This window comes from Oreochromis niloticus, linkage group LG15 (genome assembly GCF_001858045.2).
Source record: "Oreochromis niloticus isolate F11D_XX linkage group LG15, O_niloticus_UMD_NMBU, whole genome shotgun sequence".
NCBI classification, from domain to species: domain Eukaryota; kingdom Metazoa; phylum Chordata; class Actinopteri; order Cichliformes; family Cichlidae; genus Oreochromis; species Oreochromis niloticus.
The window spans coordinates 5,138,482-5,210,570 of NC_031980.2; the positions used below are offsets into that span (position 1 = coordinate 5,138,482).

The 72,089-nt window shown below is 39.9% G+C and overlaps 1 long non-coding RNA gene across 1 annotated transcript; it reads right to left on the reverse strand.

The window, feature by feature from the left end:
* Positions 1–7,157: 7,157 nt before the first annotated feature.
* Positions 7,158–52,316, reverse strand: LOC102076725 (uncharacterized). Its single transcript, XR_265898.2, has 3 exons — positions 52,281–52,316; positions 40,743–40,814; positions 7,158–8,127 (listed from the first exon to the last, which is right to left on the reverse strand). It is a non-coding gene; the product is annotated as an uncharacterized LOC102076725 (long non-coding RNA).
* Positions 52,317–72,089: the final 19,773 nt, after the last annotated feature.

Below are 72,089 nucleotides of genomic sequence, written 5' to 3' on the forward strand. Positions count from 1 at the left end.
AATATTGTTGAGCCCCCGAAAAGGGGGGCTATGTATAAAAAAGGCTATAATTCCTGAATAGTTAATATCCAGGAGTTTTATAAACTCCTTTGAAATAAAGTTGAAAGCATGAACTTCAATCGTATCTTCATTTTTTGATTTAAAATGTACTGTGTTGGCATACATAATTTTTGGTTACACTACTAAAACTCATGCCTTTGACCAATAATCTATGGACCTAACTGTACACATATTGCATTTACAGAGGCAACACAACCTGGCATGCAGGCCTGTGCCTACACTTTAGGGCATTACAGTAGAGGCCTGTGTGGACAGTCTCATCCTGGAGTACACATTTTGGTCCACAACCTGGTGAATGTTGAAGAATGATATGTATGCTTGTGTTGCTTTTCACCTGACGTGATGCCTCAGGTTAAAATGTAATCAGGTAAGGTTGATTCCCATGAATCTGTCCTAAACGCCTTTTGATCACACATCATTACCAAATATCTTTACTAATAATAACGTACCATATGCATTCGAAATAAGCAGGAGACCTTGACACAGAGAGCAACTTTCACTTTACACTGAGAAACTTTTTTGATGTTCTCATGGCGGTGGTAACCCACTTTCATTCCAGGGCTCTGCTAATCACAAATACCATGACCTAAGCAAGTACAATCAAGTCACAAATATAAACCACCTCAACTGCATCGCAAATGTGATCCCCAGTTTAGTATGCGGTGCTACTTGTCGCAGTGTCTGAGAATGTAATTATCTCTCTGTAAAGAAGGTAAAGTGAAGCCCATGTTAGCCTGGGTGTCCTTGGCTACACTGAGCCAGAAACATAAATCTTCAGAACAGATCTCATTCTGGGTACATTCATTACACTACACATTGCACTCGACCGACAGTAAATTACATTATTATCTCCACTTAAAATTGCAGGTAGCGACAGAGGGGAAGTACTCATTCAAAAGTAAACTTCTGCATTTGGTTGGAATTTCAGCAGACCTCAGATCAGCACTAAATTGCAAAGCAGTCAAGTCTTACCACTTGAAAAGAGCCTTTGTAATCACTGTTTGTACCTGTGTGAGTGTACAAACAGATACAGATAATTGGGTGTTTCATGAGAAAGACACCATTACATTGTAATTATTTTCTTTATCTACGGCAGATCCTGTGCCTGATTCTGTGTGAGAGAGAGATCCTCATTGTGAATCTGAGCTCTTTCTGAAACCATAGTAGAGCCACGGGCGATAGCAGAAAGCGATGAAATATGGGTAAAGCAGTGTGTGTGAATGAAATACAAATGACACTCCATTCAGCAGTACAGAGTTTGCCATAGATATACACCCAAATGAAAAAGAGCCACAATCACTTTAGGCTGAGTTTTGAGCAAACAAATTAATTATTTATGAACAATGAATATTGCATATTGCTCTCAAAATTGTTGTTGCCTCTCCTTCATAAGGCAGCAGATTTGATTTACACGGCTGGATTTTCACTTCCATGGAAGCTGAATTCTAATTACTTTTCTACGTTGAGACATGGAGCACAAAGCCAACAAGCATGCAGTTGATATTTGTTCACAGCACGATAATAGTGTAAAATTGATTTAAAAAAAACCCCAAAAAACCCAACATATCTATGTAAAATATTTGCAATTCCTTTTCTTGGCCAGTAGCATATTCATGGAGCCTTCGTAGGACACCAAATAACATTTTTTTTTGTTCCTATCATCCGTGGACAATAAACAGCATTTCTCTGGCTGCATCACATCATGTTGTGTCCCTTATTTTCACCCAACATTGCCTTCTGATGTGCCCACTTTAAAAAGTAATCGAGTGGTCAAACAAAGCTTGAAACAGCCGCTGTGTAACCGTTGGCTTTTTCTATTTTGCAGTATGGTTCACATGTAGGGTAATAATGACTATGCCATCTGCTTACTCGGTTGTCCTTTAAAATGTCTTCTTTTGCTATTGGTTTACAATGAAATCATGAACTTTGTTTTAAACCTGGTGTTTCCACCTGCCCTGAATTTGCTCTGACTCCAGTGGTTGTACCTCATAATGTCACATCAAAATATTAGGCACAGAAGCTTTTTTCACAGAATTAGTTAGATGCGTTCAGCATCTGGGTTTTTAAAAATTCAGATTGCAGTATTTTATATAGCATCAAAACTCATATGAATTGCCTTTTTGTCGTTTTATGTAGAAAATTCATCTTCTCTTACTTATTTCTCTTCCTTCTCTCTACTTATTCAGGGTCATGAAGGCAAGCCGTCTACTGTGCATTTATCAAAATGTAGTGTCCACTTTGAGCAGATGATAAAACATATAGGCATTCAGACAACAAATTTACAACAAAAGGCAATTTAGTCTTCACAATTTCACCTAACCTCAGTATTTCTGGACTGTGGGAGGAAAATTGTGAAGAATCAGTCTGCACACACAAATACTTGGAGAATAGGTGTACTCAAACAGTAGGGCTTCATAGCCAAGCAGTTCAATATGATGACTGTATAGTGTAAACATATTTTATGCCAAATAGTCAGTTAAACTGATATGTTCAGATAGATCTAAGCTATAAAAGTAAAATCCAAGCTAAATTTAAAGTTACTTTAATTTACACTTAGTCAAATCTGCAGTATCCAAACATTTATTAGAACATGCAAGGATACATGGGAGTACAGTATATAACGCAAAAACTGTCACGGTTCTGGGTCTTTGTGACCCAGCATTTTGAGTTCTTGTGTTTTGGTATTATTTTATATTATGGTTTTTGTTCTGGGTTGTGCTCTTTTGATTATTGTGATTTCTAGCTTTTAGGTTTAGTTCTGCCCTTGTGTTTATTCTCTTGTTCCCAGTCAGTCATGTCTCATGTCACTCTGGTCCCTGTACTCTGTGTTCCCTCCGTTCTCTGTTGGTGTTCTGTCTCTGAGTTCTGTCAGTGTATGTTTCCTGTTTTACTTTGAAGGTCTTATCTCATGTTAGTGTATTCTGTTTTACTTCCTTGTCTTGTCTTGCCTAATAAGTTCCAGCTGTGTGTCCACCTGTTCCTCATTTCCTCATGTTCCTGCAAGTGTATTTTAGTCCCTGTCAGTCTGTACTTGTTGCGTCGTTAACGTCGATTCGTCCCCCATCCTGTGTGTTTCCCCGTGAGAGTACAGTTGGCATTTCCCAGTTTAGTTTGTGTTGCTTTGTATCACTTGCCTGCAATAAAGCAGTGGATTTGAGTTCACATTTTGCCTCTGAGTCCTGTGTTTGGGTCCTCTTCTCCCGCCTGTACACAGCGATCCATGACAGAAACAGAGTTTTTAACTATTATAACAAGCTTGAAATTCAATATTTGGTATGATAACCTTTATTCTTTAAGAAGAGTTTTAGTTATTTCTTTAAGTAGTCTTCAGGAAAAGTTCTCCAGGCTTCTTGAAGGACATTCAAAGCTCTTCTCTGGATGTTGGCTGCCTTTTGTTCTGTTCTGATCCTTCACTACTTCAAATATGTTGATGGTGGTGATGGTACTTTTTTGTGTTCATAATTCCATCAATTTTACATTTTTTTTTAACCCCACTGGCTGATATGCAGCACCAAACCATGACAGAGCCCCCACCAAGCTTAAGAGATGTCTGTAGACACTCAGTGTTGTACCTCAGTCCTGATCTCCTCTGTACAAAAATGTCACATCACTCCATAAGACTATTGCCACTGATTTGTAGTCAAGTTCTTGTGTAATTAGGCATACCTTTCTTCCTGTTTATCTTCATTAAGAATGGCTTCTTGACAGCCACCCTTCCACTGAGACCATTTCTGATGAGGCTTCAGCAAACAGCAGATGCCTTGACGGAAGGGTGAGATGGATTTCTCCTGTGTCAGGTTTTGCTGGATTTTTCTTTACTGATTGTTAAAGAAATGAGTTTCAGATAAGATCCAGATCAATTTTTAGGCCAACCACCTCTTCTTTTGTCATCCACTTATCCAGTCTTCTCACATCTGTAAAGACACAATGCATTGATATGCATTATAATGATATGAAACGTTTTTGGCCAATAGCTCGCTTAAGGAATCACCTTGTTGGTGCAAAAATACTATGTTAGGCCTCTCAATCTGTGTTATCTTTTATCTTAGATTTAACAGAGACAAAAGAAATGGGAAAAATTTTTTATATTTTCACAGCAGTCTGCTAGCAACAAAGTGCCTGAACTTTCAATTTAAATAGAGTTCTTTGGAAAGTTGTTTGCCTTTTTTATACTTGATTGATTCATAAGTCAGTGTTAAGTGGCTTAACACACACACACACACACACACACACACACACACACACACATTCCTCTGAAAATGGTCAGTTACAAGGACTGGACCAAAAATGAATGAAAAAGCAGCCAATCGCTGAAGAAAAACTCAAGACCTCTTTAAGAAATTACAAAATACAAAGAAATGAGGGCTGACTTCAGACTATAGCACAGTGCTGGGTATATCACTTTAACCAGAATACAGATCTGCTAATATTCAGTCTTACTTTGTTTCTGCTCCATGTGAATCAAGGTCAGCCTTTCTTCTTTTCAGAGGGTGGGGATAGTCCTTAGATTGTTTATAATAATCAGTGTCAAAAGAATGACATAACATGAATTCATGTACGACAAGTAATACAATTCACATTGGTCCTCCAGCCATACACTCGCTTGCATTATGTGTATAGCCAGAGGCATTTTTTTTTTTTTTCTGGTAAAAGAGATTGAGAGCAGCCATTGATTTCAGTGTAATTGTGCAACCTTAAATGTTCATTTTTAGAACAGAGGGCACAGACCACTGATGTGTTCAGAAAATAAGACAGAGGGTGAATATTTCCACTTCTTACTTCCATAATTGCACAATTGCAGTAAAGAGCAAGCTTTTCAGCATCCAGCTATGAGTCATCAGCCACTTCCAGTAGTGGACAAATAGATCTGAATCTGAAGAATAAGCTTCTTGGATGCATTTGCATTTATCTTTTTGAAATCAGATAGTTACTCAAGTGAAAATAGGATCTTTGGCTTGCATTGTTTGTGTAAATGTGACTCCTTAACTGTTTCTGTTCAGCCCAAACAGCCAGTGTGGAAATATGTTAGCTGCAAGCTAGCTAGAAAAAGAAGCACCCACCCAAGAGTCATCTCGACTCTCATGTTTATAAAGAAGATTCATTAAAAGAAAAAAAAGGGTAAAAAAAGCCCCAGGATGAACACATCTTTGCTCAAGCAGAAATATTTTTCAAGTTGCACAGAGGCATCTTCACCTCAGTATGCACTGACTTGGGGTGTCTGCATCTAATCATGCCCACTTGTGTTTTTCTGTTGACTTTGATTCAACAGAAAAATACAAATAAAAATTGTATGTTCCACCTTAAAATTAGCTTTGTATTCTTTCCAAACACTTTGCAAGCATACATTAATCGATTTTCCCAGCCATGTGGGATCAGTGCCTGAAATTGATAGCCAAAACTGTTGAACTGTCACTGTCAGTGATATATGCATCCTGAGAACAGTGTGCTTTCAAAATTATATTTCATTTGAAGCTGGTCTTGTGTGAAATGTAAGTCCAATGGACTACACACTATTCTTGAACTTTTACCTGAGACTTCCTTCACTGTTAACATACAATTAATGAGAGCTGCTTTCTTTTTCAAAAATTAGTAAGAAAGTGAATGAATATAAAAGCTTCCTTTTTCCACACTTCTCATTCTTTTTCTCATTCACAACTTGTTCTGGGATCAGCGGGAAGTGCTAGACGCTAACATACTAAGCCTGTCTTCACAGTCAAACATTTCTAAAGAAAAGGTGTAACAGTAGCAGCCAAAATTCATCCAGGAGCACACAGCCTGGGGGAATGATTGGACTTGCTACGTGTCATGAAATGTTAGCAGTGTGATAGCACTTCTTTATGATGGGTGAAAGGATATGCATTTGGCCCGGTTCTTTTGTTACACGCGTTGCGGTTTTAACCACTGAACTGCAGTGTCAGTGCTTCGACAATACCTTTGTTCTTTGCACACACTGTCGTCATGAATACTGCAACGCTCACGCAGTTCAGCGATGCTCTTAGCCAAATCCTTGGTGCATGAATTTCAATCAGAGAAAGTTACAACACACTGGTAATAATAATTTCTGAATGCTAATTATAACTACAAATCCATGTTTTAATAATAAATAACACAGTATAATGTTACTTTCATGCTACTTCTTCTTTTCTTTTCTTTTTTTTAAATACGCTATTCTTTTTTTGTCTTTCCAGAACTATTCAACCCTACCTTCAGCTAAATGTGCTTTTGGGGAAGTGATATGAGCTGACTTCGATGTGCTCTGCCAACATTTCAAATATTCATAATGTGATATGATGTTGTAAACTCCTCAGTAACACACTACTGGCTTTCCAAGGTTGTTAAAAACCTCATAACAGAGGATCATCTGTTAGACCTCATCTGGAAATTTAAATCTTCAGCTAAAACATCCTTGGGATCCTTGGAGCATAAGTGGATATTAGTAGCTGATGATGAAAGGAAGTAATATTTAATTAAATGTCAAGCTCTGTCCATTCTACTTGTTTCCCTCCCGAAGTACTATTTAGAGTCGCTGATGTACTATGCATTGCTGTAGCTGAATTTATACTCGCCAGTAGACGTTGTGGGTCCATATACATTGAATCATCACAGGAAACCCATGATGAAATTAGATTTAATCTCTCTGAGGTGCTAATGCAAATTGTATTTAAGATCAAGCTTGTGTTGCTCTTCACATTGCTTTGCTTGAATTAGTCTGGATTTATGCAAATGTACTGCACAACATGGATGCTTTAAGTAGGCTTCATTAACTAAAATTGTAGGTGGGAAGGTAGAAGATTTCAGTCATCTCTGTCTTTCCTCCGTGAGCATGTACTTATTTCATATCATCCTTTATCACATTTTCCGGCTGTCATTTAATTGCGTGGCAGGCATCCAACACTGTCGACTCACACATTGCTAATAGAGGTAAAATGAGAGCAGGCTCCAGGGGCTGTGAAAAGGGGATATAAATGCAAAAGTTTTTTACAGTGTTAGATTTGGCGGTTTGACAGCCTGCACTATAATCATGAGTAACTTCAAATAGTAATAGCTTTGATTTCTTTTAAAGCAGGAATTGCAAACAGGGGAATGTGTGCCTTCACTCCGCTTTAATCAGTATGGGAATAGCTGAGCACAAGTCATGAAAATAAATGAATAGCGGCACATGATGGCCTTACAATGCATCCCCCCCATGTAAATTCTGTACATTGTACTGCATGTGCAGATGCTTGTGCAGATGCTTGCTTAGGAGTGTAGTTTTCTCTAGTTCGTCAATGTCAGAGAGGTCGGGAGGCTTGGTGTCTGGGGTATATGCACCAACATGATGGGTATGTCTCCTGAGAGCAGAGCCAAGCAGAACTGTGATATGTGGAGGGGGGCCTAATTATTGCGTGATACGGGTTCAATGTGCTTCTCTCAGCGCTGCTGACCGAACACTTCTAATGGGACAAGCAGGTGTGAAAGAACATGGGGAAAGTCAAGGAGGGCTGGTTAATAAATAGATAATTACATCAGTTCACTCCTCTTCTCTGTCTGATTAAAGCCTACTGAGGCAGGTCTTCGTTAATGAGTAGAAGCAGCTTTGTTCTCGCTGCTGGAAGATGACTGCCTTGACACCTCGATGTGTTTTACTTGTACAAGAATTCGGATTGTTTCGTCGTTATCGGAAGTAGTTCTCAAAACGGTGTCTTGTTGGAAGTGCTCTGACATGTTAGAGCGACCCCAGATGAGAGAATGGGTAAAGGAAACAGTCTGCAATGAGTTACCCTCACTGTCTGCATACAAATCAGGCAGAGCGACGATGAGGCCGACAACAGATTTAACATCTCAGTGAGCTGTTGAGGATGCTGCAAGCTGGCAGCTCCCACCTTCTCTCGCTCCGCTTTTACGTCCTGTATTCACTCAACCAGCCTCCCTGGTGATGATGGTAGCTGTGGTTGAGCGGAGGTGGCAGCAGCAGGCCAGCTGGCATCCCGTTGGAAAGGCAGGTTGGGAGGGTAGCCAGCACGAATTGTCAGAAGCCTGCCAGGGATGCCAAGGAGCCGGGTGCTCTTCCTTCTTCTCAGCAAGATGCTGTAACAGGGAACACACATGGATACCCATAGAAAAAAATGTCAGAATGTAAAATTTTTGAGAATTTTTATAGATTAAACTCCATTTCTTATTCTGTAATCTTCTGTTTAAGCATGTATGTAGCATATATGAGGACTCTCAAGCCTAGAAGCATCCATATATTGGGAACAGTAGAGAAATCTGTTTGTTTCAGTAGCATTTCTCTGATCAGTAGTTATACTTCTGTATGCAAATTTCATTTTCTTCTCAGTGATTTTCACATCTCTAAACTTGACTTTAGGGAACTGTGAAAGTTTACTGGTGACCCATTACAAATCTGGAGAATAGTGTGGAGTGCAAAACAAAATTATTTTAATTGTGTTGCACAAACTAAACTGATGCAACCTTGATCTGTCAACTAAACAGCAATACTAGTGGAACCGCATAAAAATTAAACAGAAAGTGAACTGGCTCTACAACAAAAACTTTGTTTGTTTCGCTATTTGAGGTTATTTAGTACTCTAAACCTTAATCCAATTTTAAATAGACCCCTGTTAGCCTTGTTGCCTCATACAAAGGAGGTCCTGGGTTCAAGTCCAGTCTGGGGCCTTTTTACCTGGAGTTTGCATGTTGTCCCCGTGTCTGTGTGGGTTGTCTTTGGCTACTCCAGCTTCCTCCCACAGTCTAAAAATAAGCATGGGTTTAAGCTAATTGGTCATTTCAAATTGGGTGTGTGAACGGTCGTCTGTATGTGTTGGTCCTGCAACAGGTTGTTGACCTGCCCAGGGTGTACCCTAACTCTCACCCTATGACAGCTGGGATAGGCTCCAGTCTCCACCCCCACAATCTTGAATTGGATAAGTGGAAGAAAAAGTCTTTTAGAAGTTGATGGCACATTGAACTCATGACAGATTGTATCTGTATCATTGAGTTGACTGATTTGCCTCACAGTGTGATATGAAGTTGTGTGTGTTTTTTTTGGAGGGGTTGAAAAAAAACAAAACAAAAAAACCTTTCTAATGAATCTAGACGAAGGATGCAGTCAACATCACATGCTGTGCAGCGAAAAGGTATGGCTACTAATTGACAAATGGTGAAACTTGCTGAACTGTTTTTACTTTGCTACATTCTGCCCCAACAAATCTTCATAAAACCAATAAGTTGGCAAGGACACATTAAGTTAATGATAGATGTATACTGGTCTTTAAGGGCTGGATAGGTGATATCAAACTGTTTCCTCCGTGGAAATTTGCTATCATGGAGAAAATGTCAGAAGCCGGAAAGTGACCGAAACAAGCTGACAGTCCTGCCTGATATCAGGTAATGTAAGCCAGGGCTTTTATTTCATCTTTAAAAATATATTACTTTCAAGGCCTTGTGAGAAACTTGTGAGAAAAGACAGGACTTCATGTTTGAATTTAAGTTAAACTTAGTGAGTGCAGAGGCCACACAAGCGCACCAATTTCCCCATTTGGTTAAACTTGTTGTTTCTGATTAAAGGTTGTCATTCGTCAGTTTCAGCTAATTAGGCCAAAATCCAGGAGGGCTTTTCAACTCTCACCCTTTGTTTTTGTTTTCCATCCCTTTGCTCGCACAGATGCTCTCCTCCTGTCTCGCCAATCTGTCTGTCTGTCCACTGTTTGTCAGTCTGTTCCTGTCTATCTCCACCCGTCTCTCAGTCTTTCTCTCCACCCATTAACAGAGTTCTGTGTAGTGAGGCTCAGCGGACATTACATGCGCCATCTATTTGCCAGATGTTATTGCTTACACGGTGGCGATTTCATAAGGTGCTGTGACAATTTCATTAACTTGGAGGAAATCAGACTCTCTTTCTCAGAGAGGGGGAAAATGCAGAGGCGAAGGGGGTTCGGGATCTGAAACGCTGCTGGATTAGCAAGATGGAGGAGAAATACATCACCAAGGAATTACCGAGCACAATAGACACGGCAGAACCATTCTCCTCAGTTTTAATGAGATATGCTCAGCTCATGGTACCTGCTCACCTGGGCTGTAGGTAAATGAAAATGCTCCGGTGTGGCATGCTGAATTGTTACTGACAAGAGCCTTGATCTGTTAGCGATGTGGCTGATTCTCCTATCTTCGCCAGTATGAATTTAAATTTTCAAATTGAGAGACATAGAACGATATTAGACATATCCCATTTCAGGAACATATTGTGCTCTGAGCGTAAGCTCACTGTAGGGCTTGCAGAGGAGAAAAAATATGCTGGGTTGTGCTGGAGCTCCACAGTTGCATGGTTAATGGGGCTTCATTGAAAGCAGAAGATGAGGGGTGATAGGCCTCCCTGATCACATTAGTCACATATCGATTTTGCCCCTCTATCTCCTCAGTAAAGGTGAACACACAAGACATAATCCTGTTAGCAGCTCTATTCCAGACTACTCCCCCAGATAGAAGGGTATCTATGATAAGTTTTTGTATCTGTTTACATCTGAGGTGTCGCTGGAAGAGGTGCTTACAAGTTAAATTGACAATCTACTGCTCTCTTCTTGTGAAGCTCAGAAATGCAAAAAATAAGCTGTTGTCTCTGTGTCTTTTTCACTTTGGAAGGCTATACCTTATCTATACGCACTCACACAAAAGTATACACACCAAAGTTATTACACACGCACATACTCAACTGTTCCTGACTATAGTGTGCGATTTCTGTAACAGATGAAGAGATAAACAGAATTCGTCCAAAGGCACAACTCTTAAACTCGGTGTCCAGTGATGCATAATTCATTGCTGATCAAATTTGACAGGTTCTTATCTTCCTGTTTGGGATTTGCTGTGGAACAATGCGGCGTCTTTCAAGGCTGCATCGTCTTTGGCTGCGCTGTGAGTGCAAGCATTCTAATTTCCATTTTTGCAGTCGTTCCACATTAGCATAGAGTCCTCCACGCAGTATTGGGTGAGTGGGTGGAGGGGGACAACTGGGGTCCTAATCAGATAGGATTAAAGACGAGAGTCTGCTGGAGCAGAACAGATTTAGGGAGAGACAGGGAGCGATAGCAAGGAGCAGAGAGGACCAGAAGAAGAGGTGTAAAAAAATGAAAAGAAGGAGTAGTTTGACCATGAAACATGAGTCTTCCACATAGTGCATAGTTTCTCTGCAGTACATTCGAACCAATTATTAGATGACATTTGAGTCATGTCTTTTACCTTTGGATTTTTCTTTATTGCTAACATCAGTACTTCATGATCACCAACTATGTTGGTTCATGTAAGCTCTGGAAACTCAAAGTGTCCAGGAGGGTTATTCTACTCACGTAATTTAACATAGTTGTGCTTAGTACAATGTCATTTTGCCCTTGCAAGGTACATCAGCAAAATTGATGGTATTTCTCCTGCAACTGAAAAAAAAAAATGGATAGGCCATTTAGGTCGCAGTCATACAATGAAAATGTATTGTCAGACACAGATATTTTATAGCGTTCAAAGTCAATGTACTGTACAGTGCCAGACAGATGAGTTTTCACACTCAGGTTGACTGACTCAGACACTTGCAATCATACAGGCCTGAAACGGGGCCTTTGAGATGAATAGCTCCCAATCTAACAGATAATTCAGTTTGTTTTTTTCTTTTCTTGTTAGTCTTGTTTCCTGCTAATTCAGTTTGAATGTCGTGTCACAAATTTACATTTATGAATTTACATTTGAAAATGAAACTTCCTATAAATCGGCAAATGTGCAGGCACTCATAACAAAAATTCAGGTCTGTTGACCAAACAAAAGCAGCATGTGAACATATTTTAGCTATTGCATCATGATATATATATATCAGAGAATATCATAGTATATTCAGTTAACATGCAAAAGACTCATGGTTGGAGACAGAAGTCCCTGTGAGAGCTGCGTCAAGGAAGGGCATCCAGTGTAAAAATAAGCCCAATTAAACACAAAAGCCGTGCATTGTGGTGACCTGTTGTGAATAAGGGAGCAGTGACAAAAATACTAACAATGATAAGGCTGGTTAAAACAAGAACAACAACTACGCCCCTTCCTTCTCCCATCCCAAATTAGGAAGCATTTAATTTTCATTAATATGGAGAAAAGCTTAACAAATGACAATATCTAAATCAACATGAGTTTCTTCTGAAAATGTTATCTTTTAAATACATCTTGTTGGCTTTCATCAACAGATGTACAGTAGTTGTTCACTTAATGGTAAGAAATCCAGCTTCTATCACATGGTTTGTGTACTGAGTCGTATGGAGGGGTGATGACCCCTGTCTCTGTTAAAGGATGACACGCTGACACCTACCGAGTCGATGCTGTGCTCATTCAGGTGAAGATTTGTGTGCAATGCTTCTCAATGAATTTGTGTTTCAATCCGAATGTATTAAGCGTATGCTCTACAAGGACATCGCGCCATTTGGTAGTCAGCTCCTGGTCTGAGTCCGACATGCACACACAATCTGCAAGTGAAGGGGAGCCCACTGGTAGGAGTTATAGAAGTTCTTATAAAAGCGTTAAAGTGATTGTTCTCATTTTAAGTATAATTATATTAACATGCCCATGAAAGAATGGAGCGTGCAGAGGAGGATTGTTTGCATGTATGTCTCTGTGGTTGATGGTGGAGAGTTGATATCCACATTTTAAGCCTGACATCACTAGTCATATCTGGCTCCAAGCACTTCCTTCCATTTTTAAAAACGCAGAGGCTCCACTGAGAGTTAGAAATGGTCCGAATTTGTAGAGCTAAAATAAAATAATAATTGTGGTGATTCTTCAGTTTAATATTCAGACATGCATACAAGAAGAAGTTAACAGAAAGCTAGCAAGCCAGTTTTAAATGTGATATAGCATATTTTTAATTTTAATTATGTTTTTTAATGTCTAAATAACTTAAATTGTTCAGACTACTCTAACTCTGGATGTAAAAAACAGGCAGGAAAAACAAATAGCAGAAAGATTTGTAGGGTTTGAAGTGTAATGACATATCACCTGACGGCTAGCTACAGAGCAATGGCTTGGCTAATGGTAACACCTTAGCAAATGGAAAATGTAGGTTGAAGGATACATTTTTCTTTAGTGAAGGTAGAAGATAAACACCATCATATGGCTGGAAGAAGATGGCAAAAACATCACAAAATGAGGTTAGTCATTAATATGTTACTCTGTGCTTTAAATGATAGGCTAAGACAAAGTCAAGATCCTAAGCTGAATATCAAAACAGAAATCTTAGTTAGCACAAGTGTGAGTGCTTTCTGAAGCCCATAGGCTGTAATTATACTGTAAGGTTTAAAAGCTGAGCTTAAAGACGTGGAATATGTGAATAATGCCACAAAAAAAAAACAGGATCAAGCCCAAGAATGACTATTTTTAGGTGGTTTTTTTTCTATTAAATTAAAACACAAAGTATTACAACGACACCCTCAATCAACCTGCAAACAAAGCACTAACACGTCATCACTTAATAAGCAAACTGAGAAATATTCTCTGTAAATAATATATATGAAAAGAAAGATAAGAGAAGATACAAACTCTAAGAATGTCATGCCACTGAAAGACTTTAAGTGAATAAAAGTTCAATTAACTGCATGTCCACCTGCATTTTTTCAGAAAGTGTCACATTTTTGTAATCTCTTACAAAGAAAAAAAAAAAGGAAAAAAAAGAAAAGAAGCACCATTAATGTAAAGGCCATGTGGAGATGTACCACTGTGAAGGATTTCTGCTGCAGCTTAAATGCCGTTTCATGCTGCAGTAGCATTAACAAAGACTGCCTTTTTTGAGTTCGGTGTAAACATTCAGAACAAACCGCTAAAGCTGAAAGGCAGGTGGGGAATTCAGCACAATACTTCGACTCTTTTCACATGGAGCCAATATGAAATGTGTACAAATGGTCCAATTTTGAAGTGACCCAGAGTTAAAAAAAATAAAAAAAAAAAATAATAATAATATATATGTATATGTATATATGTATATATATATATGTATATATATATATATATATATATATATATATATATATATATGTATATGTATATATATATATGTATATGTATATATGTATATGTATATGTATATGTATATATATATATATATATATATATATATATATATATATATATATATATTCGATAGAAATACAGGCTCAGTTCAAAACACTTCTCTCAGTATTCCTATACAATGGGAAGTGCATCGGTGTGTTCGTTTTTTGTGTGTGCGCTGATCAAATGGACAACATAATGCTGCAGGGACTGAATGGAACACGCATGTTTGAGTGATGAATGTTAAAATTCTTGATAATAAATTGATGTCTAGTACTTTTCCAGTGGTGATTCATTGCTTTTTTTATGAGGTCAGGTTACAGCACATGGACTGAAGTGCGTCATGTAGCTGATGATGTGCTCAGCTTGCGCTCTGCTGCTGCTTCATATCTCTAGTCATGCCTAACCCAATGTGATCCCTCTCACGCTTCCTCTCACACACACATACACACACACACACACACACACACACACACACACACACGAAGACATTGCTGCTAGACAAATTCACCATCCAGTTATTGTTTGTCTTTTTTTTTTTTTTTTAGAGAGGTGGGTGGTAACATCACAATAGCAAATTTCCTGTCAACACCCCCTTCTTTATTTAACAACTGATGGCCAAGACAGTTATTGTCCTGTTTATTTAGACGATTGTCTTCAATTCAACTAACATTACTTCACGGCTATCTTCTTGGCTTTGACCTTTATGTGTGGGAAACATAATTTTTTACATACAAACATATACAAAAACTGAACCTGAAATTTGTTAGTTAGGACAGTTTACAGCAGGGATCGGCAATTAATTTTCCCAAGGGTCCTTGTGAGAAACTGGGACTGTTGTGCAACCCTGGACCAATAAGCTGAACTCAGTTTTGCATTTCATTTTAGCTCTTTAGAAATGTATTCGTGCGGTCTTCCACAACATCCCCAAATTCTCATGTGGCCCCTTGGGAAAAATTAATTGCTCACCCCTGTTAACTGACTGTTAACTGACACACTTGAAAGACTTAAAGGAGGTGTTATATAGTGTATAGTAGGACTCATATAGTCAGCTACCTTAGCTGGCTCTTTTCAATGTGGAAGAGCAGCAACTTTACTCTGAACCCCGTCTAAATGACTGTGCCCCCAGCCCATTCATTAACAGTGACCCAGACACTTTTTTTTTGAATATGGGGTATCAGACCCTGCACAGCTGTAGTGAGAACTTGGTTTGCATTACATTAGACTGATTCTCACTGGACATTGGATTTCACCAGGGCTGCCCTTTGCCACCAATTGTGTTCATATTTCTTTTTCATCAATACAGACTGATCTTGTTCATAACTTTTATGAGCGCAGTATCTCGCAGAAGAATTTCCAGTTTGATGGCCTCTAGATCTTGTCTCTGGTATTTGCAGATGATGTGGTCCTGTTGGCTTCATAAAGCAATGGCCTCCAGCATGCACTTGGACTGTTTACAGTCAAGTGTAATGTGGCAGGGATGGGGAATTACTACCTTCAAGCCTGAGGACACGTTTACTGATGTTTAAGTATCTCTAGGTCTTGTTCAAGTGGGGGAAGAGTGAAGAGGGAAATTGACAGGTACAAATTAGCGCAGTGATGCGGATGCTGTACTGGTCTACTGAGTGAAGAGCGAGCCGAGCATGAAGGCAGAGCCGTTGATTTAGTCAGTATACACTCATAATTTCATCCATGGCCAAGTGCCTTGGGGAGTGACTGGAAAAACAAGAGTATAATTAAATGATAAACAACATGACTAAAATAGCTATTATGTTTTTCTTATTTTATTGTATTTTATTAAGTCACTTGATGACAGTGCCTGACATACAAGATCCTCAGTTCAAGACTGGGAATAGACACAAATCCATCGTTTATCCAGGTCACAAGTCTGTATAAATGGATAGGCTTGTGTCAAAGAGGGCATGAAAGCTGTGGTGACCACTTGGGAAAGCAGTTGAAAGTACCTTAAATTTCTGTTTGTGATACCTTTCTTTAATCGAGATCAAAAAAGGCATTATTTTCAAATGCGTGTGCGTATGTATGTGTTTGTGCGTGAGAGAGAAAGCTGTGTGAATATTTGTTTAACTAATAACTTCTGTTTTTCTCTACAAGGCATAAAAATATTGTATGTATTTTATGCACACAAACAAAGGATTAAAAAGGATATCAGTCACATGTGAACATAACTCACTGTGTCTTTGTGTTGACGAATGCTGCGTCTTTGCACTTTGTAATATTTATAGCTCTATCAAACAATAAGAATTGACAGGCAAACACTGGAAATTAGATCGGTGTTAAAAAAAACAACATAAACATATACAGAAATAGGAAACTATAAGCAAGCAAACTAGCAATACTTCAGTAGAAGGAACTGTAATTTATTACTAAAGGAAACATTTGTTAGTGTGGTAGTTCAGCAGCTTTTGCAAAATTCGTCTTATACATCAAGATGTGGTTCTGTATTTCAGTGCTGTTCCCTTTGCAATGGCTCAGACTTTTTGTAACATACAAGAGACTGAACACAAAGAGCTAAAGTATGCTCAAAGTTGATCAAAAAGGTTATTTGCCAGTAAATCAAAATGTTGAGACTAATCTACCAGCAGACTCCATGGCCGCTTTTATCTTTAAAGGCTGAATCTGAGGGTTTGATCAGGTTCTTACAGACTTGTACTTCAATGTGCACAATAAATTTGACCATTAATAATGCAAGTTTTTCAAAATATGACCTTTTTCAATTAACTTTCAAATTCTGCCATCTAATAAATCTATTTTCCAAGAATCTAAAATTGTGACACTTCTATTGAAAATATCTGAAAAAAACAAAACAAAAAACATGCTAATTCGGTGATTGAATTAGTGTTAGTCGATATACAAAAATCTGTCAAAAACAACCCCTGGGTTTTAAAACATATAATTGGTTTTGCAAAATTCAACCAACCTTTGTCATGAAATGTTCTTGCACTTCGACTGGCACGACATGTTAAGCTGTCACAAAGTATCAAGACCCATTCAAAAGAAATTACATGTCCTTTTGAAAGTAACAATGTAACAGCTCATACGTATGTCCTTATTTATAGATCTAGACACCACCACTGGACAAGTACATACTGTACTGTATTTCATTCCAACCTTGAATATTCTGATTATTTTACAGACCAACTGTACAATATGTTCAGGTATGTTTAAGCTGACAGCAGTGTGTAGATTCTATCAACTTCAAGGTCACAGTATTCTCTGAGAAACAGCAGAAAAAAAATTTAAGGACAATTGAAGTTGGTATAATACACACAGCTATAATCGTGTCGCACCACAAGCAAAGACTTGCCCTGTAGGCAAAGACTCCATCTTTGCCAGGTGAGATAATCCCATGGAGGGTATTGGTATTCATCAGATTGAAAAAGACAAGACTTCACTCTGCTTTCCATCATGGTATCTCTAACTGGGAGCTTCAGTTCGACGTACCCGCCGCTGGAGGCAAAAAAAGTCTTTTCAACTTTTAAGTCAACTTTGCTCTTGCAAAGGGATCTAAATTAACATTGCTTTGTGAGGCATAAGGCATGTGGATTTGAACAGGGATTTATGATGAGCGCAGCACACAGTGAAGTTATCAGTACAGAAGCCTTTTTTTACAGGAGACTTTGCAAGTCTAAGACATTACAGGCAGGTGAAAACCTATTTCTTGTGACATTAACTTTGAGAAATACTGTAGAAATTCCAGCTCCACAATAAGTGAGGCTTCATCTTAGCAGGGAGTTCAAGTTTAGTGACCGGTACTTTTAATGCAGTGACAGCAGCAATATAATGAGTCCTGAAGTTTGCTGATTCTTCTTTATGCACCCCTCACAGGAAATCACCAAAACTCTAGCTGCTCATTATCCACGTGGCTGGATATAAAATTGTCGGCGTTGATATGAGTTTTAGGTGTGCTGGAATATACACTAAAATGCATGCATAAGTGAGCGCGCACGCACACACACACACGCACTAATACACCTCACTTCTCTACCCACTCTTTTCCATCTTATACATTTCCAGCATGACTGAGCTTACCACATTCCCCCACAGAGCCCTTCTCCAAACTTGCAGAGTGCTCGAGCAAACACTGTGTACTGGGCCAATTAAAACTCCTGTGGTGTGGGCGAGAGGGAATGGCAGCATGGGATGGATAGATGGGGCATAACGACCCATTTAGGTAATGACCATCTTTCCCCTCTCCCTCCCTTTTCCCCACCTATAAGCCCTTCAACTCCTTCACTCTATTGTATCTCCGCACTTCCCCTTCTCTTCGTTCTCTCCTCCTCTCTTCATGTTGATTGTCTGTCACTCCCTCTGTGCTCCTGGGAGCAGCTAATTGCACCTCTTGCACTCCCCCGCTTACCCCTTGTGTGATAGGATGCCGATTGTGGCAGATACTTACCTTAAGAGATCAATGGCGCGAGTTGCTAAACAGCTCTGCGCAGGGCTGGCTGCCACGATGTTGGCTGTGGTCGATGCGCGTTTTGCGGCCCGTTGTTGTTTTGAATTTCAAGAGACTTTTAGCACACGCATCACACGGCCCTCATCTTTGTTAGCTGAAGTGTGCTGTAAGGTAGAAAGCGTGCGTGGCAGCAGGATTTCAAATTAATACCGTCGCTGCCGGTAATGAAGCCATCAAAAATGAAACGAGCTACGTCAGCCCAAAGGGATTAAGAAAAAAACGTTTATTTTCTTTCCCTGTGTGCACAATACTTTAGTTGAAAGTTCAAGGCTTTCGCTTGCTGTCTTCTCTCATGTGTCGCTGTCAGGTATCATTACGGTTCCAGTTGACAGTGTTACTGTGCGCTCCAGAATAAACTGTGAGTCGGCATAAAGGAATAATGACAGAATGTGACAAATTATCACTCACAACTTGTCAATCATACACACCCGGGGGTTGTTTGTTGTGACACAAATAGCAGCAGTAAACTTAGTCACAGGGAAGATGACATTTGCAAAGGTTTGGGTTACATCCTCTGTATGCAAGGATCTGTTTTTGTTCAACAGCCTGCTACACCAGCAGTCCTTTGTGTATTAAACATGGTGGAAGTACTCTCTCACAAGAATGAGGCCTGGATTCACACAAAAGAAAGCAGATTCGTTATAATGGTGGCTTGCTATCACTTATTCACTCCTGTATGGTGAGACATATTTGTCTTCATGCAAGCAAACACTGCCAATGATTAAATGCACAATTACTAAAGGGTATTCTATTTGTATCCTCCAAGTCTTTATTTTGGCAAAATGACTGCCTCGAGTCTCCTCCTGGCGCATTGCTGAAAGACAAAATACCTTTTTGGAGTTAAACACATTGCATGTTGTGAACGAGCTGTCGCAACTGATCTGCTAAAGTGATTAGAGAGTAATACCCCACAGCGCTGAACATTAATGCTGAACAAGAAAATGAACAGGAAGATGTTTTTTTTAAAGTGGGATGATGTTTGGCAAAAAGCTTTGACATGTGACACACACACACGCACGCACAAAAACCCCAACAGGATGAAAACAAATGTCCTTTAAAACAAAATGGTTTTTTAACATCATCGCTGGCTTTAAAACTACAGCAAATTGAAAATGATCATAGGAAAGACATGCTCCTCTACCTCTGTCTGTTCTCTTTTGCACTGTGATCTTGGCTGGCATTATCAATGCCTAATTACGCTTTAAGTTTCTCATCAATTTCAAATCTAATCAAGTAGAAAATTAATATTTCAAAATCATATTTTCTGAGCAATATTCAACTCTATTCATATCTGCTAATGAGAGAGGCTTAGACACACTCGACAGGCTGATGCACTCTTTAATTATCCCCTTTTTGCCTTCTCTCCACATTACAAAGGACAGCTTCACTGGCCTCACTCTTTGACCACAACACTGAGCTCAATACATTTGTAGCTACATTAGAAATTTAATATTGCTTTACACACACACACACACACACACACACACACATATTTATATAAACTGCATTTTGTGTTTACTTGGCTTATCCATCCATCCATCCATCCGCTTCTCCTTTTCAGGGTCACGGAGCCTATCCCAGCTGTCATAGGGTGAGAGGCGGGGTACACCTTGGACAGGTCGCAGGTCTGTTGCAGGGCTAACACACAGAGACAGACAACCATTCACACTCACATTCACTCCCGCATTCACACCTACTTGGCTTATCTTTAACTAATATTAGAATTTCTTTGATGATAGAAATTCGGGGCGATCGGGGCGATCGTGGCTCAAGAGTTGGGAGTTCGCCTTGTAATCGGAAGGTTGCCGGTTCGAGCCCCAGCTTGGACAGTCTCGGTCGTTGTGTCCTTGGGCAAGACACTTCACCCGTTGCCTACTGGTGGTGGTCAGAGGGCCCGGTGGCGCCAGTGTCCGGCAGCCCCACCTCTGTCAGTGCGCCCCAGGGTGGCTGTGGCTACAACGTAGCTTGCCATCACCAGTGTGTCAATGTGTGTGTGAATGTGTGTGTGAATGGGTGGATGACAGGTTGTGTAAAGCACTTTGGGGTCCTTAGGGACTAGTAAAGCGCTATACAAATACAGGTCATTTACCATTTACCATATGATAGATGTAGTAGTTAAAAATATGCCCCAAAAAATTAATAAACCAGGAAGGGAGTAAATACTTTTTTACACCACTTCATGTGTTTTGTAGATGACTTGCTGTGGTTCCTAAACCTTTCCACTTTGCAGTAATACCCCTTCAGTAGGATACCGTGGGGGGAAGAAAGTTCAAGAAGTGAACTGATAATTGTGGAAATCTATTACATTACTTTGCTAAAATTCATTAGAAAAACCTTTAGAAAACCCCTTTTTTCCCCACAATTGTTTGTGAAGCTAGATTGCATGGATAGGTGCCTGATTTTATACACGTGTGGCAATGGGACTGAAAACAGCTGAGATGAAAGTTTCAAGAACAAATACAACTGCATCTTTGTGTGTGTTTCTAAAAAGGAAATAAGCTTCACATTTGAAATGTTTTGAATAATTATCCACCAGTCTTGGAACTCAAATCTGATTCTGACTAGGACCATTACCCCGACTGAAAGGTCTGTCCATCCATCTATGTGTCCGTCCATCCATCCAGCCATCCATTTAACTAACCATTTGTCTAACTAGGTTTGGGGGTGGGCTGGAGCTTATTACATCTGATGTGGTCTACACTCTGGTCGGGTCACCAGTCCATCACACAGCTAACACAGAGAAACAGTCAGTCTGACTGATTTAGAACCACCAATTAGACTAACATGCACTTTGGTCTTTGTTGGTTGACCACTCTGGGGGAAACAAATAATGGTCTTACATTTTCTCTCTTTGTACATAGTTTCTCTGGCTGTTAGTGGAGTAACTTTTTATAGCCCGATCTCACACTGGTTATGCAATGATACCCACATACAGTCTGATATCTTGATGTCCAGAACCATACATTGTAAGGAAAGGAGTTTCATGGTTCTCTGTATTTAAAATAAGTGTTAGCATTCTGGTAGCCAGAATATTTTTAACGAGCATTGGCACTGAGTTGTTGTCATTAACTTATCCATACAAATAAATTATATTTTTGTATATTTTTTGTTTTAAAAATAAAACCAAGGTGACCAACCACACCTTGTGATCCCAATAACTAAACACAAATGAAGTCAAATTAACTGATCAGCTCAAGACTTTGCCACTCACAGAAATGTGACATGAGATCTTTTTCTTTCAGTTTTCCAGATACAGATGTAACTTGGGTGGACCACCCAGATACATTGATGGCCACCCAAGAAATCTGGCAGTTTTGATATTATGATCTGTCTGAGATGACAATGGTATGGATTTAATACTGGAAAATCCCCCCACTCTTCTGAAAGTACAGTCACTACCAGCTGGATTTGGTCCTTCATGTCCAGTGTTTCCCTACAGGCAGGGTGCTCAGGTTGCTTATGTGGTAGTCCTTGTCTCAAACGTCTTCTACCATGACTGGGTGGACTCCACTATCTCGGCAAATGTACTACTCATTCAGCTCTGGGGATCAGAATGGGAATCGGTTAAAGGGCCACTTGAACCAGAAGCCCTTTGGTGTCCTGTGCAGTACAAAACAAGGACTACTGTCATGCAGTCCAAGACAGCAGAGTTGGAGTCCATCCAGTCCAGGTACAAGACACTTGAGAAAGCTGAATAACATTGAGAACCACCGCAACAACAACTCAGATAACCTGCCTGTAAGGAAACATCAGATGTAATCCAAGACAGTTGAGCTGGAGTCTGTCAGACTTTTAGAAATGTTTACCAGACGTCTGCATTCTATCTGGTATCAGTGCAATAATCACTGGTATTATGCTTATTTAATTTCCCCAATTATAAAAGGTCTGTGGTCTGATTACTGGCACTGCTACCTTTGAAGTGATTTTAATTTGCCGTTTTAAAGAAAATATAATTAACCTTATTCTAAATAGCAGTACAAGAGAGTTGATTTCACCCCCTTCAACCTTTACGACCAACTAACTTTGTTGTTCAGCTGTTCAAAAGGTCGTGTTCTATTAATGAGAAGAACAACAAAGTGCATCTAAAAGTGCTCCGTGCCCTTTCAATGATACAAGTGAGCTAAATGGCCAAATACATGGTGGTCACCTTGTGAGGGTTTGCTGACAATGAAGTTCGCACCGCATTTAATAGGTACAAGCCTTGAATATACACGGGGTTCTTACAGACACAGACACACTCAAAAACTTTTTTTTTTTGCATTGCTAGCACTACACTGTTGACAAATTGTGTTTGAAGAAGATATTTCTAGCTGTTTGGAAGTATAAAGTCCTTCAGTAGAAACATTTATCTTGTACAGCATCAGCTAGGTGACAATGAGCAGAATTTTAATTAGTGGCAAAATTTCAGAACCTGGGAATCAGGACCTCCTTTTAACAGGTAATCAGTGTAGATTACACTTCAAAATCATATATACCCAGCACTGTCAAGATGTCACCACAGTTTTAGCACGAAGCCAGGTGATTCAGGCCAGATGTAATTCCTAGCCACTCAGTCCTCTCCTGTTAATTAGATAATGCTTCACTTCTGCTGGCATCACACACTTGATGAACGCAGTCCTGGGAGATTACTTCTCCAGAGCAGCTGACAGGCTGGATTACCTAGACAAATTAATGGCTCTATAATTTGATTTTCTTGGGATTGCAATGTCTAAGCGACTCCAGCAGAGAGGAACAGTCTGAATCAGTCCTGCTACACAGTGACATTAGCTAATCACATCTACATGCTAAAGAGACTTCTAAGGCAACGAAGAAACAAAAGGGGAAGGAAAGTATTTTCACCAGGAACTGGTCTGTGGGGAGAAACAGTGGGATTCTTTCCTCAGACATAAGACTCCAGGTTAAATCAAACAAAGGTTGTGCTGAAGGATGTGAGAGGAGGAGGTAAGAGGTAGATCTGTTTCGAATGAAAAGAGCACAGAGCTCTCTGGGTGGTCGCTTGTCCCTATCAGAGTGGCTGTTGTGGCTGAGATGAGCTTCCAAACACTTGTCAGGCGTTTGTTTGATTGCCATCGACTCTACTCGATGGCCACGTATGTGCACAAAATGCAAGCAAATAAAAGCAAGCAAACCAACACTTTATCTCAGTCCGGTACCAATGAAGTAAAGCAGCTGACGGCTTGGCGATATATTAATTTTTAAAAAAGTTTTACCTTTACAAAACAAAAGCCTATTGTGCACATGTACAAACACCTCTGCACACACTATTGCAAATGGAAACAATGACATTATAAAGAACTTATGTTACATTTTGCTGGTTCACAGCACTAATAAAGGTTGTAATGGCAGCTCTACCACTTGGACCCAGTGGCATGTAATTAAACTGTCTCATCAGGGAAGCTCAGGCCTAATGAGCCTCTCACATTTCAACAAGTAAACTGCTGCTACAGAACAGTTTTGAGCTCAGGCATCCATTCACAATCTATTCTCAAAGGTAATTTCATTGGAATGAAAGTTCTGCAATATACAAGCAAAAAAAAAAAAAAAAAGAAAAGGCAAAAAAAAAAAAGTCACCACTCCAAAACTTAATTCATTCCTTTGCATCAGAGCATGTGTGTTCTGTATGACTGACAGTCAGGCTCGGAGTGACGGGCAGTGAGTGACAGCCAATTGGGGAGGCTGCTCTGCCTGCCCAGGAAGTCCCATCTGTGCTGACTGTGCAGATTTGATCAGCTTGTGCTGCCCAGGATTGGTTTGCACACCGCCTACACACCGATGCATTCAGAGCCAATGGCAAATCAACACCTAAAATGGGCTAGCCTTGCAAAGTGTTGATGCTTCTTATATAACAACAAAAGCATCTTCTGTAAGTATTTAGTACAATCATTCTTACTCAAGTGTAGAGAAAGTTTGAATTCCCATGGCAGCACAAATAATTTCGAAGTGAGAGGTTATATTCATCTCTGTGTGAAAATGATGCTGTAAGTGTTATTCTGCAAGCATAAAATTTTCACGGCTTCATACAGGCACCACGCCATCAGGGGCTGGATTCAAAAATTCATGTAGCTCGTCTTTGTTCTTCTTTGGCTCATGTGTATTCATGACTAATGAAATGCAAATAACTTCTTTTAGTAACGTCCTCCATGCATGCACACTAGGCATTAAAAGATGACTCACTGTGCATTATCTTTCTCTCTAAATTAATAGTGTTGTGCAGCTCTGATAGCTGTTTACCAATGTATATAGAATTTGAAATTTATGAGAGAATAACACTAAACTAATGCACTTTTAACTTTTATTCCCAAGGTAGCCCGTCAGGTTTTCAAAGAGTACCAGTGAGGTAATTTAAGGTCTTACATTCCAAACCAATTTCATATTAAAAAACCTCTTAAATAAAAAGAATAAATCACAACAGCCTGTTTCCACCCATGTCTGTCCTATCTGTATGTGGGATGGGTAATATTAAGGGTAAAAAAGCATCTTCAAGACTACTATCAGACAGTGATCAGTGAGCCTCTTCATCTTGGCACACTGTGTGCTCTGAGTGGACCTCTGATGACTTGTTCCCTCATGTGTGGTTCACAACACTGAATTGTGGCCATTTGATCTCTGCGTGCTCCCAAAGGTACAAAAAGACTCTGGCATTTGCAGACAAGGCGAAAAGGAGTGCTTTGCTACAATGTTCAAAAGGAGGGTCAAGATGTCAGGACAGAGCGGAGATGTCACTGCAAACCTCCCAAAATATCCCAGGTGGAACAGAGAGAAAGAATAATTTGAAGAGGCACTGCAGATGAAGCTGTCGTGAAAGCTTCAAAAGATGCGCGCCATTCAGGGACCTTCTCTGAAAAACGTTCATATAAAACAAACGTGCATAATACTTTTATACCACAACAAACTGTAAACAGAAGACTAATGTACAGCTAAAAACCATTTCCTCTTTACATCTCCTTGAATCAATTTTAAATGTTTGTTTCAACTGATGAAGAATATAATATTTGTCCTGCTCTTGTTTGGTCTTCTGCTGCCAAAAAAAAAAAATTCTTAATGATTTTATCAGTTTGCCATTAGCATGTATTTGCTATGCAGAACGACTTTTAGGGCATTCTTAAAGGTTTACCTTACTTTTCTTCAAGTATTTCATGACAGGTCATTGCCAGTCTCAGTTTATAGTTTTGTTTTGTTTTTTAATTGAATCCATGACATGTTTTTATCTATGCCCAATGTTTCCTGTGCCACTTACTGCCACAACATTTTTTTTTTTCCAAAAATAACCTTTCTTGCATTTATCCACATTTTGCTTTGGAAACTTACGATATTGTCTTTTGTGATTAGGTGTAATCACAGTAATTATCTTTCAATTTTAAGGTTTGATGTATCAGAGTATAATAAAAAGAATCTGGTCCCTTACCATGTTCCAAAATGATTGCAATACAACTTCATAACAATACATGGCATATTACATGATATTATTTATGTAACAAAACCCAATTCAAAATACAGAAGCAGTGCCTGAAAAACCAGAGTTGTAGTGCTATTTGTTTAAGTAGCAGAGTGCATGGTTTATACATTTGGTTGCAGCATTCTCCTCGCTGGATGAGTCTTCTCTCTCTTTTTCATTCTTTCCTTTGGGATAGTTGCCTGCTTTATCTCTAACTTTGATGCTCTCTCTCTCCCTCACTTGTCCTCTGGTGAATTTTGAATTCGACCGCTTTTCACAGAGTTAATGTTGGAGTTATAGATATACCTGACAGCTTAGATGGAGGCAGCATTCATCCAGAGGAATGCTGTTTTTTTACAAACTACTCCACTGTATGAACCAGAAATCTGAGTTTCAGCTGACACGTTTGGTGTGAAGAAGCACACAAAATTTACCAATAGATCATTTTCCCACTTATGGATTGCAACTGTAATGCTAACTCTTTTTGAAAGTCAGTATTATATACTGTAAGATTCAGACATTTCTCAGCTTTCTCAGTCCTATTACTTGTACCAATTTTACATTTCACAGCTGTATAGTAGATATCTGAAAGAAGAAAGAAAGACAGACTACATTAAAGTGATTTGTGATGTTACACAGCTATATAGCTGCACTTGTCTTCATTATGGAGTAAATTCTTGTGTGAAAGAATAGGTCGCTCTCAGGAGCTCAGTGAATTCCTATGTGATAGGATGTCATCTGTGAAACAAGTCCAGCGATACAAAACATCACAGTCTACTGTTAGTGGTTTTATAACAAAGTGGAAGCGATCGGGAATGACAGCAATTCAGCCACCGAGTGGTAGGCCAGATAAATCACAGAGAGGGATCAGTGTATGCTGAGGGGCATAGTGCACAGAGATCACCAATTTTTTGCAGAGCCAGTTGCTAAAGACCTCCAAACCTCATGCGGTCTTCAGATTAGCTCAAGAAGAGTGCGTAGAAAGCTTCATGGAATGGGTGTTCATGGCCGAGTTCCATCTAAGCCTTATATCATCAAGCCCAATGCAAAGCATTGGATGCAATGGTGTAAAGCACCCCACCACTGGAGTCTAAACCAGTAATGATGTGTTCTCTGGAGTGATGAATCACGCTTCTCTGCCTGGCAATCCGATGGACGAGTCTGGGTTTGGAGGAAAACAGTTTTTGTTTCACTTAATTGTCCCAAGTATAGAGTTTGGTGGAGAAGGGACCTTGGACTGGGGTTATTGGATTTCGCCCCTTACATGTGAATTATACTTCTGCGTCAGATCTACGTCATAATTTACCCAATAAGCATAACCCCATTAACCCTATGTACCTTCGATGTAACTGAGCATGCACAAATGTAACTACATGCTGGGTTGGTGCATATCACAGTGACTTGAATCTTGTCATTGCAGTGTAGGGATAAAAGGAGTTTGTGGTTACTACATAAGTTAGGACGTGGATTTCCTGCAGAATTCTAATTCAAGCTTTAGTCCCAGTGAAAGAAACTCTTAACGTTTCATCATACCAAGACATTTTGTACATTTTTCATGCTACCAACTTCGTGGGAGCAGTTTGGGGACTGCCCCTCATATTAAACCCTATGGATTAAAAATGGGATGCCAGTAAAGTTCATATGCATATTAAGGCAGACAAGCAAATACTTTTAACAATGTATTGTATCAGCTCACTTTAAAAAAATATCTGGATTGCCTGTATGGCTGTTGTACTGTGGCTTCCCTGCAGGCTCTGAAAGGGAATCTCCTACAAATACATATTTAATGAGGTCAAGTGCAAAAATAACTGTGTCCACGGGCCAGATTTACTAACACTCTGCATCACAACAAAACCCTCTTTTGGCATTAAAAAGTTACTGTTGGATTTAATGAAGATGTGCAGCATCAGCTTTATCATGTCATCAGAAAAGTGCATTATTGTCGAAGAGGATGGCTCAAAGAAGTGAGCTCTGTGCTAAAATGTGTCAATTGTGTAACTCTTTACGCTGAGTCTTTAAAGCTGAGTCTCATTGTGCTCTTAAGAAATAATAATTAGATTATTATAATTATCAAATTATTGAAATGGACATAACTGATTGACCTGAACTGTGTTTCAGGTTTTAAGTCATAAAGCTGCACAGAGATCAGTATATAATTAAAAGACTTGCTGGTCTTTTCTCAGCAGTGTGCAGACAAAGCAGTGTCCATGTGGTTTCTTTAAATTTAAATAGCTTTCTTTGAGAGCCATTCATACTATATTGAAATGTCTATCAAAATGCAGCTGTTAATGTGACTCTGTCAGTGTGTCAAATTAAAGTCTGGATCTTAGGTCTGGAATTTGGTCTGTTAGGTCTGTTTGGCATCAATATCATGTTGCATGACCCAGTTCTAGCCAACGTTAAGCTGCCGGCCAGATAACCTCACATCCAACTCTGGAATACTATATTTTACACTATACTGGGGAATTTGTGGCTGGTTCAGTGACTCCAAGGTGCCCAAGTCCTGTGCTCGCCCAATTTCTCACACTTCCACCACCGTGCTTGACAGTTGGTATGCAGTTTTTCTGCTGTTTGGTTTTCACCAAATGTGACACTGTGCATTATGGACAGACAGTCCCACTTTGGTGTCAGAATTCATACTCAGATTCAACTATGCAAACATAAGCTGTGCTGCTTTGTCCCTACAGCTGTATTATTGAAAGGTCCCTACCTTTCAATATAAAGAACCTTGAGGCAACTGTTGTTGTGATTTGGCACTGAACTGAACTGAACCGAATTGAATGAATTGAATATTCTTTTAGAGATGTTTAGAAAGATTGCCAGGAAAAACAAGTGATGCTTAATGAGTCTTTTTCTAAATGTACTGTCTTGAATGTTTTCCACTCATTAATAATCTTTTTCATACATTTCCATTCATAATAGATATTTTCTAAGACCACCTTTTTCAGAGATTTTCCATTGTACTAGGCAAAAGCAAAAGCTTCTTCTATTAAGAAAATGGACATCAAGTAAACTACAAATACTACTCGTCTCTTGCCCACGTTGGAAACAATTCCCAGCAAAATTGGACTTTATAAACCCAGTTAGATTCCACCTGTAGTATACTTCATCTTGAGCTTACTGATGTCAACAGCCTTTCTTATTAACACCAGCACTAAGACTCCTTCTACTGAGAGTGCTGGCTCATGGCCTTATTCCCATCATATAAAACAAAAATTGATTTAAAATCACAGACTGTTCCATGAGCCAGTGCTTTACACACTGGTCTGTCCTGATTTCACTTGGATTTGACCTTCAGAATAACATTGTAAAGCTGGCACCAACAAACAGAACACTGCAGTCATTGAAGATGTCTCATAAGCTCTCAAAAGGGGGAAAAAAAAGAAAAAAAACCATTACAGGTACAAAAACACTGCTTGGCTGATCTCAGGAGCAATAAATTGCTTCTTAAGATTTATCGTTATAAAAGTATACACTTACAATTTCAAATAAAAAGCCAGAAAATTGAATCAGTCTACCAGTATGTCTGACACTATGGAAGACATAGTCATCTTGAAGTGACACTGCCTCTGAGAACAAGATTTTAGCTCAGTTTTCAATACTGGACTGTTATTTGCTCAATTAGAAATAAAGTACTAGTCTTCTTAACATGTACAGCATAAATGTTCTCATCACAATTTGACCTCAGAAGAAAAATAGTCAGCAGAGACAGTAAAAACACCTTACATTAAATTTTAAACAAAAGAAAACAAAAAATAAAAGGACATTTTATACTTGCTAAGCTTCCAGGGAAATTGGCCTGTCCAAAATGCATTACTGTGTCATCTCACTGAAAGCACTGTGATGAATATCATTCCGGTATGTGAGAGGAAAAAAAAAACAAATTTCTATTAGCAAGCAGCTTCGACGGCATAGAAAAAAAAAAAAGTCATCCAGCTGGCTGAGCAGAGCTCTTCTCTGTCTTTGCTTTCCTCTGAGGTGCACTGTTCAATAACCCTTCATTAGTAAATTAGATGTTATCTTCTCTGACTGGATCGATAAATTATCACATAAGATGCAGGACCTTGATTTGCGTTGCTCGTTCTGACAGCACGTAACAAACTAATTATTTCTGAAGGACCCTTTGCTACATGTGACAATTTGGGGAAATGGCCTGGGGGCATTTTTCTGACTTGTAAATGCTCACAGAGCTAATATACAAAAACCAAAAGCAATGACATGGTCACATTAAAAGCTACAAGTAGACATAAAGCCCAGAAAAGCCAGTGGCGCCAAGGCTGATGTAAAGACATCTTCATTAGGACACATCAGCCAAGATTTAATCTCTGTCTAGATCCTAGAGTGGTTTTATTGGCTTTATAAAAATGTGACATAAAAGGAGATTTTGTGCATTTTGTTTGTTTTATGTTATTATTACTACACTGACCTATTCAATTCATAGATTTAGATTTTATTTTGAATATGCTTTAATAAGTATTTTCGATCCTGTCCTATATTTAATTTGCAGTTACGCTGACCAGGGCTGTTTGAGTTGTTTTTTAGGTCACTGGAAGCACGTTTGTTTGTGTGTGTGTGTGTGTGTGTGTGTGTGTGTGTCCATGTTGATGTAAAGTTGAATATAGAAAATGACAGTTGTTGAAATGCCATTTAGAGTAAGGTAATGGCCTGAATCAGTAGCAAATGTGTGGAGCTGTGAAATTGAAAAGAAGGGGGTGGGGCGGTGGGCAGAGAGACAGAAAGAGTGAGAGTGAGAGACACCATGACAACGGTTACATGTTGTTCCCTAAGAATAATGGCAAGCCTGTCTGGGCCAATCGGCAACAAATGTGTCACATTTACATAGGTTTGCCCATTTAACAAAAATTGTCCAGTTTTGTGCCACAAGTAACAGGACACTGCAACATTATGAGGGACCTCGAGACAGGTAATTCAGCACAGTGATGCATTTTTTGACTCAATTTTGTTGTCAAAGTCGTAATATAGCTGTGAAGTTGCAAGTACAGTTTTTAAGGATGTTCTGACAGCAAGGATAAGACCGTCACCTACTGAAAAGGATTGCACTAATGATTCCTGTGCTCCATATAGGAGGAAGAAAAACAAATGTTCAGAGTCACAGGATAAATGAATAATCATGCAATTCTGACATAATGTGCTTTTTAAAGGTAAAGTGCACCTTTCAAATATAATATGAAATAATTCAGATTTAACAGACCCTGACCCTCACAATGAATGAAAATGGGTCTTGCACTATTATTATTATTATTATTATTATTATTATTATTATTAATAATAATATTATTATTAATAAGAGTGCTATCTGTTATTTTGCACATCAAAATATGCTTACAGGTATTGGGGAGTGTTGCTGTATGTATACAAAAAATTTGTTTTTAGACTACAAATATAAGACAAATGTAGCCATCCACTGGTTTTTGCCTGATGGTTTTGGCCACCGAAGTTAAAAAGAAGAAACAACATGCAGTTTGCCCCATTTTATCCACCACTCTTTGATAAACTCCCACTCAGAAAATGCCTTACTGTTTTGTTTGTTTTTTGTGGTTAGTAGTTTGATCATCACCCTATTAGAGCACTTCGCTCTCGCACTGCAGGCCTACGTGTTGTTCCTAGAGTATTTAAAAGTAGAATGGGAGGCAGAGCCTTCAGTTTTCAGGCCCCTCTTCTGTGGAACCAGCTTCCAGTTTGGATTTGGGAGACAGACACTATCTCTACTTTCAAGATTAGGCTTAAATCTTTCCTTTTTGCTAAAGCATATAGTTAGGGCTGGACCAGGTGACCCTGAATCCTCCCTTAGTTATGCTGCAATAGACGTAGGCTGCCGGGGATTCCCATGATGCATTGAGTTTTTCCTTTCCAGTTACCTTTCTTACTCAGTATGTGTTAATAGACCTCTCTGCATCAAATCATATCTGTTATTAACCTCTGTCTCTCTTCCACAGCATGTCTTTATCTTGTCTTACTTCTCTCACCCCAACCGGTCTCAGCAGATGGCCCCGCCCCTCCCTGAGCCTGGTTCTGCCGGAGGTTTCTTCCTGTTAAAAGGGAGTTTTTCCTTCCCACTGTTGCCAAAGTGCTTGATCGCAGGGGGTCATATGATTGTTGGGTTTTTCTGTGTATCTACGAAGCGCCTTGAGGTGACTTTTGTTGTGATTTGGCGCTATATAAATAAATTGAATTGAATCATTTTTTGTGATTTTTAGTAAAATTGCAATACAGCTTTGCTGCTTTTATTTTGAAGATAACTGCTATTGGTAATTCTGTGTTTTTCTCCTTGGCCCTGGACATGAGCTGTGATGTCCACCGTACAGCCAAGTTACTCATCTTTGTATATGGGATAACGATAGAGTTTGCATTTTCAGAGGAATTGAAAGCAATTCGCTGAATGAAAGAGACTACAGATGCAGATGACAGATGCAGCTGCATGCTTAGATAGGTTGGGTCTGAAATGGGGCAAACAGCCAGATGTTACAACAAATCTGACAGGGAAAATGAGTCTTTGAAATTTTGCAAAAACATGCATGTTTTGTTTCACAGTTGTTGCTGAAAATGTTGATTGAACACTGATAATATTTTGGGTGTTTTTAACTATACCCAGAATTAACTTCGACTTATTGGTGAGGCCCTCCACAACAGTGGAGCCAATTTCTGAAGTGGTCCCTTGGAAATATAAATAGCCCATTGTTGAGTTAGCCATATCAGCCAAATTCTGATTTTTGTCTTTGTTTTTCTTTTGTCTGTCATCACATAGTATTAAACAAAACCTAAAACTAGCAATTAAAAACATTAACACACTGAAATGGCTGAGGGGATGAATTAAGGGAGACATGGGGTCATGTTTTAAATTTCATTTCATTCTATGTTGTTATTCTACTTGGTTAGTTGTAGTTAAGAACTGGATTAACGTTTGAGTCTTGTAATGCAGTCAAATCACACTGACTATAGATCATTCTTCATTTTCATCAGAAAATGAAAAATAAAGAAATAAAAAAAGCTTACAATGTGAGCTTACCAGACCTCTGTAGCTCCTTCCTCATCCCTTCTTGTGAAACAAAATTGATGTCATGCTCCTGTTTCTCCATGCACAAAGGAGCAGATACCTATTCCTGCTGCTTGGCTGATGCCCTACTACAACACTGCCTCGCTCTCCTCGTGTAGTGGGCCATCTCCTGGGTTCTTGTCCACACTCTTGAGACTTAGCTGGGAGACAAATGTTCTTTTAAAGGCACATACAGGTGCATCACCCTGGAGGAGCTGGACTACCGGTGCAGCTTGAATGGTCTGCAGGTACCCTCTCATGCTACCAGCAGGTATTAAGACATTACCAAAACAAGCAAACTACAGAAAGGAGGGACAATCTATTATTCTTTGTTGCCATCTCTGTTTTGCATTCAAGGGAAGACAGGAGAGTGACACAGAGACAGGGTAACAACAAGGAGTGTTTGGGGTATGCGGTAGTAAGTTCTTATTTAACTATGATAGGATGGGGGAATTCCAAAAGTAGAGGAAAAAAACAAAACATTTACACTTGTAAGCTAAATGTATAAAGCATCCATTTTAAGAAATCTCAGAGTAGAAGAGGGCTACAGACGAAAGTTAAAAAACCCCCCAAAACAACAACAAAAAACAAGAATGACAGAGGAAATGACTGAAAATGGAACAGATAGGTGGGGGTTGAAGCAGTAGAGATCTTGTGTTGGAGAGTAAAGAAAGTGGGATTTGCTGGTTGGTAAAGGGTGCTTTGGTCCCTATAAAGTCACATTACTGCAGCCTCATAACGCAGGGAAGCTGCTGCCTCCACAGATATGAGGACTGGCTTCAATAGATGAATAATTCAACTGGCAAGAAGGACATAGGCTTCCACAGATACAGCATATGGCATATGGATGGGTCCTTGCAAAGGACCTTAGAGACATAGTGCAGCAGGAAAGAGCACAAGTTAATTCACATTGCCTTAAGATCTGACCTTACACACCCATAAAAACAGGACTGGGAGACGCTGCTGCGTCGCTGGAAAAGACCATCTACCTTGTACATCTTTTTAGTATTCTGTATTGTAACTAGGTCTCATTAGGCAGTTTGAAAAGTGCATCATGTTGTACAAAAGGTTTGTTAGCATGGAAATGCATGCAAAGCCCCACTGTGGGACACAAGCTTTCATTAATCCAGTCAGGAGAGAGTTAATGTGAGAGTTCCTAGGCATGCATTAGATAGCAGTTCTACTAATGGGAGGCAGGCTGCTAGGAACCTAGCCAACAGGGATTAGATAGAGAAGTGATCACAGGGAAGACTTCATCAGAAATGCTGAGGCACCAGGCACCTCATTACTACTGTAGCAATACAGCTTCAGCCCAGTGGTTTCTGCTCTGCTCTCTACAGCACCACACACAGGAGCAGCTGATTCACACAGGCAGGCTGAGGATAATGTATAAGTGGTAACAGAATACACAGGAAGACAGTTAAACTTGCAGATGATAAACAAATACATACGTAACCACCTGTTAGAAGCAATGCTTGTACATTCTGTATAATAGTCGTTTGTAAAGAAGGTAAACTTGTAATTCCTAAAGCACAAATCCTAGAATTCAGATGCTCAGACACAAGCAGGCAGTTAAAAGTGTGTCTGAAGCTGAGCAAATTATCATCATCGTACTTCAGACTTCAAACGCACACAATTTATATTTCATGCTGAGAGCCATGACTGTTACACAATGAATCTGAACAAAAGAAACAGTTTTTTTTTCTTTTAACATCAAAACACAGTTTCAAAGAAGTAGAATGCCGGTTGTCCTGTGAGGACAGCCAACATAAAAAGACAATTTTATGTGCCATCTTCAGACTCTTCTCAGGAACTGTGGTTTCTTGTCAGGACACATTAATAAGTTTTCTGCCCCACCCTGGTGGCTAGTGCTCATTTCTCATTCACTTCACAGCTCTGGTTCTATCATTAGCCTCAGTGGAAACACTGAATTGAACTAAAGTTGCATCGTACATAAGCCTTCCATAGAGCACCTACCACATTCTTTTAGTTTTAGTCTACTTTCAGACGACTAAATGTGGTAAGTTTGTCATAGACTAATTTTGAAATTGATTCAGTTAACTAAAATATTAAGTGTAAAAGCTTGTTGTATTTTTACTGGTGAGAGTTGCTGCATTTTCCTTGACACCGAATTTGAAAATTGTCCATATTTCTGTTCTTTTCTTCCTCCCAAGGACTGAAATTCTGTCACATTTTTATGAGAAAAAGGAAGAATCAGAGGTTAAAATTCCCTTGTAAATACTGACAGTTTACCATGTCACACAGTGCTCCAGCATTTTATTCCTTCTAATATATTTTAATAGTTTTTTTTAAAATTCTGAGCTTATTAAAAGATTTTCTAAGAGATATGTCATCTAATATTGCCACACTACAAACATGATTTAAATAATATACCAAAAGTGGAGCTTAAGCAAAAAAAAAGAAAAAAAAATTAAAATCAGCTCAGTCTTAAACATCTGCAGTAATAATGATCCATATAACATTAATGGGGAACATTTTACTGCATAGTTAGTACTTTTTCTTGTGATTATTTAACTGCAATTCCCCAAATATAACTTTTATGTGCACTGTGGTGTTTTCATACTGGTTTTTTTTTTTTTTGTTAATTTTACTCAGAGGCAGGCTCTCAAAATATACTACAACACTCTTTCTCAGCTTATGGTAAAGGTATAGAAGTATAGTAATATTTCATTTTTTGCTAAAAGGCCGAGAAAGTTTTTTGCCTTCCTGTAAAAGTGTATTTGCACCACTTGTTGCCATTTTTTTAATTTATCTACCTTTTGCGTAATAAAGACAGGACCAGGGAGAGTAAGCTATGATTGCATCGGCTTTACATTTATAAAATTATAATTTGTTTGCTTTCTTCCACCCAAGACACTATGAAGACAACAGGATGTTTATCTTGAAAGCCTCACAGCTAGCAAACACTTTGTGCTCCAGATGACAACCAGTCCATCATGCCGTTTGCCACGTTCAAAAGAGGAAATGATTGCCAAACAGAAGCGACTGCAGGGTTATGGGCTATGTGAGTGGGTTCACAGGAGACAGGTTAGCACTGATGTGGCAGAGGAGAATTGGCAAAGACAGTGTGTATCACAGAAGAGGGATCTGTTTCTGCTCTTGTCTTGGCAGATTTTTATATCCAGCAACACTTCTCCATTAGGGAGGCCAGTAAGAACAAATGTGTTAGCATTTATCTTATACACAAATACACATAAAACCACACCAAACACATAGCAGTTAGTAGACATAATGCTTGTCACAACAGATTGCGGACATAAAATGATCAGTCTGTGACATCCAGATTGAGATGCCAGGCACAATTTGTGTGAAAAATAAAGACAGATGGCTCATACAAGAAAAAATGTTAACTTTGTACAAACAGCAGAAAAAAAAAAACACTGTCTTTTATCCTCTGTGGAACAAAAAAAAAGTATGGACCAATCAAAAGTTTAAAAATTTAGGGACAAAAGTGGAAATACACAGCATCTTATACGATATTGGTCAACCATAGAAAAAGAAACAACATTTAAAAAAAACAAAACAAAAAACAGTAAAGTGCCTCAGACACTTTTTTTTAATGAGTACAGAGAAAGAAGGCCTATGGAAGACACTGGGGAAGATGCTGGAGAGATTATGTCTCAACTGGCTTGGGAACACCTCAATGTCCAAAGGAGGAGGATGTTGCTTCTTGTGACCCAGACCCAGATAAGCAGCACAAAATGAAAGATTAGAGATAATAGGCATTCTTTGTTCACTTAGCAAAGTTTATAACAATCTTTGAAGATTCACCACTCATTATTTTTGGTTTTGGTGAAACTGGTTAATCCGTTATATCAGATATTTTATCATTTAAGGACATACATTTCCATTTTCTTTCTGCACCTTTTTCTCAAAGCATTTGACACTTTGTTAGACAATGGCCATAACTGCGTTATGTTGTAAAATAAACCCACTGTTCCACTAACCCGTGACTTATGAAAAAAGTTTCTATTAAAGTTTCTATTATTATTATTTTTTTTTATACGTATGAGTTTTAACTAATCCCACATATCTAGGAGAAATTAAAAATCTATGCCAAACAACAGCTTGGATCTTAAGAGTTTAATATACTTTCTTTCTTTTTTTAAATTTTCATTTAATCACTGTAAAATGTTAAGTTTGGTGAATAGCTGAGTTTATTTAATTAAGTTGCAGGTTGTCAATGTATCAGCTGATTTAAGATCTTGAGTTTAATAAACTTTTATCAAACACATTCGGCCTAACTCAAAGTGCAAACTGGGGAAAAAAACCCAAACCAAAAGAAACAAAACAAAACAAAAAGAACAGGATATTGGTTTCTTATTTGTATTTTTTTTTCCAGAAAAGTAATTTAGGAATCATGTCACCCTATATACTCTGAACCCCGTTGGAGTATGTATTACTACTGTTATACATACGTATGTTTATAAAATAATTATAAATAACATCTCAACAAGTTCAAAACTTAAACTTATAACCACAACTTTTACAACAATATTGGTAAATGGCCTGTATTTATATAGCGCTTTACACATCCAGTCATCCACCCATTCACACACAGGTGGAGGCAGGCTACAGTTGTAGCCACAGCTGCCCTGGAGCGAGGCTGCCATATCGCGCCATCGGCCCTTCTGGCCATCACCAGTAGGCAGTAGGTGAAGTGTCTTGCCCAAGGACACAACAACTGAGACTGTCCAAGCCGAACCGGCAACCTTCCGATTACAAGGCGAACTCCCAACTCTTGAGCCACGATCGCCCCAGTATTGTACAATATTCTGTTGTATTGTACAATACTGTATATATTGTATTGAAAGAAATTCAGGTGTGCAGTTTTGTGAGTCTCCTGATGCTCTAAATCATTTCTCTTTTATTAAGATAATGGCAGTTTTCACTCTTGAACAGCTGTGTTTAGTGGAAAAGTTGGAATGATTGTCCCCTCCCATGCATGTCATTTTAAATTGCACTCTGATTAGACACATTATATTTCACCTGTGAGTGTTTTTAATAAATAATGTGGCAGGCTCTTTAAGATAGAAAGAACCAGTTTGAAGTAGACAAGAAGACAAAACTGCCATCATTGTTCTATGGCAGTTGTGTATAATCACTGTAACCATAGTGGATGTGGCATGCATAACTACACTTTGACCATGTCTGTCATTCAAATTAGACACTGTAGATAGAAAACCACCTGTCAGCTTTAGATGGCTGCAGTGAGTTTATCAGCTGAAGAAGCAACTACTTGTCGATGAGATATGCTAATAAGAATAGACATAAATATTTACTCTGCCTTTCTGGCATTATTGCCATAATTTCTCTAAAATTGTATTTGTGGAGTTCATTTATGCAGATGAATGTACATTGAAAATGAAGCTGACAAGCTAAATATCCACAGCAAGGATTTGTTTTATTCAGGAAGATTGTTCTCTCCAATTAAAGTCATGGAAATGGCAACAGTACATGCAGCAAATGCGCTGACCCACTGACCCAGCAGACATGCTGGACACACACGCACACACACACACACACACACACACACACACACACACACACACACACACACACACACACACACACTGTGAATAGCCAACTATGCCCCCCCATTGCGTTGATTCTCAACTTCAACACATGGTGAGTCACCAAAATGCCAGTACAGCAGCAGGCGGGCAGAAACTTCACTGATCAAGAAATCCAAGATTTCAGCACTACAGCACATCATTGAACAATATATCACACTAAAATAGAACGCTTAGCAACAGAGACTGTCAATAGAAGATTAACTGAAACTAGTAGAAAATTTTAATGAGGGAATGATGAGTACTACTCCTCAAGATGCATGAACTGCAGCTCCTCACTAGTTGTGTCATTCGCTGAAACATAATTTGGCTAAGATGCTTTTTGAATCATTCCTTAAATCTGACAGACAGCTTGAGATTTGTTAAATGCAGCCCAGAGTTGTTAAAGCTGCCTTTCCTCGGCTAGCATTTAAATTCCTGCAAGCTAAAACTCACAACGGAACTACTTTTTTCTTCAATTAATAAATTCTTGGTAAATTGTTTTGTCTTTGGTGTAGGGTTCTACTTTAAACTATATTTAGAAATAAACAAATAAAGAAATATTAAGGGTCATTACAGAGAGCCTGCATCAGATATGAGGCAGGAATGAAAGGATATTACTATGATTTGCCAAATCATAAATACAAATAAATGAGGTAATGGGTGGCATTACATCTCTCCTTCTCCTCTAAAACCAAGTCATGTTTTTATTTTCTTGTTTATTTTGATGGTTTGCAGCCACGCTGTAAAATCCAGAGGGATGTCCTTGTAGCGTGACTGTGTTAAATTAAAACCTGAGAGATACACCGGGAGAGGTGAGCTGCTGTCAGGGTCTTCTGCTTGACATGCAGAAGGAAACGGATAGGCAGAAACTGGGGAAATTTCACTGAAGCAATTCTCAGCTACATATTCAGTGAATCATTAATATATCATATTGCAGTCAAGATTGCTTTCCACATCAATTCATTTTTGTTTAGACATCTCGTTTCATGTGAAAGTAATCCAAAAAATACCCCAAAAGAGAAATGTAGTCATATTTTAAAAATCAATGATTTTTTTTTCACAGTGCATTGCTTTGCATTTCATCACCTCTTTATTCTAAAACAATGTTCTACATGTAAACAGCGTTGTCACAACCAATTTCATGCTATTCTATATTGTGGTATTACATGTAATACGCAAGTCTTGAGAACAGATTCGAGTCATTTTTGAGTTATTGGTATTGTATACTGCTATTTTAATGTTAGCTTTCAAGATTGGACCTAATGTAACAAACATCTGTTGTGAGAGGCATTGGCGATTCAAAATCTGTTGGGACCCAGAGCAAAAATTCACAGGGGGCCCTCCAACCAATGATGTTGCCACCACAAACACCAATAGTCCTATAAAATGACTAAATATTACTCTAGAAATGGCAGAAACCATATTAACTATGCCCATGACCGGGCTGGCTGGTAACAAACTGCTAATTAACTTGGCTGCTCTGTTAGCCAAGTTATTAAATGTAAGTAAACAAAAGGAATAATGTGTTGCTAGTGGAAGTTATGTTAAGTATTTCTCTCCTAAGGTAAAGCTAGATTAGTTAGTTGCACTTATTTGTTTTGCATTACATTTAATCAATATCATCTGCTCCACCCACCAATGTCTTTCTTTGTTTGCTGTTCTTCCTCTTTGTTTCACTCCCAGAAGGATAACGCTTCTTCATTTTTGAGTGGTTTTCACTCTTTGTTCAAAGAGAATCATGTACACCCCCACCCCCATGTAGTCCAGGGCCCCAAGCAGTTACAACCTTTTTTGGTGGAAAGCGGTGCCTCTCTGGTGTGAGGTATCTACTTCATGAGTCTATACTGGTATCATACACGACACAGGATGGTCACCTGCATGTTAAATATTAGCCACAACATAAATAAATGCAGACTCATGTACACACTGAGGGAAGGATTTACAGTAAAGTGACAGAAGGGACAATGTCACTGCTTGCAGCTGCTCAAACATGTCACCTACTCTCTTGTTTGGGACTACCCATGTAATTACACAGCTGTCACACTGTAATCACTCTAATCTCCAGTGAATCACAAGGAAATAGCATGGGCCACTCACTCATTAAGAGGCATGCCTCCTCTTCATCTGCCATGTGTTTGTTTTATAAACCTGGAGCGGTAATCTCCTTCTCTGCAAAGGAAAAAAAAAATATCGTTGATGGCATTTGGAAAAGAAGTAAATGTGAAAGCATCCACTGCCAGTGACAGCTTGTAGGAGATCACACGCATGGAAAAACTAATCCTAGTGTAGGGATCAGCAGTTCTATACAAGGTGTCTGTGGGGAATTGTTAATCTTATGAATTAACCTGTAGTCAGGTTGAATTAGTGCAGTGTCCACTTTCTGATGGTTGAGGGACTTTGTACAGTTTGAGCTTTGGAGGAGAGAGCTGTCAAGTTGCATTGATTAAATGCCAGCTGATGTGACAAGTTCAAAGGGAGGGCATTAAAATGAAAGTTTAGTGTCATGCTTCAGTATAAAATGACAACTCACAAACAGGCTAATAGCTGCATGTCAGTCAACCCGAAAATAAACAAAATCTAATATCTTTAAAACCTCCACCTCCATCTTTAAAACCGCAGCCCCACACAGGTGTTTTCACATTATCTGCTTGATTGATAATGTTTGTACCATTTATGAGTCTAAAATTAAAAATTAAGAGGAATCCCTTTTGGCAGTGCAGAAGGATCTTTTTGGTTTTTTGTGTCTTTTGTGCATTTTGTGTGGAGATATTTTATGGAAATTTGGAAGTTTGGTGACAGTTCATTTGCCATTGTCTGTGGTTTGATTTCAATTCACATTTATCAAAAATGACAGCAGCTACAGAATTTAGAAATGTTCCTTTTGGAGTGCACAGTAGACAGGTAAGGTTCTAAATCCACAACATGTAAGTACAACTCTCTATTTATTTTGAAATGAAATTTTCTGAGACACATTAAAGTTGTATTTTCATATTAGGAATAGAAATATAGCTAAAGATACAAAAAGAACTGTCTGAATGAAAGCAGTACTGATTCTCTGCAGGAAGATTAAATGTTTTTCTTCTTGCCCATAGATGAAGATTGATGCATGTGGCTGTATATGAAAGGTGGACATAGTCACTATGACCTCATCCACTGGTATGAAATACTGGCCATCACTGTACCTGTTAATCCCAAAGCAGGCATACTTTAAACTATAACACACGCTGAAATTAATTGTACTCTACTAGTACATATCCATGCTACAGATTGTTTGTTGTTGTAAATACATAAATGCCAAAATGGGGCATTTTAAGTCATTGCTAGGCAACACAATGACGTTATACATATCAAGTATTATTCAGTTTTTGTGGATATAAATTTGATGCTGCTGTTGTGAAATTAAAACATCAGGATGCTTTTATAAGGCACTGCAGGTGCACACATGCAAAAATCATGTAATTTCAGCCTGTTGTTTTGTGTTTTAACATATGTTACTATGTGACCAAATGAAATGAAATGGAAATAGAATTTAAGAGCCTTAACTCTTAGGAAAGTATTTACTGGCATATATCGGCTGAGATGTCATTTTCTCAAAATTTCTTCTTACAGTTTGACTTAAAATTGTGAGAAATCCCACTCTACTGGCTATTTAAAATATTAAAGGCTTGGGCCACTAGCTACACATTTGAGATCCAGAGTTATACCAAATCTAAATAGACTATAACGTGAAACAGATTAAACAGCAAGTAAAATCTTAAAAAACCAAGGAGCTCATACAACTGAGTTTCAATGTATGTCTACCAAGCCTCTACAGAGTTCAGCTTTTATCTATGCATATGATTTCTTTCAGTTGTTTAAAATAAACATGCAAATTCAGGCTAGTATACTAGAAAATGCATAAATAACCTAAATGGTATTCATTATGTATTGAGTTTGCAGACGTACTCTGCCAGTGGCAATGCAGAGACTGAAGATATTTTGATGGTCTTACTCAAGGAATTTTCTGCAGAAGAGAGGATTAAACGATGGTGAGGTTTTAAGGCCACAGATCTCCAGGGCCTCTAAGAAGTTAATCAAATGGGCTAGGGAAGTTTATTTATACGCCCTGGTGTGATGTATGCATTTCGAATGGCAATGCGGTCAACCTAAACAACCCAATGCCTGTATGAGCGCATCTTACTTTTTACAGCTGGTATTCCCCATACATTTGTATAATTTCACTTCTCACCATAGAAAAAAAAAAAGAAAAAGCATACTCTTCAAAGGGGGTTGTATGAATTGATTGGGTAAGTGCTCTTTCTATTCCACCAAAGCAATGTGAACACCAGTGCTTTGCATCAGAAATAGACCTTCTTTCAGAAGTATGGAGGGAGGAAGTGGGGGGTGGAGGAGAGAAAAAACGCCTGTATTCAAACTGGAGGCCTCACTGAATTGATGGGCACCAGGCGCAGAGCTTTTCTGCAGGGAAATCATTTGCATAATGGGAAAGTGGTTGAAGTTGGAGCTGAGAACACTCCTCTTGTGGGGACAGTCAGTCAGTGAAGTGGAAGAAGAGAACTATCTGATAGAAGACCAATACCAAGGTGCTCTGAGAGGGAGATGTATAACGGTGATATGCTCTCTTGCTTCCTGTCACCTGCCCATTTCATCTGCAAAACAATTTACCAACAATCTCTCAGACGTCCGGTGCCGATCTGTACTCATGAATTTGCTATTGAAAAGACTGCACCGGAATTGTTCCGTCTTCATTCGGCTAATGAATCTTACACAATGCAATATTTTCCAGCCAACTTACTATGATAAAAAGAAGGATGATTGATTGGAAAATTGAAATTCAGCCAAATATAATTTTTGAATACACTGCATCTTTAGAAACTCAGGCAAGCTTTAGCTTCAGTCAAATGCAGAGGCTCATTCTATTATACTGTAAAACTCACACTTCATGCTCATTCAACCATGAGACCAACTAGTGATTCATAGCCATTCCCAGGTTAATAAATACATGAGACCTCAAATTTAGAAACAGTAGGCTGTACTGTTGTATTATATTTCTAATATTAGTGCACATAAAGAAGTGTAGCGCTCATGAAAAATGCCTTGATAGGGTGGATGCCAGTTTCAGAAGCATATAGACTGCAGAACTGAGAATGTGTCTTACTGCATGATTTATAGGTCTTTGGCTATTATGTGCAGTTTTATGATGTATGTGTTCACTTACCCGAAAGGAGGTACGTATAGTGTAGGCTAGTAACTGAGGATCGAAGTGAATGATGTTCGAGTCATGCATTTTTCATTACATTGTAGGTTTTGGAGGTGCTTGGTGGTTTGCCGTTTCCTAGAAAGAATTTCTTTCTACTTTATTTTAGAAAGCCGAAAAAAAATGGCAGTGTGAAGGAAGTATTTTAGGGGATTTTAAACCAAAAGTTAGATTTCACTATTGGACAAACATTTTACTTTATCTTTGTAGATGACAGCTGATATTCAGGTGCTGACAATTGAATATTAGTAACGCAAAACCTGCAAGCTAGTTCAGGCAGAAAATTTGAGAATCAGTGCAGCTGATGCTTTAAACTGAGCTTATATAATGTACAGCTTTAACTGGACAGTCTATTAAAATTGTCAAACTATTCACTGTTCACAGCTGCTATTCCTGCTGCTACAGTAGTTATTCTTAGTGTCTCTCATCTCACTGTTGCTTTTAGTTATGTTTACATGGGAACCAGTAACTTTGACTCTAAATTGCTGGATTAGCAAATTACAGCTATATTTTGAAATATAGATGATACATTGTATGCTATCACGTTGTACTAATAGATAAAGATGTACTGCATAAGATGAAAAAGTCTTTTTTTTTTAATGTAAAATGTATGATAAACTAAACAGAGACATTATGACAATCTGCACATCATCTTAGCTCCACTGCTGTATGTGGGTTGTGGTATTTAAGCTCTATTCACATTTAACAAACATGTTGTGTGAATCACAGCAGAGAAAGCAAGACTAATACATTCACATTATTCAAAAGAAGGTCACTGCTTTCAACAAGATTTTCTGTGTATATTAAAAACTTGACAATGGTGTGCTAACTACCGATTAATGGTAGCAAGAATGGTTAATATCAAACTTAGTTTGAAGTCATTCTACTGTACATCAAAAACTCACTGTACTATTTAGTAGGCCATTCTTGTATGGGGTTTAACCTGCTTTTGCCTTCAACACTGCTTTAGTCCGTTGTGGTGTGTTATCCTGCTGGAACCAGCCATCAGAAGATGGGTACATTGTGGTTATAATGGCACAGACATGGTAAGTGACAATACTCAAGTATGCTGTGTTTAAATGATGCTCAGTTGGTGCTAAGGGTCCCAAAGTGTGCCAGGAATATTGTGCTCCACACCATTACACTATGACCTCTAACATGAACCACTGATATAAGGTAGGATGGATACATGCTTTCATGCTGTTTGTGCCAACTTTTGATCCTCCCACTCAAATGTTGCAACGAAATTGAGACTCATCAGACCAAGAAATCGTTTGATAATTCTGCTGTACAACTTTGGTGATCCTGTGTGATTTGAAGCTTCCAGTTCTTCAGTGACAGAAGTGGCATGTGGTGTACTCTCCTGCTCCTGAAGCTCATGTGCCTTATGGTTTGATGTGTTATGCATTCAGCGATGCTCTTCTGCATACCTTGCCTCAAGGATAAAAGATCTGATGTCTCAACAGGACCTGGAAAAACTAGTCCATGCATTCATCTTTAGTAGGCTTGATTACTGTAACAGCATCTTTACAGGTCTACCTAAAAAAAAACAAAACAAAAAAAAAAAACAAATCAGTCAGACAACTACAGCTCATTCAGAACTCTGCTGCTCGAGTCCTCACTAAGACCAAAAAAGTGGACCACATCAGTCCAGCTCTGAGGTCTTTACACTGGCTGCCTGTCCGTCAGAGGATAGACTTTAAAGTTCTGATGCTGGTCTATAAAGCTCTGAATGGTTTAGGACCAAAATACATCAGTGACCTCCTGACCCAGTATGAACCTTCCAGATCCCTCAGGTCATCTGGATCCGGTCTGTTATCAGTCCCCAGAGTCAGAACCAGACACGGAGAAGCTGCATTCAGCTTTTATGCTCCTTATATCTGGAACAAACTCCCAGAAAGCCTCAGATCAGCTGAAACACTCAGTTTATTTAAATCCAGGTTGAAGACTCACTTATTCTCAGCTGCATTTGAATAAAGCACCAAATCCGCACTTAAGCTTAAATTTCAAAACTTACATTTTAACTACTGATTTTATCTACTGTTTTGATTTTATATAGTTTTGTTTGTTAGTTAGTTTGTTTTAATCAATTTTAAATCATGCTTTTTATTTGTTTTTGTTTTTAATGTCTCTGTAAAGCACTTTGAATCACCTTGTTGTTGAATTGTGCTATATAAATAAACTTGCCTTGCCTTGTAACAAGTGGTTATTTGAGTTCATATTGCCTTCCTTCTAGCTTGAAGCAGTCTAGCCATTCTCCTATGACGTCTGGCATCAACAATGCATTTTTCCCAGAGATCTCCTGCTCAGTGGATATTTTCTCTTTTTCTGATCATTTTTTGTAAACTCTGGAGATGGTTGCACAGGAAAATCCCAGTAGATCAGCAGATTCTAAAATTCACAAACAAGCCTGTCTGGCATCAACCGTCATGTTCAGGGCTACTTCAGTCACCTTTCATCCCCATTCTGATGCTCACTTTGAACTTCAGCAGGTCATCTTGACCACGTCTACATGTCTAAATGCATTTAATTGCAGTCATGTGTTTGGTTGATTAGATATTTATGTTAAAAGAAAAAGAATCAAATGAATAAATCTACCTGCAGAGTTTGACAGCTGCTGTAGTGATTATGCATCAAAAGAAGACAGCATGCCATTAAGAGAGGCATCATCACACCAGGGGGAAAAACAATAGTGGGATACTGTACAGAGCAATATAGAATACTATTCTAGTGGATCAGTGGATCTTATCACCTATGCTACATAATATCATTAAATCTATAAAATGTGTGCTCAAGAGACTCGTAGATTTACAGAAAAGATTCAGCCAATGCAGTGGCTTCTTGAACAAGATGTGGTTTATGTATTGAATCATTTATGTAGCATAAATTTCCATCCCTGATGTAAAGACATGTCTGAAATAACAGAAGCTAACACTAAATCTTTCAGATTTAAAGTCTGACAAAACTGCTGTGGTTAGAAACGGGGTGTATTTTACTTAGTTATGCACTGGATCTGACTTAAAATGTGTTTACTCACATGCTACTACAAACAGACAGACATACACACAGAGAAAAAATCCCATGGAGATGCCCTGTATTTTCTGAGCAAGACCTCACTTGCACAGAGGCAAGTATGATTTTAGCATTTATTTTACACTCCCATCAGAAATGTGGATTCTAATGATATCTGCTGCTGCAGAATTATAGGAACTTTCAACTTTCTTCATGGTACCCTTTGAAGTCAAAGAGGCAGATCATCAGGGTAAAGACAGTCACTTATGTGCCTTAGGTACAAAGGGGAGGCATTAATTTGCCAGACCATCACATGAATATCAATTGCTTGCTTCGATAGGTTGGCCTTAGCCAGACCAGTGATGTTATTTCCCCTTGTGGTGATGAATTTTCTTTTAGAATATGCAAGGCTCTTGTTTTAGTCTGACAAACTCACCATTCATTAAAGTTAAAGGCAACACCTGTCCTGTGACTTTCAGTATTTACACATAAAAAGATAGAAAATGAATATCAGAGCTTTGCATCAAAAACAGGCCTCCAGTTAGAAAATTAAAAGCACATTTTTCTCTCTCTCGCAATCTCAAAGTGTGAGCTGATGAAGACACAGTCAACAACAGGATAGCACTGACATTTCCCTGGTGCTGCAACATACCCAGCAGCAGTCGAGCAACATGCGGTTTGAATTTCCATGTGTCAAGGATGTCAACGCCTTGCTAAATATCTGCTAATGACAGTATAATGATGATGAAATAGTTGTTTTAGATAGTGAATGGGTTTTGTTATGAAACTTAACTGGTTTATTGGCTGTAAAATAATGTTCCCTGATATGTATTATAGAGTAGGGTGTTTGGTACGGGATTTAAGAACTATTTAAACACCAAGCACACTGGGCATCTTGACAGCTAAACTGATGTCAAACTGAGCAAAGGCAACTGATGTAGAAGAAACAGCCTTAACTGATGAAATATTTTTCATCTGAAGTCAAATGGAAGCACTGTGGGATGTGTGCTCCTCTGCTGTTGCACAATTGAAGTCAGGGGCATCAAGCCAGCCTACAGTAAATAATTTTGTCTCTTATACGGAGGAAGTGTTTTTCTTTTTTTCTTCTTTTAGATTAATTATCACGGGAAAGATGCAGCTTCATGGTTTTTTTTTTTTTCCAACTACAGTTCAAGGGAAAACAAAATAGAATAATCCTTTCAAAATATGGAAGATCCATTCACATCCTTAGCTTCGGAAGCCAAACCAAACAAATACATCACAGACACAGAAGGTACTTTATGCTGAAAAGGTACTTGGCACAAGATCTGACAGAAAAAAAAAAAGAAAGAAAAAAACCCCCCAAAAACTACTGCGCGCTCTTATTCATGCATAGAACATCAGGCGTTATGGTTTTAATTTGATATTTCAGCCACTTTTCAATGGTATTAAAATACTTGAGACAAAGGCACTTTCAAATACTTGATTCATGGCACCGTAGTCTGGGCCACTGGGGATGATCTTGGCTTGCAAAGCCTTTTTGGATTTGTGGAGTCAATTGGGCTGCAAGGCTGCTGCCACTTTTGTCTCCTTGAGAAAGATTTTTTAAAAGCTGCTCTGTGAAGACGATCTCAGTGTTTTGCTTTCAGTGGAGCTCTGGAGACGCTTACACACTCAAGAGTTTGTTAGAAATCTAATTTATCATATTTTAGGGTGAGTCAAGCATGCAACAGTTGTCTGGTGGAGTACATACTCTCCTGGCCACATGAATTTTATTTAATTTTTTTTATTTTAAGCAGAATAATTCACAGCGGGTTAAATTGTTTGATGAAGGCAAATGATTAAGGGTCAGTCTTGCTTCTTATTGTGTATTTGGTGCATTCATCACACTGGCTCCTCAAGCAATTTTGTATACTTGATCTCCTCACAAAGGATCACTTCATGATATATTATTCTCCAGGTATCAGGAGCATTTGGCTGACTCCTCCTGGTGCTTATGGGTTATAAAGACTAGTGCTGTGAAGGATGCTGTGCTAAAGAAAACCAGTTGACACAATGTGTAAATACAATGCATTGAGGATTACTCACCATCTAGAAGAGGTCTATTTATTTATTTCAGTAAGAAGAGATCATTTGAAAGAGCAGAATAAGATTTATTAAGACAGAGAAATGAATCAATGTATCCAGTGATTAGACAGCTGTGATACATTGGTTGATGAGAACTCTGGTGGTGAAGATGAAGGGTGAGGTTTGGATGGAGCTCTGAGTGTCTCAGAGCACAGATTTAAACCACACAGAGCGATTGGCTGATTGGATATAAAGCACAGACTAGCAGCTGAACACCCAGGAAAGCAGGCAGGTGAATGATTACAGACCCTACTTATTGAATTTGCACATAGGCGTCACATATACCCAATTTATACAATTATAAATTAACCGTGCTAATTAATACAACATGTTCTTCACTTGGCGACAAATGTGTATTAACCCATAAGAGTCCTGACCCATTTTTACTGTCAGGAAAACAGTGGGAGTCAGTGTTAAAACTTTAACAGGAACTTTTCTCAGCGTGTAAAGGAGTGGATTCTAATGGGTTAATGATGAATCCATGTGTACATATAGCATTAAATGTTTTTATTAACTTATAATCTGCCAGAGTGTACAATGAATTCAAAGACAAGTCCCTGATTCATATGCTGCTGACGAGCTAGCAATTAACCTGTAAGCTGGTGGGCCAGAGTAATTAGATGCCTCTAGTGTGAATCATTTATTTTGAGGGCAGTTGCATTCAAACCCCACCATCTTCTATTCTGAAATGCCACGCATGTTGACAACTGGTTTGTGTGCCCTCAAGCCAAGCACACTAAGACCACAGGACAGAACGTGGAGAGAGACCATTGTTACCCGAGTTAAGAGTCCATCCATGGGTTTAGAAATTCACTAAAGAGGCAGGTGAACCCATTCAGTACTGCATATATCATAACATACTTGAACCTTATAACATTTACAGAGGAGTATCCTTAAGTTTCTTTTTTTAATACAGGGGTGGGCAATGAATTTTCCCAAGGGGCCATATGACAAACTGGGCCTTTTGTCAAGGCCTGCAACAATAAGCGATTAAATTAATATTGAGCAGAATATAGTTCAGTTTATTGGCGTGTCCCTTTACAAAAGGCTTGTTTGTTCTGGGGGTAAATATTAGACGAGGTATGCGCTTTATGATGTGAGAGCTTCACGTATTCCAAGATGCCACCTTGAGCTCCACTTCACTACAACTCCATGGCAGCATTTTATGGAAATTTCCTCAAGGCAGATTCAAAGTAGAGCAACTGTGAACAACTTAAAAACAATGCAAAAAAAAAAAAAAAAAAAAAAAAAAGACTGCAGGCACTAACCAAGAAACAAGGCTTAGGCACCATCGCAAGTATAGCTGCAAGTGGCACACATTTAAATATCTTTTGAACTGTCATGAAATCTGATTTTAAAAGTGACATAAAAAGGAAAAAACAAAAAACAACAACAACAAAAAAAAAACAAAAAAAAAAAAACAAAAAAAAAACACCCACACACACACACACACACACACACACACACACCCCTAAATTTTAAACAAGACATAATTTTGGGAAGGTGGATTTTTTTGCCTTTATTGAGATAAGACAGATAAGTTGGGGGAGAGAGCAGTTTACTGTTTGGGACTGCCTCAGGGCAGATTTGACCCCAGGCCTCCCAGGTCACTTGCTCAACCCCTTGAGCTATAGTATACCAGGACCCAGTGGCGGTCCTAGCCTGTTTGGCGCCCCGGGCGAACACTCACTCCCTCCCTCTCACACACACACACACACACACACACACACACACACACACACACATACATATGAAGAGAGAGGGCGTATGCATAATATGCAAACAGCTACCAAACAGCCATCATAATTCGTCAACAATCAACAATTGACAATGACTAATTAATATTAAAATCTGTAACATAATGTAATGTTTGGAGTTTCGTCTGTTACTGTTACTATTTTTACCATTTCTTCTTGGAGCAACTGTAACCCACATAATTTCCTTAGGGATTAATAAAGTATTCTGATTGTTTCAGGATGACCTGCCATTATCCAATCACACATCTGCTTACCTGTATCTTTTCCTCGTTTCTTCTCCTCTTCTTTTCTCTTTTTTCTAAACTGAGCACCTGATGGCTTTGACCTTTTCTTGTCCATCTTCCATTGGTTTTAATTTTGCACTCCAGTATGAACACCCATCCCCCAACCCGAGGATCACCACAACATAACCTAACAGACCTACACCTTAGTTCACAGATTCACTTTGTCTAAGGTTTATTTCTGGGATTTCACACAACCCAGGATTCAGATCATGAATACATAATGGGCTTGGATTTACATCATTATGAATGAAATGTGCTCTATTTGGAAGCAGCAGGCCCCTCCCCTTTCGACGGGTTGTGTGTGAGACTTTAAAATCATCAAACTGTAAATTATAAATTTTAAATTGTTATTGATCCCTTTACCCCGAGTCCTAAAGTGTATATTTACTTTCTTACTCTTCTTATATTTATTGTTTGTTTACTTGCACTGCTGTAACTGGAGCCTCGTCGTCTCGTCTCTCTATATACTGGACTGTATGTAGCGGAGATGACAATAAAGTTTACTTTGATTTCAGCAGCGAGCAGGCGCACCGAGAGCTCTCGCGCTCAGTTTTCGCGTACAGAATTTCGAAAACACATCGGTGCAAATTATAAGTCTGTATCATGATGTCCGGTGTTTTCATGTTTGTTGGTTTGTTTTTATTTTGTTTTATTTTGCGAGTTGGTTATTAGATGCTGCTCCAGCCAGCCAGAGAATCCCCCGCCCTCTCCTCCCTGTGCCGCAAGCAGCAGGCGCACCTCACTAACGGAGGGCGCCCTTACTCCCAGCAAATGATCGATAGAAAACCGATCGCTGCCTATGCCATTCCCAATATGCGCTGGCTGATGTCGGGGCAGCATGAGTATGAGCAATTCTTTCTTTTTTGCCGATGCCCGTGATGCCGACCCCCACCACAATGCCGCCCCGGGCAACCGCCCGTGTCGCCCGTATCAAAAACCGCTACTGCCAGGACCCAAAAACATATTTTTGACTGCTTTGGTCTAATACATATCAACACTGGGGTCGTAATGTGATTGCTTACATTGCACATTACTTAATCACTCCCAGCACAAATGGGTATAGGTAGACATGAATGCTTAACCGCTATCTGTCAAGTGTAGGCTGTCTGCAGGCAGGATAGGACCCAAAGTGCAGACACTCAGAAGCAAAAGTGCACTCAAAAACAGCTTTAACGCGGACTCAAAAAGTAACAAAACTAAAAATGCAAAATAAACTTACACAGGCAGACAGAACACACAGCATGGGATGACAGAGATCACAACACAGACAAACGAAAACACAGGGCTTAAGTACACAGAGGAGCAATCAGGGAATGGGAGACAGGAGGGAAACACAGCTGGGACAAATCAGGGCTAACGAGACAAGAGAAGAAAAACCAGACACATTAACATAGGACACAGACTTTCAAAGTAAAACAGGAAACACAGACTGGACTACAGACAGACTCCCAAGCAGACACTGGAACAGAGGGAACAGAGTAGTGGGACCAGGGCAGACACAGACACCGACTGGACACAGAACAGAGGGAGTATGGAAATTCAAACTTAAGAACTATAAAATCATAAACCAAGAAGAACCAGGGAAAATAGAAATGCAAAACAAAAACAAAAACTTTCACAGTAATAAACCAAGATGAGAACACAAATAAAGGTAGAAAAATGAAAACACTGGGTCAGCGACCCAGGTACCCTAACACTATCAAGCCTAAGTGTTCATCACTACTATAACATCATGCTTCCCTTTTCCCTCAGAGGTTTGTGGGAAAACTCTCTTTACATCTTCACAATGTCATTTCAGCTGTTGTGTTTAGTCTTGGGTACAGAATGTGACATTATCATCACATGCAATAAAAATATGTTACACCCAAAATTGTCATCTCACTAGTGATCGGAGGACCACAGGAAAAAAATCAGAAATGAGAAAATAGCTGATATGAATTAAGGATCTTTTTGGTACAGTCTTGGTATACCACATTCAAGCCACCAACCGAACCAGACTGAGAAATGAAGCCACAAATGATTCCCAAAACTGCAGTTCCTCTAGTGGCCATTTGAGATTGGCTCCAAAAACTCAGGGACTCCCCAATGACTTCCATGTTAAAATGCCCAACTGAAAGCTGTGTTAACTGACTGGTACTAAGAAACTGTTACTTCTGTAGTAGTTAGTACCTACTTTTTTAAACTTAGTTGTAAGACTCCATACGCACGTGTATAGTAGGTTATTTGATTTGATTTTTATAAGACATTCCATTTGGTTTCTGGTAAGGCTTAAACTTGGAAAGGTGGATGCTTGTTTAATAGGTGTGCTTACATAATGAGCTAATCACTGCCTGCTAGGCATCACCTTCACTAATGTGAGTCAGTGAACAGGTCCTCTCCACTACATAGATGCTGTTGGTGCCCACTGGAGCATTTGTAATAGATTTACTTGAAAAATAATAGGACGTGTTGTGTAGTAGAGCCTGCACAGTTTGCCTGAACTGTGGCTAGATTCACATTTTAATGACAACATAACACACAGTGCTGTTTTCTGTGAGTCTAAAGTAGCTTCGAGTTTTTAGTTGTTGATTTAGTATGACACACAAGTCTCTCATTAAGGCTGTAGTTAAGATTCCTGTTATGAAGAAATACCCTTTAAAATACTATTCTTCCTCCTCCTTCTCTGTTCCTTGTTTTCCACTCATTGTAAATATTTTTACAACAGTACCTTATCCCTACTAAAATAAAAGATAAATAATAACGGGAGGCGGCTCAAGGTTATATTATTTCTGATCCAGTATTGCTATAATGGATTGAAATATACAGGTGTATTTTGATATTTGAGGATATGAGCATGATTGTTGGAAGATCATACAAGTTGTTAATTTATGAAATGAAGTGAGTTGTTAACATTCTTGCCAAACTTCCAGTTACAATGTTGTGAATGAGCTGTTATTGTGCAATGAGTCATTCCATTAATGACTGCTTTTACAACAAATGTTTGCTAATTACAGAGTGGCAGGGCTAGACTGGTAATCTTGCATGCCAGGCTTTCCGGGTGGGGTGACGCACTTTTGGGCCGATGGGTCAGCCTGAAGGGTCGCTGTGCAACGGCTGTACAAGCACTGACAGCAGCCCATTCATTCATTTTCATTACCAACACTAGATTACCCAATCAAATCTCTTAATGCAACAGGCCCCTCCTCTACATTCGCTGTGCACTCACGCAGCTTGTAGAAAATGTTTAGAGTGGAAGAAGTGGCGAAGAAAAAGTATCTCATGAGAAAACAAAAAGAAAAAGAAACTAAACAAAAAATAGGTGAAGCAAAATGTGTCAAATTAACTGTCATTTTAGCTGTCAGGGCTGCTAATATACCATGAACCATGAACCAGCAACAACTAGTAACCTCACATTCACACAAGGCTGCGGCTGCCAGCACCAGCTGTGGAGAAGTGAGGAAGAGATGAAGAAGGTGAAACTAACGCAGTAATAGAATAGATGGAGGGAGAGAGAGAGATTCAACGATTCTGGTCAAATGAATGGCCACTTTGTCTGTGAGACATTGCTAATAGCTAAATAACTTTTTAACACGATCCCTTAATTTTAGGGGTTCAAAAGTAATTGGACAAATTTAATAATTGAAAATAAAATGCTTAAAATAAACAATAAACAAACTCTTAAACAAAATACACTCAACAACCACTTTTTAAAGTATACCTGCTCTTTAAAATAAATATATTATCAAATGAGCTGGTCTGAGTACCTCAGACCTGCTGATCTGCTGGGATTTTCCACACAAAAATTTTCCACACAAACCTCTCTAGACTTTACAGAAAATGGTCTACAAAAGAGAAAATATCCCATGAGCAGCAGTTATCAGGATGAAAATGCCTTGTTGATGCCAGAGGTTAGAGTAGAATAACCAGACTGCTTCGAGCTGATAGGAAGGCAACAGCAACTCAAATAACTTCAGTCACCTGATCTCAGTCCAATGGAGCATTTTTTGGATGTGGTGGAATGGAAGATTCACGTCATGGATCAGCAGCTGACAAATCTACAGCTACTGTCTCATGTCAATATGGACCAAAATATCTGAGAAATGTTTCCAGCACTTTGTTGAATCTATGTCGGGAAAAAATAATTCATGAATTCACCAGGAACGGGGATGACTCTGCATACAGACATGCAGACAGCTGGTCCTGTGTTGCAGTCAGAATAACCAAGAGCTGAATATGCTTCAAACTGTATTGATGACAGAGGACTTCCTCTCATCTACATCAACAGCACTGTGTCTTCTGTTGAAACCTTCTGGTTTCTGGGACCCACAATCTCCCAGGATCTGAAGTGGTCCTTTAGTAGTAGTCAGTACTGTACCAGTTGTGACGGCTGTAGGCCTAATGTCAGAATTGGTTATTGGCCTTCCTTGACTTATTTGACTTAGCTTTGGTTAAATTTGCCTCATTTAAATCACATGCAGTTTTAGGTTAACAGCTATTCTTCTGCATTTATCATTATTCACTTGGTCCAGTTATATTTGAGAGTTTTAAAGAAAATATATTTCATTACTAACAGTGTGGAAACATTACAAATGCAAGTTGCACATCTAATTTACAAGTAAAGATGGAATGGCAATGGCCACATCGTGTATGTGGTGCAGCTCATATAACTGTCAGCTGTTCATATTGATTGGTATACATCTTTTCTGTCATTTGTTAACATTGAAGTATCTATAAATAATAAGTCTAAATAATTTAATCACTACTAAATATGATTTTGAAACTACACAGTCAGTAAAGACAGTCACTTAGACAATCACTAAAAGAAACTCACATAATTATCAATAACAGGGGCTTTTAATTGTAACCATTGATATGACTGAAAAGGTAAGGCAATATTTTACCGTTAAAGAAAGAAACAGCCACAACCATCATCCACAGTGACTAATTTTATGCCTTTTGTGTCAATCGTGGTTCTCTGGACGTGGCATGTAAATATCCAGAAAGAGTACCCCCTCTTTGCCATCTTTATGACCACCCTTCACCCCCCAGTTAATGGCGCTTGTATGGTAAAGACGCACCAAATAGGAAAAAAAAATTCTAAAAGTGTCTGGTGATCATTAAAACATAATGTAATATGTATAGGAATGTGCAATAGGTTGCATTTACGGGCATCAAAATGGCATATGTTTATCGGCTGGCCTGAGTCACACAATTTCTATATACAGTACAAATACACAGAAAGAGATTGTTTTTTAGTCAGAGTAAAAATATTCGTCAGTTACTATGTACATGTTACCAGTTTCATGAAGATTGAACCACTCATCTAGGAGGAGTGCAGGAACAAACATACAGATATAGACTATCGGTCAAAAGTTACAGAACAGCCCAATTTTTCCAGTTATTTATTGCAATTTAAGTAATTCAAGTCCAATGAATAGCCTGAAATGGTACAAAGGTGAGTGGTGAATTTCCAAAGGTTAAAAAATGTAAGGTTATCCAAAACTGAAAAATAATGTAGCTACATTTCAGAATTATACAAAAAGGCCTTTTTCGGGGAACACAAAACGGGTTAACAATTTAAAGCTGTTCTGCAGCACTGAAGGTTGATCAAGCCTTGAAAGCTGTGCTACTAATTCCTATAGGTGTTCCAACTTTTCTGGATTACTTACAACCCCTTCTGTCTGCATAAAAGCAGTGTTGGACACACTGTCGTACCATACCCTCATGAGCATCAGTTGAACAGTACTGTACTGTAGAAAGTAGTGTGTTGCTACATAAATGGCGAGAAAAAGGGAATTAACAATGGAAGAGAGACAGACCATACCAATCATACCACTTAAAAATGTGGTATTTCCTACAGAGAAATTGCAAAGAAAGTCAAGGTGTCAGTGAGTACAGTTTCCTTCACCATCAAAAGGCACTCAGGAACAGAGGCAAACTCTGATAGGAAGAGGTCCACAACTGAATCAGAGGACAAATTTCAGAGGGTTAACAGCTTGCATGATAGGCGCTCACAGGACAACAGTTTCAAATACAGCTTAATAGTGGTCGTAGTAAGCAAGTCTCAGTTTCAACTGTGAAGAATAGAGTTCGAGCTGCAGGTTTGACAGGACTAGTTGCAGCAAGAAAGCCATTGCTAAGATGTCAGAATAAGACAAAGAGGCTTGCCTGGGCCATGAAACACCGCCATTGGACTACTCAAAACTGGAAGAAGTTATTATGGACTGACAAATCCTTGGAAAAAATTTCTGTTGTATGGATCTTACAATAAAGTTACAATACAGTGTTATTGTATCTTGGAGGAGCTGGTCAAATGTGAAGAGTCTGACAGATTCACTAAACTGTTTTACAAATGCAAAAACTATGCAAGCAAGTTCATTCCCCATAGTAATCTTGTAATGTGACACAACTTACACTATTAAGAGTGTCTTATCTTCCCTCTGACACAGACATGCTCAACTCACTGACTCACTGTTAGAGGTGGGAAACTACACTGGAGGAAACACAATACAGTTAAGGAGTGTTGACTTTTTATTTTTATTTTGTGAAAGTTTTTTTTCACAGAGTGACAGGATTGCCCATAATTTGATTTTCTTGTATGTTTACATTTAGAATTTCTTCTTGATGGGAAAGAAGCAGATTATCTGTCAACTCGCTTGGACCCACAACTCATGTTTGTTGACTTAGAAACAATCCTTATATAGAGTCAATGAAAGCAAGTGTTGCTGTCTTGATGCCAAGAACATGTTCTCTCTGAGGATATGGGAACTGTTGCGGTATAAGTGTCATAACAGATAAATGGCTGCCAAGCTTAAAGAATTTTTACTTGATGTGAGACTGTATACAAATTGCATGTTTCTCTGTACATCAGTCTCAGATTGGGCTGGCTTAGTGGTTCGACTTCTCTGGAATAAAGGTCTTTTTTCTTGGAAGATCTTGTCTGTTGCAAAAGAACATCTCAGGAGTGGAAGTCAGCGGCACCATGAAATGCTCCTTTCAATCAAGAAAGAGCTGCTGCCATCCCAACAGATTGTCTAGCATGAAAACCTTGATGCCTACTATCCCACTAAGAGACCATTAACCAACAGATACATGTTGCTTGAATATTTAATTTCTTTCCCCTTATGTGACGGGACAAGCACTGCTTCCACAGTGAACATTAAGGCCTCGGTCACACAGGCAGAGAGACCAGTAAGTGACCCCCACAATCTCCAATAAGGAAAAATGCGTATTCCCTACTGGCGTTGGTGAATGGTTATTAGTGGTTCTTGGCTGTCTACAAGCGAAATCACTGACAAAGAGCTCCTTATGATTGCTTTGGTCTCTGGCAGATTGCTCCAGTGTCTACATGGTAAGTATTACTACCCAGAGAGATCGAAGGCAAGAGACAAATGATGCAACCAATTCCAAACATTGGATAATGGTGAGATTTGGGTGCATGGGGAACACTTACAGTACAGGGAGTGCAGAATTATTAGGCAAGTTGTATTTTTGAGGAATAATTTTATTATTGAACAACAACCATGTTCTCAATGAACCCAAAAAACTCATTAATATCAAAGCTGAATGTTTTTGGAAGTAGTTTTTAGTTTGTTTTTAGTTTTAGCTATTTTAGGGGGATATCTGTGTGTGCAGGTGACTATTACTGTGCATAATTATTAGGCAACTTAACAAAAACCAAATATATACCCATTTCAATTATTTATTTTTACCAGTGAAACCAATATAACATCTCCACATTCACAAATATACATTTCTGACATTCAAAAACAAAACAAAAACAAATCAACGACCAATATAGCCACCTTTCTTTGCAAGGACACTCAAAAGCCTGCCATCCATGGATTCTGTCAGTGTTTTGATCTGTTCACCATCAACATTGCGTGCAGCAGCAACCACAGCCTCCCAGACACTGTTCAGAGAGGTGTACTGTTTTCCCTCCTTGTAAATCTCACATTTGATGATGGACCACAGGTTCTCAATGGGGTTCAGATCAGGTGAACAAGGAGGCCATGTCATTAGTTTTTCTTCTTTTATACCCTTTCTTGCCAGCCACGCTGTGGAGTACTTGGACGCGTGTGATGGAGCATTGTCCTGCATGAAAATCATGTTTTTCTTGAAGGATGCAGACTTCTTCCTGTACCACTGCTTGAAGAAGGTGTCTTCCAGAAACTGGCAGTAGGATTGGGAGTTGAGCTTGACTCCATCCTCAACCCGAAAAGGCCCCACAAGCTCATCTTTGATGATACCAGCCCAAACCAGTACTCCACCTCCACCTTGCTGGCGTCTGAGTCGGACTGGAGCTCTCTGCCCTTTACCAATCCAGCCACGGGCCCATCCATCTGGCCCATCAAGACTCACTCTCATTTCATCAGTCCATAAAACCTTAGAAAAATCAGTCTTGAGATATTTCTTGGCCCAGTCTTGACGTTTCAGCTTGTGTGTCTTGTTCAGTGGTGGTCGTCTTTCAGCCTTTCTTACCTTGGCCATGTCTCTGAGTATTGCACACCTTGTGCTTTTGGGCACTCCAGTGATGTTGCAGCTCTGAAATATGGCCAAACTGGTGGCAAGTGGCATCTTGGCAGCTGCACGCTTGACTTTTCTCAGTTCATGGGCAGTTATTTTGCACCTTGGTTTTTCCACACGCTTCTTGCGACCCTTTTGACTATTTTGAATGAAACGCTTGATTGTTCGATGATCACGCTTCAGAAGCTTTGCAATTTTAAGACTGCTGCATCCCTCTGCAAGATATCTCACTATTTTTGACTTTTCTGAGCCTGTCAAGTCCTTCTTTTGACCCATTTTGCCAAAGGAAAGGAAGTTGCCTAATAATTATGCACACCTGATATAGGGTGTTGATGTCATTAGACCACACCCCTTCTCATTACAGAGATGCACATCACCTAATATGCTTAATTGGTAGTAGGCTTTCAAGCCTATACAGCTTGGAGTAAGACAACATGCATGAAGAGGATGATGTGGACAAAATACTCATTTGCCTAATAATTCTGCACTCCCTGTACAAACGTGACCGACCAAAACGACTAAGCCGATGACCACACTGGAATATTTATTCATAGTTAGATATATTCATTGAAAGCAGGCATGTTTGAGAAATGGAAAGGCAAATTTGTATTCCTGAGTCTAATCTGGCTTTACACATGTGGAGTAACAGACACTCTCTCATGCATAAAAACAATTGCAAGAGAGTGGCAACTTTCTCTCATGATATAATTTCACATTCATAATATTTCTTGTGGTATGGTAATAGAGACCGAATAGAAATGTGAGACAAGCCTCCTTCTACTTTCTCCATCCATCCTTCGACATTTCAGTTGACTAGCATTAATTTAATGCTTCGTCTATCTAATATTGTAATCCTATAAAATTTTCTGCTGTTGTAATTTTGCCCATCATCACATTTGACCCACGAGTCTATATTCCCACAGACTTCATTCTCTCTTTTTCATTTGTACATCTGCAAACTTTGATTCAGTACACGCTTGTCTGTGCATGTGTGTGTGTGTGTGTGTGTGTGTACGCGTATCCCTCTGCATTTGTAGGGTGGTGCAAGAAAGTTGAGGTTTAGTTAGTGTGTTGTGAATGATGCCTGACTCAATCCCAAGAGACTTAAAGGGTGCAGTCTTCAGTGCACAGCTGAACAGAAAGAAAGGTGCACACATAAACATACAACTCTTTCTCTGGCAGCACTTCCTGTCCCCTGGGGAGGGGCTACATGAAAATAAGTGAGCATGAGTGTTTGTGTTTCCAAGTGTGGATGGGAGGTTAAAGCTGAAATGGAGATATACAGACAGAAACCAAGCCAGAACACAAAACGAAAAGTAGTTAAAGGCACAGTAACAAATGACTGTATCAGAGGTAGACACTCCGGTTTTTCCAGGTGGATGAATTAACTGGAATCTGTCTCTTTTATATGGAAAATAGGTGGCAGATTACCACCTGAGATGAGCTTTGAGCCAGCGAGCCAGGATGCAACCTTGCCGACTTTTAATATGCATTAGATAACCTGATTTTGACATTTTATTAATCGAGAAACTGTCAGCACAGGGATACAGAATTCTTTATTTAATTACTGTTACATTACTATGAAAATTGTGTATTAAATTTTAAAAAATGACACAATAATTAAATTTTGTTGATAGCAGCATATTAATGTATGTCAAAGAGAAAGACGGCGTTATTGTGGCCTGTGTATATTATGCCAGTGGGTTTAAATGTAGATGTGCTATCCTTAGGGGGAATTGATTGCAAGACATTGATATTCCTTTTGCAAATGTAGAGTCACACAACAACTAAGGGCTTGTCCTCAACAAAGGAAACCTAGACTTGTCATTAAATTAATACTGATGAGTCAATGAGCAAGTGTTAAATAGCTTCAAAAATGTTCGTTTTAGCCATTTTTAATAAGGAACACATAAAAATAATAGTAATACATTTACTAATGAAGCTCATTATACCATAACTCAAAAATCAAAGACAAAAAACAATGAAGCAGCAGAGAGAGTGCTTTTGAAGAATTAGCATTGCTCAGGTAACACCAAGCAAGGACAAATGGAAACTGACATTTAAAAAGCTGTTTTGCTCAGACATTTATTGCAAAGGAGAAACTAAATGTAAAGACTTAAAAGTAACAGTAACGGGAAAGACAAAAATGTGTGCAGAATGATTCAGAACAGGAGCTTCCAGCTGTGAGTCTAAAAAACTCTAATTTGTGCAGCATAGAGCCAGAAAAAATACATTTCCTATATCCTTATTACCTCATTTTATCAAATACAACCCAACAATTGACAATTAGACTGACATCAGAGCATGCTCAGTTTCTCAGTCATTTTCACCATTCTGATGCTGGAAGACTTAGAAACTTGATGTTACACACTAAAGCGGGACTCTGTTGATCAGCGGGTGCTGTGACTAGCTCGCTAGCAACATGCAGTAGGGTTGTGGCGCTGGACCATGATGCCGGAGATCAATGATAAAAGTCAAAGTGAGCAGTTATAGCTCGCCAGTCAAGGTAATTTTTATCTCATTTCCTGATCGTTGCATTAAATTAATATTATTCTTAAGAGATTAATATTAAATTAAATCTGTCTCGTTATAGTTGTCTCATGTCCACGTACCTGACACCTGTAACACAGGTCTAAGTGCGTGGACGTGCAAGTTGATGCCAAGACTTCTGCAAGCTTTGAAATGAAATTGTGTATGAAGCTTTTCTGATCGATCATCAGATGAGAGAACACAGAGGGTGATATTTCTTACAACTTAATGTGACTGCATTTGCAGATACATTTGTTTAAATCATCCCCTTAACTTCTTTTTCCATGTGGTGTTTTTCGTCACAGAAAAACTTTGTAGTGTGTGGTGGAGGGCAAACTGCCCCAGTGAAAATCTGAAAAGTATGAAAGCACCTGTGATACAGCTACAACTCCTGCACTCCTACACCTTTTTACTAAAAAAGTTGGTGGTAGCATGGAGAGTTTATTTAACATGTTAACAAAATCTTAAAATGTTGATAGGGCAAAGAAATGTTAGGGTGGTTGCCCAGTAGCCTGTTAAGTTTAGTTACATTATGTTAGCTAAACATTTATATAATGGAAAAAAAGCTGATTTTACAGCGGCAATGCCAACTGTGTTAAACAGGCTGGTCAAATGTATTTTAGGAAAACATAAAAATAATAATACTGTGGATGTTGTTGGATGTAGAATTTGTTGAGCAGACCTAGAGGTCATGACACTCGAGCCTAACATTAGCATAATGTTAGCTTATAATCAGCTGCGGTTGTTTTTCTGAGCTCCAGACAGCTGAAAACAACGACAGCAGTAATCCACGATGAACGCGTCCAAAACGGATCTGAGCCGGATGAGCTGGTGCAAGAATTAATACGTGATGTCAAGTATTGGCTTGGGCATCCCTAATAGTTTGTGATTTTGTTCAGAAGCATACATTAAATTACATATACATTACAGATTAAGTACCAGTCTTTTAAAACAACAGCCTAACAACAGAGCAGGCTTTGCTGGAATCATTACTTCTCTTTAGAGCCTGCTGCCCAGTCGAGTATTTTTCCAAATGAAACTATCCTCTCCGTGAATCGCTACCTTATCGTGGTGGAGGGGTTTGTGTGTCACAGGGATCCCAGGGGCTATGTTGTCTGGGGGCTTTTGCCCCTGGTAGGGTCTCCCATGGCAAATTGGTCCTGGGTGAGGGACCAGACAAAGAGCGATTCAGAAGACCCGTATGAAAAGAACATCGAGGGAACAGTTTACCCTGCCCGGGATAGGGTTACCGGGGCCCCACCCTGGAGCCAGGCCCGGGGAGGGTGCCCGAGGGCGAGCGTCTGGTGGCCGGGCCTTAGTCCATGGGGCCCGGCCGGGCACAGCCCGAAGAGGAGACATGGGCCCATCCTCCCGCAGGCCCACCACCCGCAGGAGGCGCCATAGGGGTCGGGTGCATTGTGTGTCGGGCGGCGGCCAGGAGCGGAGGCCCTGGCGGACCGATCCCCGGCTGCCAAGACTGCCAATAGGGACATGGAATGTCACCTCTCTGGTGGGGAAGGAGCCTGAGTTAGTGCGTGAGGTTGAGAAGTACCGGCTAGATATAGTCGGGCTCACCTCTACGCATGGCTTGGGCTCTGGAACTAGTCTCCTGGAGAGGGGCTGGACTCTGTCTCAGTCTGGAGTTGCCCCTGGTGAGAGGCGGCGGGCTGGGGTGGGTATTCTAATATCCCCCGGCTTGCTGCCGGTACGTTGGGGTTTTTCCCGGTGGATGAGAGGGTTTGTTCCCTGCGCCTCAGGGTCGGGGAACGGGTCCTGACTGTCATCTGCGCTTATGCGCCGAGTGGCAGTTCAGAGTTCCCAGCCTTCTTAGAGTCCCTGGGGGGGGTGCTGGAAGGTGCCCCACCTGGAGACTCTGTTGTCCTACTGGGAGACTTCAATGCTCACGTGGGTAACGACAGCGAGACCTGGAGGGGCGTGATTGGGAGGAACGGCCTCCCTGATCTGAACCCGAGTGGTGTTTTGTTATTGGACTTCTGTGCAAATCACAGTTTGGCCATAACGAACACCTTGTTCGAACATAAGAGTGTCCATAAGTGCACGTGGCACCAGGGTGCTCTAGGCCGCAGGTCGATGATCGATTTTGTAATCGTATCACCAGACCTGCGACCATATGTTCTGGACACTCGGGTAAAGAGAGGGGCTGAGCTGTCAACTGATCACCACCTGGTGGTGAGTTGGATCAGGTGGCGGGGGAGGACGCTGGACAGACCCGGTGCACCTAAACGCGTAGTGAGGGTGTGCTGGGAACGTCTAGCAGAGGCCCCAGTCCGCGAGATCTTCAACGCACACCTCCGGCAGAGCTTCAACAACATTCCGAGGGAGACTGGGGACATTGAGTCCGAATGGACCATGTTCAGCGTCTCCATTGCCGAAGCTGCTGCATTGAGCTGCGGCCGCAAGGTGGTTGGTGCCTGCCGTGGTGGTAATCCCCGAACCAAATGGTGGACACCAGAGGTGAAGGGAGCCACCAGGCTGAAGAAGGAGTCCTATCGGGCTTGGTTAGCCTGTGGGACTCCAGAGGCAGCTGACAGGTATCGACAGGCCAAGCGGAATGCGGCTCGGGCAGTGGCTGAAGCAAAAACTCGGGTGTGGGAGGAGTTCGGAGAGGCCATGGAAAAAGACTTTCGGACTGCCTCGAAGAGATTCTGGCAAACCGTCAGGCGTCTCAGGAGGGGAAAGCGGTGCTCTACCTGCACTGTGTATAGTGCTGGCGGTGCGCTGCTGACGTCGACTGAGAAAATTGTCAGACGGTGGAAGGAATACTTCGAGGACCTCCTTAATCCCACTGACACGTCTTCCGAGGAGGAAGCAGAGTCTGGGGATGAGGGGAATGACCCGCCAATTTCTGGGGTCAAGGTCACTGAGGCAGTTAAACAACTCCTCGGTGGCAGAGCCCCTGGTGTTGATGAGGTCCGCCCCGAGTTCCTGAAGGCTCTGGACGTTGTAGGGCTGTCCTGGTTGACACGCCTCTACAATGTTGCATGGAGATCAGGGGCAGTACCCCTGGACTGGCAGACCGGGGTGGTGGTCCCCATCTTTAAGAAGGGAGACCGGAGGGTGTGTTCCAACTACAGGGGGATCACACTCCTCAGCCTCCCTGGGAAAGTCTATGCCAGGGTGCTGGAAAGGAGAGTTCGTCCGTTAGTCGAACCTCGGATACAGGAGGAACAATGCGGTTTTCGTCCTGGTCGCGGAACACTGGACCAGCTCTTTATCCTCTCGAGGATACTTGAGGGTGCATGGGAGTTTGCCCAACCAGTCTACATGTGTTTTGTGGACTTGGAGAAGGCATTCGACTGTGTCCCTCGGGGTGTCCTGTGGGAGGTGTTGCGGGAGTATGGGGTGTCTGGCCCATTGCTACGGGCCATTCGATCCCTATACAACCGTTGTAAGAGTTTGGTTCGCATTGCCGGCAATAAGTCGGACTCGTTTCCGGTGGGTGATGGGCTCCGCCAGGGCTGCCCTTTATCACCGATTCTGTTCATAATTTTTATGGACAGGATTTCTAGGCGCAGCCAAGTGGCGGAGGGCTTTCACTTCGGTGGCCACAGAATCTCATCTCTGCTTTTTGCGGATGATGTGGTTCTGATGGCTTCATCGGGTGAGGGCCTCCAGCTCGCACTGGAACGGTTCGCAGCCGAGTGTGAAGCAGCGGGAATGAGGATCAGCACCTCCAAATCTGAGGCCATGGTTCTCAGCCGGAAAAGGGTGGAGTGCCCACTCCGGGTCGGGGATGAGTTCCTGCCCCAAGTGGAGGAGTTTAAGTATCTCGGGGTCTTGTTCGCGAGTGATGGGAGTAGGGAGCCGGAGATCGACAGACGGATTGGTGCTGCGGCTGCAGTGATGCGGACGCTGCACCGGTCCGTCGTGGTGAAGAGGGAGCTGAGTGTAAAAGCGAAGCTCTCAATTTACCGGTCGATCTACGTCCCGACCCTCACCTATGGCCACGAGCTGTGGGTAGTGACCGAAAGAACGAGATCGCTGATACAAGCAGCAGAAATGAGCTTCCTCCGAAGGGTGGCTGGCCTCTCCCTTAGAGATAGGGTGAGAAGTTCGGCCATCCGGGAGGGGCTCAGAGTAGAGCCGCTGCTCCTCCACATCGAAAGGAGCCAGTTGAGGTGGTTCGGGCATCTGACAAGGATGCCCCTGGGCGCCTCCTGGGTGAGGTGTTCCGGGCATGTCCCACCGGGAGGAGGCCCCGGGGCAGACCCAGGACGCGCTGGAGAGATTATATCTCTCGGCTGGCCTGGGAACGCCTTGGTGTTCCCCCGGATGAGCTGGAGGAGGTGGCTGGGGAGAGGGAGGTCTGGGCTTCTCTGCTTAGGCTGCTGCCCCCGCGACCCAACCTCGGATAAAGCGGATGAGGATGGATGAATGAAATTTAACTATAAGTGACAGAGAACAAACTCCACAACTCTCATTTTGTACAAAAACTGTATTTTATAGCTCAGTTAAAGCTAATATAATTTATGACTAAAATAAACAAGTGAATATCTTCCAGTGCCTTTTTTTAGTAGAAAATTTTGCCTCAAGATCAACTTTGTAATATATGCTTATGCAATTTGAGGGCAGTGAAGATTTTTCCCTTTTAAAACATTATGTAACACTGAGTGGATATGTATTCTGTGGTATGAATTTACTTTGCAGACTGTTTTGTGTGGACGTATAAGTAAACTAGAAAGGGCACAGAATCACATTTATTCATCCGCAAGCTATTAAGTTGTAGTCCAAATTTAATTTGTTCAGCTGTAGTTTACCACCTCCACTTTTCCATCAGCCACCCTGTGACATTTTAACTAAGAGCTGATTTGCTTATCCTTCATGACATTTGGTAGTGACCAAAGGTAATTCTTTAAAATTAATTTTGTGTGAGGCCAGGGTCTCAGATCTTCTCTATATTTATGAGCAGAAACGGCACTTGAGATTGAAGGATGGTTTTATAGTGTGTCACCTGTGGTAAGATGTACTGCTTTGAGCCTAGATGACAGGCTTTCTGGAGATCCTGAATATTTTTCTTCTGGGGATAACTTCAACATCCTCACAACACTAATGAGATTTGTTGGAAAACCCTTTTTGTGACAGAGAAGCAACTGATTCAGTTTGTGGATAAAGTGATTGCTTTCCACTCTGCTTATGGAATTAAGATTTTTCTTTTTTCTTTTACACATAATAACTGTCTGCTCCTGCACTACTGGTCCACCTATTTTTTAATGGAATATAACCTAACGCTGGAATCTGAATTCAAGTTCACAGGGAAATAAGATGCATCTGAAATTAACTTGTGTATCCCTGTTTTGTGCGCCTGACGTGAATTTTCTCCATCACTTGTTTAAAATGACAGGTTGTACAGAATAACATTACAGCAGGAAGCAAAGCGCAGGATCATAGCCCTTGAAAATTTCAAGACTATCGACGGCACCCAACATGGTCAGAATTGTGCTCTGATGCTTCTGTAACCCCAGAAACAGTGAGCACTGAAGTACACTTCTTTATCACGGCAGCAGGGTGAGCAGTCAAACCACAGGTGGCACGAAAGCCAAGATTTTCAAGCATTTTGAAGTTGCACGCCAAGAGAAAGAAGGACTGACGGCGGAACTGCAAAAACTGATTTGATTAACTAAAATCTCTGGCCTTGGATTGGATTGCAATTTCCTAACTTCATTCTAAGTGAAAAGTTAGAGCGACATATACTCCATTGCTTTACTTCTGCTACTGCTTCCGTGATTAAAAATCCTTAATTTGATCTGTTCAGCCTGACACACGCTAACATGACCCAGAGACACAGTGCGCGCGCACACACACACACACACACACACACACACACACACACACACACACACGGGCTTTCATCACATTATTAGTTTCACAGCTGGCAAAAGCAAATTGGCAGCCCAAATTCAAGTAAGATTATAATGTTGAGGCTGAGGAGAGATCATCCTTCAGATGTTATTTGCTCACTTGTCCTGAGATCACAGAAGAGAAAAGATAAGAGAATGTGTTACCAAGTTGTTTTGCCCCATCTGCAGAAAAGTTATTCCTTAGAGCCAGTAGTTGTCGTTAAATATTCTTGTGTGCATTCAATTGTAACAACAAATGTGATTAGGATTCAGGTGCTTCTCTCTCAGCTCCTTACACACACGCACACACACACAAACACAATCCCACTCTACCATGCAGTCAGTCCTCGCTCTCCTCTTGTTTTCAATTCAAATGGGAAGAGAGTCGGTGGCAGTAGAAGAGGCTTCATTAATGCTTTGGGTTGATGACACTCCCTGATATCAATAATCAATCACGAAACCTCATGCTACGATCTAGTCAGTTAAGCCCTCGTACAAATCAATACAATGATGAAGCAGCTCTCCCATGGGCACACCCTGCTGCTTAGTCTGCTCTGTGGAGACTTTCTTCAGCTGGACATAAATCCCACTGTACTGGACACTCCTCAGCGGGGCATTTTATTTTAGCTGCTGCTGCAGCATGCAGCTGAAGAATGCAGCATCCCTACAACATCTTTGGTATGATGAACAATGTCTTGTTAGGAATGAAACCTAAGATAAGGAATAAACAGGCGATACTGTGTTGCTGCCCCACAGTTCACACAGCTAAATCACAGCACATTTCCACATTTGCACTTATTCAAAGTCTGTTCAGGTTCTATGGTTCAAACAGCAAGTTTATGCTCCTATGACAGGTGGGGGATCAATCAAAATATCGATAGTGTCGATACCAACGCTGATATTGGTATTAGATTAATGCTAGTGCAATAAGATCGATACTTTGTTTCTGTCCTCCAAGTTCAGTATGTAGTCCGCTGAATTGTTTCAAATTATTTTTGTGGAAATGAAAAAAATATATACCTCAAACACACACTATGAAAAATGTTTGGGTTTTTTTGTTTTTTTGTTGACTGCCATGTCAACTGGGATTCCAGCTCTCCAGAAATACATTAAAATCTGAAAGGTGTTTTATTGTGTTAACCAGTTATCTTCCACAGCATGTCTTTTATCCTGTCTTCCTTCTCTTTCCCCAACCAGTCGCAGCAGATGGCCCCGCCCCTCCCTGAGCCTGGTTCTGCCGGAGGCTTCTTCCTGTTAAAAGGAAGTTTTTCCTTCCCACTGTCACCAAAGTGCTTGCTCATAGGGGGTCATGTGATTGTTGGGTTTTTCTCTGTGTGTATTATTGTTGGGTGTACCTTACAATATAAAGCGCCTTGAGGTGACTGTTGTTGTGATTTATTGCTGTATAAATAAAATTGAATTGAATTGAATTGAATTGAATTGAATTAAAATGTGTTCAGAATTTTCAAATTGATTATGATTCGTGACATAATGCTCTCCCATACATAAGTATCAGGAGTGGTATTAGTATTGGCAATTACTTAGTATCAGGTTACTACCAAAATTTACAGTATTGCACACCACTAGCTCCTATGACCACCTTGCAAACATTAGAAAGCAAGCTAGAAGTGTATTGGTCCTACAAATGTTTTGGAAGCATTGAGATTAGGATACTCATAGCAGCACCAGTGTTTGACATTGACATGACATTTGCATCTGATTGCTAAATAAGGGCCTAAAGTTGATGTAACTAGAATGGCATAGACTGCATGTAAAACATATCTGTACCCCATGCATCACCATATAGTTTGTCGACTGTTGTTTTTAAAGCTTTAGTTGGCCAACCTTGGCACTGCATGCACATATGGCTTCAACTTTGCTACAGCAATCTAGCCATGCATACCCTGCTTCATCATCTATTTTACTTTCACTGTCAGTCATAGCTCAAGTGAGCAGTAGGGTCATTTTCTTATAGACCTCGATATTATCAGATTTCTGAAAACATGGAGAAGAATTCAGGTTTAAAACACTTACATATTAGCTTCTCTTTTTATGACCTGGAGGTTCTCTCCAGCTGTACAGTCCATGTGCTAAATAATGCATGATATGTGTATTTGCATGTTTGTACAGTTGCTCACAGCACAGACACTTACATACTGTATGCATGCAAGTGTGTGTACCTTAGCGGAAGAGGGAGTTACACAAGCTCATACACAGTGGTGCAACTGTGTGATTTGACTGAAGTATACACAATCAGGTTTGACATTGATGTTTAGCAGGCAGCAATAGTGCGTGTGTGTGTGTGTGTGTGTGTGTGTGTGTGTGTGTGTGTGTGTGTGTGTGGAGAGAAACTGTAAAAGTTTGCATTCAAACCAAATGACCATTCACAAGGATAAAACAAGTGCACACAGTCTAAATTATAAAGGGTCGGAGGATTGTGATTCTGTATCTAATGTATGAAACTCCTTTTAGTCCATCCAGTTCTATGTTAAAAGCTGAGAGCTCATCACTGAATCTAAAGCCCACCCGAGCTTTGCACTGTTGCCATAGCAGCAATTCTGAGCTCTTCAGCTCTTTAGCTCAGTGACAGAAGTTGTGAGCTGATTTAAACAGTGGGAAATGAAAGTCATTCTTGTTGTTGAGATTTTATTTTAATGTTATCACATTCTAGAGCATGGAATGCTTAACAAGGGACCTTTTTCACAGCACAAACACATATAACCTTAAATTGTAGTGTTATACACAATACAATGAACGTGAACCAGAAGCCAAAAAATTGAATTAAGTCATCAAATACACACAGATATATTTGTACATCTGTGTTTTTCTCTTTCTGATGTGTTAAATGAAAATGGCTGTGGTAAAAATCTTTTCTTGACAACCTCAGAGCTTTCAGTACTCAGTATATGTTTAACCTTTTGCAAGCATCTGTCCACACGCGATATTCTGTACACTCCACCAGGTGCAGTGTCATTTTGTAATTAGTTGTGATACACGAAAATACAAATGAAAACTGGTCAGTATGATTTGGAGCCAAAAACTCTCTGCCCATAAAAACAGAAAAACAAATTGTACCTAATTTATATTTTCCCATCTCCCCTTCAAGGTTGTCCACTCATGCACCCCTTGGCCACCTTCAGCACTCCCACTCCCTGCAAAATCTAATTTTGACAACTCGCAAGTGGATATCTCTCATTTTGTTATGAATTTCATGCTGAACAGAGTTGGATCGTCTTTCAGAGTCTAGCAATATACAAGCTCCAACGTGGTGCATCAGGTAAAGAGTGCAACCATTTGCATACTTGACTGTTATAGTGACCAATACATAGAGTAGGGGTGGCCAACTCCAGGCCTTGAGAACTGGTGTCCTGCAGGTTTTAGATATCACCCAGGGTCAACACACCTGAACCAAATGATTATTTCATTACCAGGCCTCTGGAGAACTTCAAGAAATGTTTAGAAGGTAATTTAGCCATTTAAATCAGCTGTGATGGATCGAGGACACATCTAAAACCTGCAGGACACCGGCTCTTGAGGCCTGGCGTAGGCCACCCCTGACATAGAGCATTCAGAAAAAGGGCATTTTTGGCTACATGAACATTGTCTTGGCTTACCACCCACGTGACATCCCTAGATTTGGTGTACTGATAATTTCTCTTCGTTCACCAAATGAAATTTAAGTTGAAGGGTCACAGTTTTGACACAGTTGAGGTGATTAAGCATGCTCTACAAATGGGAAATCCACAGGTCATAGAAAGGTGTATTAGGGGACACCCCTGAAGGGGTTAGTGATTAAATTTATATTTCATCCATCCATACATTTTCTTCTGCTTGTCCAATTTAGGGCGGTTGCAGGGGCTGGAGCAATCCCAGTTGTCATGAGGCAAGAGGCGGGGTACATCATATCTAACACACAGAGACAGGCAAGTATTCACAATCATAATCATACCTACATCCAGTTTAGAGTCCAAAGTCATGCTAACATGCATGTCTTTGGACTGGATAGGCCTCATACAGGCACATGTAGAACATGCAACCTTCCTGCTGTAACACAACAGTCCTAATCATCACACCGCCATGCGCCCTCAAACTTAAGTAAGTTTTTGCTTTTTGCAGTTGAGCTTGCACAGCTTTTT